Source organism: Pelodiscus sinensis, chromosome 3, assembly GCF_052426305.1.
Source record: "Pelodiscus sinensis isolate ZL-2025 chromosome 3, ASM5242630v1, whole genome shotgun sequence".
NCBI lineage: Eukaryota > Metazoa > Chordata > Testudines > Trionychidae > Pelodiscus > Pelodiscus sinensis.
Genome location: NC_143054.1, coordinates 65,110,292 through 65,182,380, shown reverse-complemented (window position 1 = coordinate 65,182,380; position 72,089 = coordinate 65,110,292). Strand labels below are relative to the sequence as shown.

General features: G+C 42.5%; 1 protein-coding gene across 3 annotated transcripts; it reads left to right on the top strand.

Annotated features, from left to right (window-relative positions):
- The first annotated feature begins 34,763 nt into the window (after window positions 1-34,763).
- On the top strand, window positions 34,764-68,372 carry CNR1 (cannabinoid receptor 1). 3 transcript variants are annotated; one of them, XM_075923865.2, is made up of 3 exons: window positions 34,765-35,724; window positions 37,465-37,503; window positions 63,624-68,372. In XM_075923865.2, exon 3 carries the CDS (start codon window positions 63,686-63,688, stop codon window positions 65,105-65,107), a length of 1,422 nt encoding a protein of 473 aa, XP_075779980.1. In that variant the 5' UTR covers window positions 34,765-35,724; window positions 37,465-37,503; window positions 63,624-63,685; the 3' UTR covers window positions 65,108-68,372. The 3 variants fall into 3 exon arrangements, with proteins under 3 accessions (XP_075779981.1, XP_075779980.1, XP_006133370.1); XM_006133308.5 differs by lacking the exon at window positions 34,765-35,724 and adding an exon at window positions 35,759-36,345; XM_075923866.2 differs by lacking the exon at window positions 37,465-37,503 and having other exon boundaries at window positions 34,764-35,724.
- Window positions 68,373-72,089: the final 3,717 nt, after the last annotated feature.

Sequence of the window (72,089 nt, the reverse complement as noted above, 5' to 3'; positions counted from 1 at the left end):
TATTTGCGGAAGAACACTGACAGTCTTACATTAGATCATCAGTGTTCTTGCGCAAATTCAAAGCGGCCAGTGTAGACAGCCAGCAAGTTTTTCCACAAAAGCGGCCGCTTTTGCGGTAAACCTTGCCGGTCTAGATGCAGCCATGGTGTGCAAGTAGGTGTCCATTCTGTATGGTGGAAGGACACATGCTTTGTGCATGTTCTATTACCCTCTGATTAGGAGAAAAAGGAGAACATAAGTTATTACAATTGACTTTTAGTCACATACATTAAAGATAAGATGGAAGGATTCTTCTGATTGTGTACGTGTTTTGCACAAGCCTTGTAACAGTCTGACAGGGCTATTCTGTTGACCCATCCTGACAACGTGTTAGAAACTTACCTTCAGCTGCTGAAATTCTACTGACACTTTTTTTTACAAGTGTGGCTTGTTAACTCTATTTAGCCCGGTCTACAATGAAGGGTTGGGTTGAATAAAGATACGCAACTCCCGCTACATTAATTATGTAGCTGGAGTTGACGTACCTTGATTAGAGTTTCCCTGCTGTCCCCACAGTAGGAGGTCGATGGGAGCAAATGCTCCTGTTGGCTTTCCTTACTCCTCACAGGAGCAGGAGTACTGGCTACCGACAGGGGCGCTCTCTGAGTTTGATTTAGTGGTTCTTTACTAGACCCACTAAATTGAACCCCAGAAGATCAATTGCGGCAGCATCGATCTTTCCTGGAGTGAAGACATGGCCTTTGGAATATAAGGATGTATGTGGCACTCCAGGAAAGAGGAACTAGGGAGTTAGGTTAGATCAGATCGTGGAGGAAAATTCTAGAGATAGCCAAGTTTATGAAAGATGTTATAATGTCTCAGTTATCCATAAAGCCAAGCCACAGAAAGTTGGGAGTTTTGACACTAGCTTAGAATTTCTTTTGTTGAGGAGAGATGAGAACTTGTTCCATTTACAAACAAACATGTTCAGCTTTTATTAGCCTTGAACTGATATTGAATATGCTAATATAGTGTGAATTTTTGACTGTGTTTAAAGTTCAAATGCCAGCGGGAAGAAGCTACTGCTAAGAAATACCAGCTATCCGAGTTCCCAAAGTACTGGCTCTGTGAGAAGACCAGAGCTGGCAAGAAAAGAAGCTACCAAGGCTGGCTAAGAAAAAATTGCCCGTTGTTTCCAGCTCCCCTCATGTTCTCTAAGGTTCTGTCTATATTGCCTCTTTTTTGCGGAAGAGGCAATGCAAATGAAGCACTCATTAGCAACTTCACGCGCTTCATTTGCACATCCTCTTCCAATGCTTTTTGCGGAAGAGGTTTTTGCACACACAAAAAACAGTGTAGATGGGTACACTTTGTGCAAAAAAACCCTTTTGTGCAAGAACCTGTAAACCTCATTTTTTTAGGATTAAGGGTTCTTGTGCAAAAGGGTTTTTTTTGCGCAAAACGGACCCGTCTACACTGCTTTTTTTGCACAAAAACCTCTTCTGCAAAAAGCATCAGAAGAGAATATGCAAATGAGGCATGAGAAGCTGCTAATGAGCGCTTCATTTGCATTTCCTCTTCCACAAAAAAGAAGCAGTGTAGATGTAGCGTAAATGTGGGGGCAGAGCAAAGACAGCAGGAACAGCAGAGCTGTTCATTATGAGGCTACTATATATTCCAGCCTGAGTGGATGGCTGATGCCCATGCCCTTCTTAAGGAGAATTTGCAGTCCCAAAGATTCTGAATGAAAGTGAGGGAATAAAGTTGGATGACACAGGGGTAGAGAGAGCTCTTCTTTCCCTCTTCAGGAGCTATTCTTGTCAAGGAATAAGACCTCAGGACTTGCTCTCATCCTTCAAGACTGTTCTAGAAGGTAATCCATGTAAAATGAAAATCAACAGAATTAACACATTTTGTACAGCACCTTACACAATGGATCCCCATTCGGACTGGGCCCTTTGAGACACAGATACTACAAATAAAACAAACCTTGATTGTCCCAGTAGGCAACAGCAGGAAATTAAATTGCCTTTGGATAAAAATAGTTCCTTTTGATTGTGTACCTTTTCCTTCCAGCAATCTATGACAATTTCAGGATCAATTTTTTTCTTGGGGCAATGTTTCATTTCTCTTCACTTTACAGATAGTCAATGTTTATAATTATCTGTCCATCCTTCCATGTAACCATCTAGGTTTTTGGGAAAAGGAGTGAAAAAAGGGGCACAGTGTTTGGCAAGATTTTAGGGTTAAAATAAAGATGAGCAGGTTGATGTCTCCTCTGGTCTTGACTATAAGGACTTCAGTAGATTATACATCCTTCCTATATCTTTTATAGAGCAATGTTATGCTTACAAGGCAAAGTGTGGTATTTGTGTAAATATATGTGTGTGCTATTATATTTACTAAGTAGTATGTGTGTTTACAGCATGTGTGGGTGGAAATATGTTAAAGTAACACTTTCAAGGCTGATGAGATTAAATTTGATTCTCCTTTAAAATATTTTAAAATATGCTCTCCAGAAACAGAAGAAAAACTATCCACTTCCTGACTGAGGGAAGCTATGGTCTTAAAAACCCAGGTCATGAAATCAGTGAAAAATAAAAAATGTGAGTTTGTTGGTATGCAAGTAATGAGACCATAATGCCACTGTCCCCCATCTTTCCCCCGCATGATTCCATTTTTGTGAGCCTGCAGAGGTTTGAAAGAGATGAGTATCTTACACTCTGTTTTCCCTCTTCTCAGTTTATATCCTCTGCCAACTCTCAGTAACACAGCAGACACAAAGAGGCAAGAGAGGGCACAGCTGGCAAACAAAACTCTGTCATCAGCATGCCCGCATCTGCAAAATTGGTTGTGAGCAGGTCACCCAGCTGGGATTTAAAGACTATTAAGGACCCTCCCTTGGAAAGTGGTTCCCCCTTCCCTCTTCATAACAAAGATATGTGAAAACAGAGCCAGCACAAATTTGTACTTTTTAGGACAGAACTCGTATGAAATCTTGAGGCCTGTTGACCTCGGCACATAGTCCTTGTAAGACATTAGTACAATTACTAGCATTTGTTGTTCTCAAAGGCCTTTAGCCAGAAAGGCAAAGCCAAAATGTGGGAGAGAAGCAGAGTACAAATGTGAAGTCCTGAGTGCCTTGAGTGAAGTGCTGAGTGCCGTCAACTCCCTCTGATGGCCTGAAGTAGGCGAGCTGTGAAGTATTATGAACTGAATTCAGATGCCAACCCCTTTATTTCACCTCCCTTGCCAGGTACCCTGCACCTGATCCTGTGAGTTGCTGAATGTTTCCTGGGAAGGGATTTCAAAGGCAGCTGAGAGTTCTCACAAGTTCCAGGGAGAACTCAGCACATCACATGATTAGGCCCTCCCTGTATGTTCTCCCCATCTGAGACAGTGCCTTTGAGTCACATGTGAATGCTAACTGGTTATTTGTTCCATATACAGTACGGCTTGCCAGTGCCTGCTCTTTCTTTCTTTCTTTCTTTCTTTCTTTCTTTCTTTCTTTCTTTCTTTCTTTCTTTCTTTCTTTCTTGGAAAACTGAAATAATGACTGTGTGAAAGGGTGGCCAGGCTTTCCTGACACAACATTTTCTTAGCACAAGTTAGAACTGTTAAAGCTGTTGTGAGTGCAGCTCATTAAATCCTCTCTGAATAGGTGCAGTGGAATGTGCTAACAGGGAGAAGGAGACAGGACCAGGGGTTCGTGGAGGGAAAGTTGAAGTATAGCCATGTCAAGGAGGAGTTTACAGTTACCTGTATGTTCTAGTAGTTTGTTGGTTTGTTTGGTTTTGTTTGTTGGTTTGGTTTTGTTTTTTTGAGTAAGCCAAACCCCAGGGCTGAGATGAGTCTGGCTACTAAGTTAGGAGCTGTGAACTCTATTGAAAGCAGGGAGATGACTCAATGACAGTAGGGTAAATAGGGTTCTAGCATTAGTTTCATTCATTCCAGTCAAGATACTGAATTAAACTACACATCTCCAAAGCTTCTAAGATATCATGAATGTTGATATTAGTAAACCACGTTTAGGTCATGCACTTCCTATACTGTATGATCTCTACAAGTAGCAAAACATTAGCTTGTTATAACAATTTACAAATCAAATTACTAACATGGGAATTCTTTGTCAGTACTGAGAGAGAGAGAGACTCTGTCTGGCCACAAAAAAATAACCTCATAGCTCTTTCTAAGAATAAAGAAATGTATGTTGCTCTGCTAACAAAACTGAATATTAAGCACAGGCTCAAAGAAAGACTCTTGGGCATGAATCTCAGAAGGAGCGTAGACAGAATCTTAGTCTTTCATAGATGAGATGAAAAGAAAACAGACCAGAATGGATCCAACCATTAAGAATGATAATGATAATAATAACGGAATCCATAATCGCATCAATATATCAAAAGAGCTGACAGTGGACTCAAACAAATGTAAGACCAAAAACTCTCAGCAGAACCATGCTTTCTAGAGTTAGCTAACTCTGCTCTGCAGTTACTAACCTGTCATAAACTAGAGGCATTAGCAAATGAAGCATCAGGACTAGCTCTAACAACAGGAGAATACAGCCCTGTTCATATCAAACATTGTACACTATTACGCTCTGCTTTGCAATGTAACAAGTCAGGGCCAAGTCCGTCTCTACTGTCATTCCATTGAAGTCAGAGATGTTGCACTATGGATTAATTTGACACTTGATGTTTAAAAATAAAGTGGGAGACTTGTTTATCTATGAAGAATGGATAAAGAGTACTGGTCCTAGGCACCAAATCTGTCCTTTTGATGGCCTTCTCATTTATGAGCAGGGCTCGATAAATCCCTGTTTCTACTCACCCATGGCGAATAGATTTCAGCTGGTCACCCTGTTCACTGGTGGCACATGCATGAGCAATAAGGGTCATGTGCATGCACACTAAAGGGCTGGCGAGTAGATTTTGTCACCGTTTGTCAAGCCCTGTTTATGAGGGCAATTTTTCTCTGGGGTGGCAATGTGACAAAGACACCACCACTTATTTAACAAAGTGGGCCAGGTTATTTTCCCTGTGCCATGCCTTCAAGCCAGTCCCAGTGCTACAGGCATGAGAAAACTACTGGATACTTATTTCTGACTGACGTGGGTGCTCCTACACCACTACCCATCATGTAGTCCTCAGTAGGGCCATATCTACATTACAGATAAGATTGAAGTAGCTGAAGTCAATATTATGAGGTTCAAATTAGCGGGTTTAGTGAAGACATGCTAATTTGAACTGAGAGGACGTTCCCATTGATGCTGATAGTCCAGCTTCTACAAGGAGTAAGGGAAGTCAAAAGGAGACTGTGCTCCCATCGACCTCCCACAGTGTGGATGGCACTAAAATTCGAGTTAAATTTGAGTTAAGATACTTCAACTTAAGCTGAAGTTGTGTATCTAAATTTGAACTTATCCCCTAGTATAGACCAGTGGTAGGGGAATCTTGATGGATCAAGAGAGCATATGTCCAGGGAACACTACAATCTGGCTATGCCCACACAAAGAACTGCCCCTCTAGGGTTATAGATAGTAGTCTTAGGGTACAGCTACACTGCATGGCTATTTCGGGATACCAGAGGTATCCCAAAATAACTACCCTGCATTTAAACAAGCCACCCGTTATTTTGAAATATTTTTCGAAATAATGGGCACGCTATTTCACCATCCCAGTAAACATCATTGCACGACGGATAAGGCACACCAAATTTCAAAATAGACTGTTTTGAAATAAGATACTCAATTTGAGCAGTGCAAATTGAGTATCTTATTTTGTGTTTAGGATGCTGTGTAGATACACCCTTAGATTACAGCACCACTGATGTTACTCTGATCAATATCATGGCTAGCACAGCATCAGCCAGAGAAAAAGGAAACTGCAACTAGTTTTGTTGCTGCTTCAGCTATGTCTGTGTGAAAGCATATTTGGCACAGCAAAAAATGTGGCCCCATTCTACTGTTACAAGAGGTGTTTGGAAAATTATCTTTTTCCAAGTAAAATTGAGTTATTGTTTAATTGCTGATTTTTTAAAATCAGAAATACGTGAAAAGTGGACTTTGAACACAAAACCCATTTCAGTTTAGTTTTGAACCAAAAAATGCCAGTTCTAATCATTACTTTTTGAACAATGCTCCACAGTGAGGAATCAGAGGGTGAGATGACTTTTTCTTTCCATGAATTTAGCTCATAATAGCAAATATGATCATGGCTTTGCCCATACTTTTGCTTTGATATGGCTTTTGGCTCATGATATTTCACTCCCATAATCTGCATTTTTTCTGCATATCAAATGCAAACAGACTTACCTGCTTTTCTAGCATCCCTCCACACACACCCAGTGCCTTCAACAGAAACAGGAAAGCATGACTCTAAGTAGAAGAAGAAAGATGCCTTTTTAGGTAACAGGAACAGGACTCGGAAGGCTTAAGCTTAAGGCTGAATCTGCTACAGACTTACTGTGTGATATTGGCCAAGACATTTCTCTTTGTTCCTTTTTTTCTTTATCTGTAAAAGAAGAATGCCTTCGTAATCTCCTTCCCTGAGACATGACTCAAGACTCCTTCCTGTGGCTTACTGTTGGAGTGGTTCCTCCTCCTCCCCCCCACTTCACATGGGTTGGGTCCTGTTTGTTTTTGTAATGCCTTGTGCCGCCACACAGCTTGACTTTTCACTGAAGGGTGCTGCCCAGTGTTCCCTGTAAGCTGTGTGCTTGTGCAACCATTCAGGAGAGATTCAAATGCCTCCCAGCTGGTTAGCAGAGCGCCCACAGCTAGGTCTTTTGTTCCTACTGGTGGTGCACATTTGCACCTGCTTCAGTGCACATAAAGAATTTATTTTATACATGGATGGAAAAAATCCTTATCTGTAAAAGAAGAATACTCATAGACTCAAAGGTCAGAAGGGACCATTATGATCATCTAGTCTGACCCCCTGTACAGTGCAGGCCACAGAATCTCACCCACCCCTCCTAGAATAATCCTCTCAGATATTGAAGCCTTCAAATACTTTGAAGACCCCAAGATGCAGAGAATCCTCCAGCTGTGATCTGTACTCCATGCTACAGAGGAAGGCGAAAAACCTCCAGGGTCTCTGCCTTCCATGGATGAAAAAGATTAGCGGGAACAGTGGTGCTGTCCCTTAGGAAAATGAATAATGCTACCCAGTAGTTGCAAGGACTATAAAACCCTGACACCTTTCTAGGTGAATGCTACACTGAGGAAGTCTGGAGACAAAAGCTGCAGCATTGTGGACGTTGGCCAGCTTAAACAAACAAACAAACAAACAAACAAACAAACAAACAAACAAACAAACGGATCCTCTTAGTGTCTTCAAACCTGGGAGGCATGGTGTCCTTTCCTGACTCTGGTCCAGAGCTCCCCTAGATCTCAGTGATCTGTGTTGACATGAAATTATGCCCTTCTGGACACTGGTCTCTGCTAGGCTGGAGCTGTCTGGCCCCTATACTAAATCTCACTGCAGTTCAAAGGTTCCCTTAGTGGGGAGGAAGGGGGAGTTAATCAGAGAGTTATAGGGTAAGATCCCCCACATAGATGATCACTTCAGAACTCTAGCAGCCAGCAAATTCCCAAGACGTGGTTGCATCTACTTCAGGGTGATGTGGTGAGGCTAAATTTATCAATGTTTGTGAAGTGGTTTGAGAGTCTTCAGCAGTACAGTACCAGTGACGGGTGATATTCCTGTTCTTATTCCTAGTCAGTTGTTTACCTGCAGTATTGCTTCCCTTCTTCTTGACTATGCAAGTCACTAGCATCAGAATCATCAATGGTCTGCTTCATGTCAGCAACCTCAAGAGTTAATCCTAAACATATGGTATATAGGAGAGATTACATAAAAGCATAAATTTTTGGAAGATCATTTAAATCCTCTCTGGAAAATATTAGAGCTAGTTGTTTGGACTCCGGAGCTGCTGCAGAACATTGATTGTTCTTTCCATTGTGTCTCACATTGACTGCTCATGCAAGAAAATATTTCTCCTATCATATAGTTCTCTGATAAGCTACTGAATACTGACTTGATCCTCATCCTGATCGAGACCTTTTATACCAGGTAGCACAAAGGGACCTTAAAAAACTCATGTGCCATCTAAGGACCCCATCACAAGTCCTGACAAGAGGGGCTGAGGCTGTGGATAGGAGCAGTATATCACAAGATGGCTGCAACGTGCATTGCTATGGTCAATTGGGCAGATTGGAGAGGCAATTATAATTTAGCCCATGCTCCCCTCCAGGCATATCTGAATTACTCTAAAGATCTCTCCAACCTCCCAAACAAACCAAGAATGTATCATTGTAGTTTAAAGACACTTTACTCCCAAATATGGCTGCAAGGATGCTGAAACAATTTTTATATTGGGAGTGCTGGGAGCCACTGAACCAAACTGTAAATCCTGTATTCAAGTCAGGAGGGTATTACAGCATCCCCCATGCTCCTAGTTCCAGCAACTGTGTCTGGCTGGGTTGTGAGTTCTGTGCCGAACCTCTCAGCAAATCATATTCTATGGATACACATTTAGAAAACTAAAATCCAGAATTCAGAGAAGCCAATTTTTCTATAATTTCATAAATTATTCCATGCGTGTTTCTAATAATTCATAGTAACATCTGCTAAGGGACCTCTTGGGATTTGAATCAAGAGTAGGTTCCTTACAAAGCTCAGGTTCTGTCCTGAATATCCTAAAGGAGCAATCTGACACATAAGAAAATGAACATTAGCTGAAACATTTTAGACCTTTGAGATTAGCATATGATACACAAACTAATAGTATCTAATATGATTTGACAAGATCAACACATGTAATTCTAATGTAGCTTCAACAGTAAATCATGTATTATGCATAAGGGTTTCACTATAACAAGTCATCGATCATATATAAAGGCAATATTTTCCATAATTGCTTTCCTTAATATAATCCTGGAAGTAAGTTATGCATGAGTGTTGTGTGCATTATAATCTGTTAATTTAAGAACCTCTAGAGTATGCTCATGTAAATATGGCAACTAGCTCATCCTCATGATGATGATGATGATGCTTCCTACAGTAAGATACTACTTAATGTGAGTTAGCGCACCAGAATTTGACCTTAAATCTGAATGAAAAAATGTCATTTTGGAGTCTGAAATCCCCAAGTAACCAAGCAAAAAACTTAAACACACCCCTACTCAGCACTTAGGCCCAAATAGAAATCACTGGAACCTGGGAGCTTAAATGCCTTTGTTTATCTGGGCCTTACTGCTTACATGTAGTGCTGGGGGTAATTCTAAATTGTTACATTTTTTTCCCCATTCTGTAATGGAACAAAGGGATGGAAAATTTCACAATATCAAGACATTATATTTCTGAGGGTTGAGGAAACAAAGTTTTGTGTCAATTTGTTTCAATATTTTACTTCTATTTTAGCTTTCTTGTATACTGTTAAATGTTATGTTTTTTAATTTTATTTTTAAGTTCAAAATTAGGGTTTAATAATTATTTTTAAATTATAATATAAAATAGTTATTGATTGGTATCCTAACTCAAAATTACTTTGGTCATTGGTATTGTAACTGGTAATTGGTATTCTAAATGGTCATTGGGGTGATTCTAAATGGTAGATGATAATTACCATTCAAATTGATATGCTAATTGGTGCTTGGGTTGTTCATTGGTAATTGGTATTCTAACTGGTTGTTTGTAATTGGTTTAATAATTGGTATTGTAACTGGCATAAAATATTAATATAAAATATGTTTTGAAATGAAAACCCATCTTGAAACAGAACAATCAAAACTTTCCATTCCTATAAAGACCTTACTGAAATGACTTGTTTTCATTCAGTGGTTATTGTTCTAATTTAAACAATATTATATTGAAAACAATTGTTCACACAGAACATTTCAAAACTGATGAACTTTTCCTAAGGGAATTTGAGGCCTGTTCTACTTTGCTGAATCAAGACCAAACCCTGCCCTGGACAGAGTTTTTCTGTCACCCTTTCACAATACTCCTACGATAGGTCTAAATATCTATCTAGATATTTATGCCACACATACTACTCTGACATCTGTACAGCTAGGAATTTTACCTAGTCCTGAAGAAAGCATTAAGAGAAAGCATCTGTTATTGTGGTCACTATTATACCACTGCTTCAAGAAGTCAATGTATAATGTGCAGCAGCAGTTCTTAATGTTCCTGCCTCTGTGCCTGCCATATTGTCCTGCAGTATTAGATTAGCTTTTGGCAAATACGCAAAAACAGCATCATAAATTGTCCTTGCATAGCTCCCACCAAAAGGGGCAGTATTTTCATTATTTGTAATTTAAATGCAGTTTTAATAGCCTCTTTTTAGATTGACTATATTTAAACCTGCCAAAAAGGTATTTCCTAAATACCTATATATGCATGGTAATTGTTCTTCTATTTTGGGGAGTATTAAGCTTGAATACTGCAATATACTAAACACACTTTAATATAATTTGGAGAGGAGGTGAGTGAAAAGAAAAAAAAGGTGCGAGTTTAGAGATATGCTAATGTCTTCTATATAAAGAGTGAAATGAAGATCTGAAAGGATGTGACACTAAAGTTGCTCACTTCTCAGTCTTTGATGATATCCTGGAAAACTAGCAATGCGGAAAATACCTGGTTTCTTGTATAACTGATAACACGAATGTTCATGATACACAGATTGTTAAACAGCATTTCATGTTTGTCATATCCTTTGGGAAAAAATACTGTCTTTTTATTTTTTTCAGATACACAAAGTTGCAACATCCAGTACACAAAATAGCTGGCCAAAATGATTTGCTGGCAAGCTTTTGGCTATCTGATTGTTTTGCATTATTCTATGAAAAACAGAAAAATAGAAAAGATCTGTTAGGTCATCCAGTTTACCCCTCTGGGTATGTCTATACTGCAGAGGTTTTTTCGGAAAAAGGGCCATTTTTTCCGAAAAAACGCCACTTATGTCCACACTGCAATAGTGTTCTTTTGAAAAAGAAATCGAAAGAACGGGTGTTTTTCTGACAAGAGCCACAAAAGGTGGGCGCCTTCCTGGTCAAGTGCGGAGATCATAGGCCTCATTGAGATTTGGGGGGAGGCCTCCAATGCTCACGATCTCCACACTAGGTGCAGGAATGCGGCCATCTACAACCGCATGACTGCCAGCCTGGCCACCAGAGGCCACATGCGTAGCCAAGAGCAGGTGTGGAGCAAGATCAAGGAGCTACGGCAGGCCTATGCCAGGGCCTCCCAACCACGGGCTGACCCTGAGGCCTGCCCCTACTATAAGGTCCTGGACCGCATCCTGGGGGGTCAGACGGTCTGTGTCCCCCTGGTCATCATTGACCCTGGGGCAGAGGGCCCTGCCCTTGATGCAGGGGAAGAGGAAGAGGAGGACGACAGCAGCCAGGAGCCTGCAGGGAGTCTGCCCTCTACCCAGGAACCCCAAACCGAACCAGAGAGCCCGTCAGCAACCTCATCTGAGGCTGGGGAGTCCTCCACATGTGAGTGACATCACGGCCCCCTTATGTGGGGCGGGGGCGAAGGGGGAGCCCAGGGACCTTACCCCGGGGAGAGAGACTGCACACTGCCCTCCCTCCAGACGCCCCCTCTACATAGAGGCAGGGCACATCTTTCCTCCCACCCCCCACCACACTGTAGGCAGAAAAGGGGCTGGGGTGCAGGCCTGGGCCAGCTCACACTCCCAGGGATAGCAGGACGTGATAGTGCAGACACCTGTCGTCCTTGCCTTGCAGAGGGGGGTTGGGTTTCACCCACTGTGTCCTCAAGGAGAACTGACCACTTCTTTTGTTTCACCACAGCAGCAGCACCTGCGAGTGCAGGACACACCACCCCGCCTGGACCCTCCAACCGAACCCGGGCCAGCAGGTGCACCCGCCACCTGGAGGACTTCCAGAGGCAGCAGCTGTGGTTGCAGGGATGGCAGGTCCACAGCCAGGAGCAGTGGGTGCAAGAGGACCTGCAGCTGTGGCGAGAGAGCTTGAGGGAGCTGCGGGAGCAGGGCCATGCCCTCCGCGAGCACCTGCAGGCCCTGGTGGACCGATTGCTGCTTCCTGCTGCTCCAGCCCCTGTGGCTGCCCTCCTCCCACCCCTGCTCCCCCTCCTGCTTCTTCCGCACCCCCATCCCTCCTGCCCCACCCTCTACACCCACTCCCCCCCGACGCCCCCGCACCTGCAGTGCTGTGAGATGGGAGAGCCAGCAAGACCTCCAACCCTGAGCTTCCCCTCCCCCTTCCTCCCCTTGCCTCCCCCGTCCAGCTCCCTCCTCCCAGGTTTCCCCCCTCCCCTCTCCCACCCTCATTCCTACCCTCCTCCCACCCCAGTTATGTGAAATAAAGAAAGTTTTTTGTGGCAACACAGGTGTTTTCATTGTAGATCAGGACGAGGGTTAGGGAGGGGAAAGGGGAAGGAGGTGGGGGAGGAATGTAAGGCCCCAGGCCCCAGTGGGACACGCCAGGGGGTCTTCAGTCCTCGTCTGCCTCGAAGCTCTCCTGCAGGGCTTCTCGGATGCGGACAGCCCCCCGAAAGGTCTCCCAGCTGGCAGCCGTGTGGGGCTGTGCGTACTGGCCATCCAGGCAGTCAGCCTCTGCCATCCAGGCTGGCAGAAAAGCCTCCCGCTTCCTCTCGCACAAATTGTGGAGCACACAGCACGCTGCCACCATGTGCGGAATATTGTGCTGGGAGAGGTTGAGGCGGGTGAGGAGGCATCTAAACCGTGCTTTCAGTCGGCCGAAGGCCCCCTCAACCATGATGCAGGCCCTACTGAGCCTGGCATTGAAGGCCTGCCGGGAGAGGCTGAAGTGTCCCGTGTAGGGCTTCATGAACCAGGGCTGTAGGGGGTAGGTCACATCCCCCAGCAGGCACACTGGCATGTCCACGTCCCTGACCCTGATGTGGCGGTCGGGGAAGAAAGTCCCAGCATGCAACCTCTGGCACACGGAGGAGTTGCAGTGAACCCGCGCGTCGTGTGCCTTGCCAGACCAGCCCACATTGATGTCCGTGAACTGGCCCCAGTGCTCAGACACGGCCTACAGGATCATGGAGAAGTACCCTTGCAGTTAAGGTAGAGAGAGGCCTGGTGGTCCGGGGCACAGATGGGGATGTGCATCCCATCAATTGCCCCCCCACAGTTGGGGAAGCCCAGGGTGCCAAACCCCTGGGTGACCACGTCCAGGTAGGTGAGGCAGACGACTCTGTGGAGCAGCACCCTCTTGATAGCTTTGATCACCTGCAGAGAGACACACAAAACCGAGGGTCACTGGAGCGCACGGGTGGCTGGGAGTGTTCTTTCCCCTCCACTGCCCCGCACCGCACTCCCAGGAGCAACCTCTGCTGCAATCCTGGCCACTGTGGGTGGTCTGTATCGTGGCTGGGACAGACCGACCTCTCCTGGGGAGGGCACTTAGACTACCTCCCCCCCATTTTCCCTGGGGCAGCCCACGTCCTTCTTGCAGCCCCCTGTCCTGGCCCAGTGGCCACCTGCATGAGCACTGCTCTGATGGTGAATCTCCTCATGTCGAACTGGTTCCGACGGATCGGTAGCTATCCGGCGTGGAGAGCTTCCAGAGGGCAATGGCCACCCGCTTGTGGAGGGGAATGGCGGGCCTCATGCGAGTGTCCCGTCGCTGCAGAGCAGGGGCGAGCCACGCGCAGAGCTCGAGAAAGGTGTCCTTCTTCATCCTGAAGTTCTGGGTCCACTGTTGGTCTCCCCAGCACTCCAGGATGATGTGGTCCCACCAGTCGCTGCTGGTGTCCAGATGTGGCGGGGCACTCTGGCGTCCGGACGCTGCTCCTCCAGGGCCCCCAGGAGTGGCAGGTGGAGGGCCAGGGGGCTGGCCTGCAGCAGAAGGAGCCAGGCAGCCTCCAGCAATTGCTTCCAGGCTTGCAGCAAGACGTTCAGCATGAGCACCAGATTGCCCAGGGGCAGCTCTGGCTCCACGGTGCTGAGTGCTGCGGTGTCCCAAATGAGAGTGACTGAATCAGGCGGAGAAGAAAACGCTTTGCTGTCCCTCTGGGTATGTCTACACTGCCACCCTAGTTCGAACAGGGTGGCTAATGTAGGCATTCGAAGTTGCAAATGAATCCCTGGATTTAAATATCCCGGGCTTCATTTGCATCTTGCCGGGCGCTACCATTTTTAAATCCCCGGTAGTGCGGACTCCATGCCCGCGGCTACACGCAGCACGGAGTAGGTAGTTCGAATTAGGCTCCCTAATTTGAACTAACGGTACACCTCATTCCACAAGGAGTAACGGTAGTTCGAATTAGAGAGCCTAATTCGAACTACCTACTCCATGCCGCATGTAGCCGCGGGCACGGAGTCCGCACTAACTGAGATTTAAAAATGGCGGCGCGCAGCAAGATGCAAATGAAGCCCGGGATATTTAAATCCAGGGATTCATTTGCAACTTCGAATGCCTACATTAGCCACCCTAGTTCGAACTAGGGTGGCAGTGTAGACATATCCTCAGCGAGGTAGGCAAGCAAGTGGGAAAGCTGAGAACTGGCTGTCCAGGGGCCTCAGATAGCCTCAGACAGCAGCCACACAAAGCAACTACTGACCTGATGTCCTGCTGGAATCAGTTTCAGCTGCCCTTAAATGTGATCCAGCATCCAATCAGTGTGGACGCGCTATTTCGAAATAGCAAAATGCTATTTCAAATTAGTTTTGGGGTCTAGATGTGTTATTTCGAATTAGCTTATTTTGAATTAACTAATTCAAAATAAGTTAATTCAAAATAGCGCCTTAGTGTAGACATATAAGAAAATATAAAGAATGCATCCATTCCAAATAACCAGAGGGCGAAGCTGAGCTTTTAAATACAAAATAAAAAATCTCTATGCTTTGTTAGATAAATTATTTTCATTTCATAGGGTTCATTTCATCCATAACAAATGCTCATTTACTAAAATATGAAAGCTTTGAGTGCCTGGTCTTCAAATGGAAAAGGTCAGTTTCTATTTCCCTTGGTTGAAGCATGGCTTGAAGTCTGGGTGGTTTCTTTTTGTCTCCTAATATCCAAATAATAAAAATTAAGTTAGTTCAGAAAAGTAGTTTTTAACGGCTCCTCTGATATGGAAATATGAGGGTTTATTTATAATACAACTTTTGAGAGGAACTTTGTCCCTTTTAAATTTATTTCAAACTCTAGAAAAACTTCAAAACCAATTCAAGACTTTTTGTCTCCACTTGCCAGAAAGTTCAAGATACATTGTAAACCTTTATATAAAGTGCATGTATTTTGTAATGTGCAATTACAAATTTCAATTCCTTCTCTCTCCTTTTATTCCTTTTACATGTCTTGTTTAATTTAGCAAATCAAAAATCCATTTATTTCTGATTTAACACAAATAAATTGTGGTTAACATTTGCTAATCATTAATGCTTTTGCAGTATGCAATCTTCTTTATTTCCTGTAGGGATGGGTATTTATAAACGATATTTACCCAGGTCCCTGTGTGATTGATTGTGTGTTATGTGCACATTTTGTGATACATCAAATGAACATAATCTATTGCTGTTCTTCAATAAGGAATGTTCTGTACATGTATTATTCCCAGGCAAAAACCTTATTAACCTGCAATCAGCATTGAAGAAATCCATCACTCACTTTGTGCCAAAAGAAAAAGAGAACAGTATAGTCTCATCAAACCCCATAAACACTCAAGTGACTGGAAAATTGTTAAGCTGCCACTTTGCAAAAACAAAAAAACAAAAAACAAAACCCACACAACTACACAGTTAAATTCACCTAAACAATCAACCTCTCATCTTTCCTGGCTTGTTCTTTTGGTACAAATTTTTGAAATTGGGTTATGTGTGGAGCAAGAGTTTTTCCTAACAGCCTTAAGAAGACACCACCCCATGACTTGGCAACTAATAGTATGGATAGATTGATGCTACAATTGCTCTCATTTTCTATTTCTTGTCTTTTTCCAGAAATCCATGACTGTAGGCTACAACAATCTTACATTTGGAGAAGCAACTGAATGGAAATCAGGGTATGTCTACACTACAACGTTAATTCGAACTAACTTAGTTCGAATTAGTTAATTCGGACTAAGCTAATTCGAACTAACGGATCCAGACTAAAAAACTAGTTCGAATTAGCATTTTGCTAATTCGAACTAGCATGTCCACATTAAGTGGACCCTGAACCGGGGTTAAGGATGGCCAGAAGCAGTGCCGGCAGAGCATCAGAGGAGGACTTAGAGCGTGGAGATGCTGTCTCAGGCTAGTCGAGGGCTGTGCTTAAAGGGTCCCGACCCCCACCCCAGACAGACAGTTCTCAGGGGTGCCCGGATTGCAAAGCAGTCCTGGCTTGGATTGCCCGGACTACCCACACTGGGCACATCATACCACTCGGCCATCAGCCCGGCTGCACTTGCCGCAGGCTGCCATCTGGAGAGAGGGGCCAATTGGGGGGCTGCAGGAGAGCTTCCACCCCCAGAAGCCCGCAGAGCCAGCCCAGATCTCCTCATCAGGGCTCGTACCCCATTCTTTCCTCACCTCCTTCCACTTACCCTTCCCTAGCCCCCCTTCTTATTGATGTACAAAATAAAGGACAATTGTGTTCAAAAATGGAATCTGTCTTTATTGAACAAAACTGGGGGAGACTGGGAAAAGGAGGTGGGAGAGGGGAAGAGAGAGGGTGGGAGAGGGGAGGGCAACTAAAATGATCAGGGGTTGGAACAGGTCCCATCTGAAGAGAGGCTAAAGAGACTGGGACTTTTCAGCTTAGAAAAGAGGAGACGGAGGGGGGACAGGATAGAGGTCTCTAAAAGCATGAGTGGGGTGGAGACGGTGCATACAGAAAAGTTCTTCATTAGTTCCCATAAAGAAGGACTAGAGGACACCAAAGGAAAGGAATGGGTAGCAGGCTTCAAACTAGTAACAGAAAGTTGTTCTTCACAAAGCAAAGAGTCAACCTGTGGAACTCCTTGCTGCAGGAGGCTGTGAAGGCTAGAACTGGAACAGAGTTTAAAGGGAAGTGAGATCAAGTCATGGAGGTTGGGTCCATGGAGTGGTATTAGCCAGGGGGTAGGAGTGGTGTCCCTGCCCGAAGTTTGTGGAAGGCTGGAGTGGGATGGCACGAGACAAATGGCTTGGTCACTGTCTTCGGTCCATCCCCTCCAGGGTCCCTAGGGTTGGCCGCTGTTGGCAGACAGGCTACTGGGCTAGACGGACCTTTGGTCTGACCCAAGACGGCCATTGTAAGCTCAGGGCTCAGGGTCGGGGGTCTCAGTGGACCCCCTTGATTGTCTTGCACATCTGCTCCTGGGTGGCCAGGCTGGCAGCTCTCCTGCCCAAGCCGGCCACTTTCCTGTGCCTAGTGCGGAGATCATGGACGAGGTCCACGATGTCTGCACTAGCCCAGGTGGGTGCCTGCCTCTTGCGGTCCCTGGCAAGCTCCCGGGAGCTGCCAGCCTGGTCCCGGGAAGAGGGGGAGGGCTGGGGGGCATCGGGTGGGTGGCTCGATCTGTGCCAGGTGCAAGGTCTGCTGGTTGGGTGCTGGCAGGCTTGCACCTGGCACGGGCACCGTAGCCAGCCCGTGCCCCTTTAAGGGGTCCGGGGCCGGAAGGGGGGCAGACGAGTTTCCCTGGTGTTGGCCAGAGTGGCCACCAGGGAAACCTGGGGAGGGCTAGCCTCCCACTAGTTCGAATTAAGGGGCTACACACCCCTTAATTCGAACTAGCTAGTTCGAACTAGGCTTAATCCTCGTGGAATGAGGATTATCTAGTTCAAACTAAGCGCTCCGTTAGTTCGAATTAAATTCGAACTAACGGATCGCTAGTGTAGTGCCTATGAAAGTTAGTTCGAACTAACTTTGTAGTGTAGACATACCCTCATAGAGTATTTTTGTTTTATAATGGATTTCATACATGCACATTTCCAATGTTTCAGCATAACAAGTAACCTTTGCACTTCCCACAGAGTACAATAACTTCCTGATCATGGCCTAGTAGGTTTTGACTGCAGTATATCTAATATTAGTTACATAGCTGGCAGTGTGTGGAATTTCTGTTAAAAGATTGCCATCAGTATACGGTTTCTCCAAACAGGAATTATACAGGACCTATGCGCTGTATCTCTCTATATATTTTAGAGCTATCTGACTGTGAGTCTGTCTGTTTGCCTGTCTGCAAGTCCAGTTGTTCAAAAACTCCTCCTAAATGGTAACAGCTAGGACCATCAGATTTGATATGCACCTTCCTCTTATCCTCACTTAAAGCAAGGCCAGGGTTTGAGTGTGACAGGAAAATAGGAAATGCCTGGAATTTGATTGTTTTCCATAATATGGATAGGAAGAGGCTTGTTGAAGGGGTGTGATACTGCACAGTCACTACTAGCGGCAGTAGCACCAGGAAGGGAGTGGCCAGCTGGGGACAGGACTTACCATCTTGCTGGCCACTGGCCACCAGCCTAGGTAGGTCCCTGTCCCAAACCCTTCCCCTGTCCCTCACCCTCAGTGCTGTATGGGGGTGGGAGAAGCCCCACTAGCCCCACTGCCATAGCTGCCTCTAGAGCACCACTGGGGCTGGGCAGCGCAGTCCCATCTCCCCTCTCAGAGCCCACAGGTTCCCCCCAACACTGCTGGTCATGCCGACAGGCCTGCATGACCCCCATTCCCTCTTCCCCAGACTGGCCTGCGTGGTCCCCTTCTCCCCCTGGGGCCAGACCTGGATACTTCTAGTATAATTAGAAGTCTGGAATCTGCTGACCCACTATATATTGTTGAAAGTAAGGTATTCTAGTCTTTGTGGTCACAGTGTGTATTGATCCTGTGGGGTCATATATTGTTTCTAGGATGTCATGCTCCGGAGCCCTTTACATGCGTAAAATTTTATGAGGAACCCCAGTGGTCCACTGATTGTATGTGTTGTACTTATGCAGAGCCCCAGTGATTGTATGTGTTGTACCTATCGATATTTCCAGTTTGTCAACCTCGTGGAGCCCCTGGAGATGTCTCAGGGCTCTGTGGAGCACAGTTTGAGAAACACTGATCTAGACCATTCCCGGCAGGAGTTTGGATAACATGTTCTTAAAAACCTTCACTGGGGGAAATTCCACAGCCTCCCTAAATAATTTGTCCAAGCTAAAACTCTCTTACTACAATTTAAGTCTGTTTCTGCTTGTACTATCCACAGCTTATGAGAACAATTTGTTACCTTTTATGTACTCAAAGACTGGCCCATCTGCCCCCACCCCCAATCTTCTCTTCTGCTGACTAAACAAAACTATTTTTTTAATCTTTCCTAACAGGTCATATTTCCTAGACCTTTAATTTTTGTCTCCTCTGGACTTTCTCCAAACTGTCCATCTCTTTCCAAAAGATAGTGCCCAGCACTCTGGCTAATACATCCCAGAATGGTGTTTGCTCCTTTTGCAACAATATTCCATTGTTCACTCATATTTAGTTTGTGAAGTGCTATAACCCCCACGTCCTTTTCCGCTGTAATGCTCCCAAGGCACTCATTTCTCATTTTGCTTTTGTGCAATTAATTATTTCTTCCTAAGTATAGTACTTAACATTTATCCTTATTGAATTTCATTGTATTTATTTTGGACCATTTATCCATTTTACCAAGAGCAGTTTGAATTCTAATCCTATCCTCAAAAGAGCTTGCAACCCCTTCCAGCTTGGCATCATTGACAAACTTTTTAAGTGTACCCTCTATGCCATTATCTAATGCATTGATGGAGATATTGAATAGAACCAGACCCATGACAGATCCCTGCAGCACCCCACTCAATATGCCCCTCAAGCTGAACTGTAAGCAACTAAAAACCACTCTCTGCATGCAGTTTTCCAACCTTTTGTGCACCCGCTTCGTAGTAATTTAGTCTAGGCTGTATTTAACTAGTTTGCTTATGAGAAGGACATGTGAGACAGTGGGAGTAACTAATGTTGCACTTCCTATCAGTATCTGTCCCAAGCTGGGGAAGCTAACAGTCCAACCTGCAGACCAAAATCGGTGATGAATCTTGGTCATGTGCCACTGAATCAAAAGTCTTAGTGAAGTTCAGATACATCACATCTACTGCTTCCCCCGATCTAAAAAGATTGTTGCCAAGTCAAAGAAGGATGTTAGATTGGTTTCACATGATTTGTTCTTGGCAAATCTATTTTCACTGTTATTATCATCTTACCTTCTAAGTGCTTGCAAATTGATTGTTTGATTATTTGCTCTATTATCTTCCTGGATACCAGTTATGCTGACTGGTCTATAATCCCCTGGATTATCCTTACTACCCATTTTAGAGACAGACGCTATATTTGCCATTTTCCAGTATTTTGGAATTTCTTCCACTCTCCACAAGTTCTCAAAGGCACCTGCTAATCATTCAGAGATCTTTTTAGCCACTTCCTTATGTATTCCAGTATGTATTTCATTAGGTCCTGACAATTTGAAGGTACCTCACTTATCTAAGTAATTCTTAGCTTGTTTTCTCCTATTTCATCCACGGTTCCTACCATATTTACACTGTGGGGCACAATGTTAGTTGTCCAATTACTGCTAAGCTTTCTGGTGAAAATTGAAATAAAAAATAAATTCAACACTGTGACCATTACTGGTTTTCTGTTATTGTTATTGTCTTTCCATCTTCATTCGGTAATGAGCATACCCTGTCTTTGGTCATCTTCCTGCTTCTAATACATTTGTAAACTGTTTTCTTGTTACCTTTTATATCCCTAGCTAGTTTAATTTCATTTTGTGGCTTGGTCTTTCTAATTTTGTCCTTACATGCGTGTGTGGGATTTTTTATATATATATATATATATATATATATATATATATATATATATATATATATATATATATATATATATACTTAGTCATTTGACCTAGTTTCCACTTTTTGTATGACTCCTTTTTTGAGTTTCAGATAATTGAAGATTCCTGGTAAAGCCAATGTGCTTTCTTATTATACTTTCTATCTTTCCTATGTATTGGGATAGTTTACTCTTGTGCCCCTAATAATCTTTCTTTAAAAATTGCTGACTCTCCTGAACTCTTTTTCCTTAGACTTGCTTTCCATGGGATACATCCTCTGAGTTTGCTAAACTCTGTCTCCTTGAAGTCTATTGTATTTGTTCTGCTGCTGTCTCGCCCACCATTCCTTAGAATCATAAGCCCGATCTTTTAATGATCATTTTCATGAAAACTGCTTCCAGTTTCCAATTCTCAACCAGCACCTCCATGTTTGCCAGACTCAAATCTGGAGTAGCCGCTCCCCCACTGTTTTCTCCACCTTCTGTAATAAATTATCTCCGATGCATTCCAAGGACTCGTCGAATAATCTGTGACCTGCTGTATACAGAAATCTGAGTAGTAGAATTCCCCCATCAGCACCAACTCCAGTGCTTTGTAGGATTTAAAAACAGTTCCAGTCGTCTCACCAAGTCCCAAAGGATGTTTTTCACCCTCCACCAATAGTACTAAACATTTCACAGAAAGCGCACAGGTTATGTCTACAACGCAGATAAAAACCTGCAGCTGGCCTGGGCCAGCCAACTCAGACTGGTGGGACTCGGGCTGTGAGACTGTTTCATTGTTGTGTAGACTTCTAGGATCAAGGCAGGAATCCTGGCTCTAGGATCCAGAGGGTTTTGTGGGTCCCAAGCTTGAGCTCCAGCCTGAGCCTGGAAGGCTACACGGCAATGAAACATCCCTTAGCCTGGGTCCCATGAACCCAACTAGGCTGGTATGGGGGAGTTGGGTGTTTTTCTTTGTCATGTAGACATGCCCACAGAGGAAAGTAATCCTTGGGAGGATTACAGTCTAAAGGGCAGATTGTGACAGGCCTTTGGGTAGCTGTGAAGGAAAGCAGCAAAGACTCTTCCTCTTCCCCATTATGTAGTGCAGCCCCTGTAAAGGAAGAGTCACAATGAAAGTTTGGGGAGTGCCTAGGGCACATGCCATTCCACAGGCTACAGGACTGTGGTCTGCCCTAGCTTGACACAGGCCCTGGGGAGCAGTGCCATTGTCATGAAGGGAGCAAGTGGCATCATCCCCAAGAATTATGCAAACTGGGCAGTTCCTGATGTGTGCCATGGAACGTGGGAAGAGCTTGTGTCCCAGGCTTGATCTCTCCCCTCATCTCAATGCAACTTTGTGATATGCCCTGCAAAGAACAGTCCCATAAGTGTATGATCTAGCCCAGGGATGGGCAATAACTTTTGATGGGGGAGGCGACTCCAAGGATTTGGAAAGTGGTCAAGAGCTGCACTCTTCCATGATATTAATGAAGGAGGTGAAGGCTCTGGGATGGAGATTGGGTGCAGAAGGGAGCTCAGAGCAAGGGGGATTAGGGTGCAGGGGTGGGGTGGGATCTGGGAGGGAGTATGAGTGCTGGAAAGGATTCTGACCTGGAGGCATGGTGCAGCATGTAGGAGGGGGGCAAGGTCTGGGAGGGGATTGTGACCTGGGGTAAAGATGTAGGAGGGGGTCAGAAACTTGGGAAGAGAGAGGGGATGGGGTACCAGGTGTAGGCACTGGCCTGGAGGCTCTTACCTTAGGCAGCTCCTGGCCAGCAGCCAAGTGGGCCATGATCTGCACACCACTTAAATGTTTTGTTAGTCTATAAAGTTCTACCAGACCATTTGTTGTTTTTTAGGTTTATCCTGTACAGACTAACTCGGCTACCCTCTGAAGCCACTTAAAGCAGTCAGCTGCAGGGGCCACTTGCTCTCTGTGTTTTATTCCTGGAGGGGGGGACGTGATCTGTATGCTGCCTGCACCACAAACTGGCCAATGGGAGTTGCAAGATTGTGCTGGGTGGGAAAGCACACAAAGCCCCTCTTAGGGTGTGTGGCATGCAATGAACACATGGCCCCCACAGCCAGCCACTTGGAGCATCAGGCAGAGGTAGGGCAAGTAGGGAGTCTGCCCAAGAGTCCCACTGGGACATGGGCCGGTGTTGGTCTGGATCTGGAGGTTTGCTGGGCCAGATCCAGCCAGTGGGCCGTATTTTGCCCACCTGTGCTCCAAAAGTGCCATTTTGGGCACGTACAGGGACAGCAGCCATGTGCTCCGGGACGCGACTAGCTTTTCATCCCATTCCCCAGGCGCTAAGAGAGTGAGGCTTGCCTTCTGTGCATGCCTCTCACACCTGGCTGGTGAGCTCCTTTTACCAGCCAAGTGTGAGAGGAATGCTCAGAATGCAAGTACTTTCCCCTCATTCCCTTAGCTTCTGGGGAATGGGATGAAAAGCTAGTCGTGTCTCGGAGCGCATGGCTGCTGCCCCTCCATGTGCCCAAAATGGCGCCCTTGCTTTGCCCTAAATGAGGGAGATAACAGACAAGCCCTGAGGACACAGCATCCAGCAGGAGGTTTGAAGGGCTGACGAAGGATGCAAGTTACAGAAATATGACTTGGTTACTCCAGCCACATTTACGCTTGCCTACAGGGCTTGGCTTTTTTTTCTCAGTGTAAAATGAAATGTTAGCCAGCTGGTGTGCGGTGACAGCTGCTTATCATGCTTTTCATAATCATCTCATTGTTACTTTGAGCTTCCCTCCCCCCATCTTTTTATTAAATGCACTGGTTGCCTCTCATTTCAGACTATAAACCCTTCAGACCGGGGTCCATTTTTTTTTACAAATATATTCATAATAGAGCCAAGACCTTCAGGTACTCCTTCAGTATAAGTAAAACATAATAATAAAACTAATATTTTTGCAAACAATTCTGCAAGAGCTTGGGGGATTTATTTGAATGAAACAAGGGTGGACACTTGATGGATAGCTTTTGCAAGATCATTGAAGCATAATGGGCATGAGAGAGAATTGTAGGAGTGAGGGTACATCTACACAGCAGGGCAAAAGTCGAATTAAGCTGCATAATTTGAGCTATGTCAATTGCTCAAGTCAGAAGAGCTTAACCCAGCTTTTGGGTCTGTCTACACAACAGGAAGTCAAAGGAAGAACACTCTTCCTCTGACTTCCCTTACTCCTTGTGAAATGAGGGTTATAGGAGTCAGAGTAGGAAGTCCTCCAGCTCACCATTATTTCGACATGGATTGCAGTGTAGGCACACTCTTTGTTATTGCTGAAATAATGCTGCTGTTCAGACGTATTCTAAGAGATGGAAGAGGGATCAAGGCTAACATGATTGGTGGACATATTCTATTATATCCCCGTGAATGGGTATACCATTTTACTACCTCTTATTGCAAGATTCACATGAAAAGGGAAATGTGGTAGTCAAAAAATCTTTATGATGTTTTTGCATGTATTATTTTGTGTTAAGTGCCCATATATTCAAAATAGGGTTTTGGATCATTTACAAGCCTCAGATTTGGAGACTTTCATCTGCTTCAGCCTATACTGTGCCAACTCAATGGGAAAATTGTTTGAAGATGGAGCTGATAGGGAGAAGAATCTTATTTTAAAATGTCACATAGAAAAATAATGCTTCCTTGCCTCCAGTCTGAGCCAGGTTTTCCAGAGTTTACTGCCCACAATAATACAGGAGAGGTGTATTTTTCTGAAAACATCTTTGCAAAAGGCACTGACTCTTCTACCTATTTGTGTGGCACAACTCAGATTACTGCAGCTTATTTTGCCACAACCACTATAGGTGGAGTTTCCTATTTAATCCTAAATCTCATGGTGTCTCTACATTGCAGGTAAAATGAACGGATCAGAAAGTGAATACCATAGACAAATATTGGAGATGAATATAGAAGGTCTTTTTTTTTTTGTACTAGAATGGATGTACTAATTTTTAACTCAAAGCTTTTATTTTCCAGTTACTTTTACCTTCAAAAAAATGTGTATTAAAAGAACGTGCGCTTAATGAATTTGGCCTTGACTATGATTCCTCACAATGCAAGAGACTTACCGAAAAGAAACCACAATAGCAGTAAATAACAATAGGCTTTGTGCTTCTGTAGCACTTTTTACCCACAGACCTCAAAGTACATTATAAACATAAATTCATCTATCTTTGTAACGCTTTTGTGAAGGAGAGAAGGATTATCCACATTTTATAGATGAGGCAACTAAGATACACAGAGCTTATACAAGAGATAAGGATTTATTCTATATTTTAACCCTAGTCCTATGCTTTTGCTGTATGGCCATACATTTCCACAAGGACCCAGTTCTGTCATATATTACACTTTACAGAAAGGATATGATCTTACATGAGAGAGAGAGAGAGAGAGAGAGAGAGAGAGAAGCATGGCACGATTATTTGCAGGGCCTAGTTCAAATGGGGTGCTGTGGCCCAGGCCTGCAGTGGCTGTACACTGAGTCTAGGACTCCAGCTCTGCCCACACTGGGCTGCAGCAGCTTCTCCCCTAGCAGCGTGAAGAGCTCCTGGGCCACCTGCAGCAGCTTCCTCTTTTTCTCCTGTGGGCTATGGGTCCGCCAGACATGTGCAACTTACAGGTTCAGGATGAACCTCAGGTAAGAAACACGGCCCGGGCAGGCAGGGCCAAAAATAAATCACGGGGCCATGTGCAAGGAAACCAGCTGTACACATCTCACACAGCCCTGAGAGAGAGAGAGAATCAATAGTCAGACTCTTTCCAGTTGTGATTTTCTACCTTTATATGGAACTTATGGATGTGACTCAGTTTGCCCATTCCAATATCATAACTGTTTCCACAATAATAAATATTTCAAAAGGGGGCGAGGATGCAGAGGTTCACCAAGGACAAAACTCAAACCTGATGGGGTATTCTCTTGCACTTGTTGCTAGAGCAATACTCCTGCTAAGCTCATTGCCCTTTTGTTGAATTCAGTGACTCACCTGAACCAGGAAAGCAGGCTAGGCTTAAATGCATAAAGAAAATACAATAATGTGGGCCTCTACCAAGTGTTAATTTTGTCACTTGCTTGGGAAGACCTGTCTCATTCATATGTGTCTCCACCACTTGTGACTGGAAAAGTCACCCCAAATGTGTAACAACAGAAGTTTGGTTCTACCCCACATCCCTTATGTAGTCTTTCATTTTATCCATCTGTTGCCATGTACAGGTAAATTAGCTGAGACTGGGTCATGAAATATTGTAATACCATGAAAAACCCTAATGATCAATCCTTTTGGATGCTAACAATGAATGACCATCTTACAATGTCCTGAGACAGGCTCTTACAAAACAGAGCTGTCTAATAAAGCATAATTCTGATGCTGCACACATATGGGGCTTTTCTGCAGCTTTTTAGTCTTTACAGCTACACTGTGGATAACAAGAATTGTGGATGGAAACTGCAGCAAAAACTGAAGTAAATAAAAGTTTTTGCCTCCTTACTTTGTGTAATGCTCATTGCACAGATTCCAGCTGCAAAAAGTTTAGCAAAAATGGCTTTTAAAAGTGACTGAGGGAGAGAAACAGTAAAAACTGAGGCAAATTTAAACCAACATTACATTTGTTCAAAATGGCTTCCGCTGACATTGCTGAAATTGCTAATGAGAAAGGTTTCATGATCCTATAAGCTGGAGCCAAGACATAGGAGGAGAAGGTACTTCACCGTGCAGCAGAATTAGGGGAAAGAACATTTTAAAGTGTTTACTAAAACATTTTGGCCCATCTTCATACATAATGTAACTCCATCCATTGACTTTTAACATAACAGCTAAATCTAAATATTGTGATATAGGCAACATGAGATTACAATATTTGTTTTCATGTCTACTGCAACTTCGATTTCTAAAAACTCTCCTTGTCTGCAGGTGCAATTTATATGACATTTTTTCTTCATTGTTTTTAGCCTCTTTTAGAGAGAAGCCGTAAGAGCATTGTTCTCTCCCATGGAGACTTTAATGTTGTTGTTTCCCATGCTTCTTTCTTAATGTAAAATAGCATCTATTTTCTAATACGTGTTTTGCAATGTTCCTGACATCATAAAGTGAATTAATTGAACAAACAGAGCAACTTAACAAAACTTTTCACAATGGAATCTCTATATATGATTGCGACATCGCATGCCAAAACAGTCATTGTGATCTTATTACAGAAACCCATTCCCTGCTTAGTGTCTGTCATTCTCCCATTACAATAAGTCTGATGTTAGCTCCCAGTCCTGTCATCTGGCCTGCTTGGACAGACTCCAATGCCTGAGCAAAACCCCACTGAATGGAGCTCTGCAAAGGTAGAAGGCTTTGGGTTCCCATGGATCCAATTTCAGGACTGGAGCCTTAAATTGTAAGATCCTTGTGACAGGACCCAGATTTTTAGCATACTTTTGCAAAGCACCAAGCATGCTCTCTGCTGCTAAATGAATTTTCAAGCTTGCAGGTGAAATAATAAATACCCAATCAAAGGAAGTGACTTCATAACTAAAGCATTTTATTAAATTAAAATTTACCTGCAATTTTAAAGGGAGCTGCCATTCACATAAAAGCTAGTGGAACTGTAATTAATTAAATAATGGGGTTGGGAGTGTGGAAGAGGTGATAAGACAGAAATGGCTATGTATGTCTGAAAGCATTAGTCTGCTTTGAGCATATAAATGATTGTAATAAAGGCAGATATGGTAGAGAAACACCAGCAGAAGTAAGACAAATACCTCACCTGGGAAGTTTTAGGGCCAGATTGTGGTCCAGTCTACATTGCCACAAGGGAATAAAGGTGGCAGCAGGTGCTCCTCACTCCTTTGTGCCAGTGCACACCATGCAGGAGAAGGCAGGCTCTGCAAAGCCACTACATCCCCCAGCTCTGCTACCCTTCTGGTGGGAAGGGGAGGAGGGAAGTGGGGCTGGGCAGAGCCTTGATGCCATCCACCCAATGCATACAGCGGTCTAGCTATGCCAGTGCCCTGGAAAAGGCACTTTGCAGTGTCACAGTTTACTCCCTCCCTAGAGCAGCAGGGAAACTGGGAAGCAGATTGTCACATTGTTAAGGCGTGACAGTTTCCCTCCCAGGCTGCTCCAGGGACAGCGCCACAAAACACCACTCTTCACTCTGGGCAATACTTGTTTTTAAATTTCATAATAATCATTGTTCTTCTTTACTATTAATATTAGACAGTTAGTCCCCAGAGGCCACAGTCACACCACATTGTGCTAGGTGCTGCACAAACACATATGAAGGGAAGGTCCTTCTCTAAACAGCGACATTAGGAGGTGTGAGCTGAGACTTATTCAAACCCAAAATGTTTTCTTTGGTTGGCACAGCATATGTATGCAGCAGAGACAGATACATATTGTTCCTAATTAAAATTTGAGATGGACGGTTGGTTTTGTGCATAATAGGGACAAGGAACAGGTGAACAAAAACCAAGAGAGAAAATAAATATATATAAATATAAATATAATAAATAATATATCTGTATATTTCTATAACAAAGTGCAATCTACTTTAGGGCTGCCTTAGTTGTGTACTCCCCATACCAATGAATGAGCTATATGTGTGTTTCACTGAAGTCTGAAATACAAATGTATGCCTATCTATAGCAAATGAAACATTCACAGCACCCACAGATATTTGAAGACATCTTTGACTTTGATGGTTCTGTACACTAAGCATGGTTTACAGAGTCAGAAAAAAGCTTTGTCATCCTGTTTCCCATACCTTTCCTTCACTACACAGTTGTTTTTGTTTATTTATTTATTTCTGGAACGCCATTCTTTTATACTTTGCTGTGCATATTTATGATGAAAAGATCATCTACATCCTCATTACTGTTCTGGTGTTCAATTAGGAAAAACGTGTTAACAAAGGAAGATGCTTTTCACTCAGCTCATAATGTTCCCTGCTGCTCAGCTAGAACTGTAAAGAGTGTGGTTTAATGAAAAAAGGTGAGAAGGTGAAAAAAACTAATGAGGGTGTTCCTCTGAATTGAGAGATCACTTAGGAGCTGCAGTGATTTCCTTTGTGTTAGGAACATGTAAAAATAAGGTTCAAAAGCGGCATCTCCAAGGTCAAACAGGCCCCTCCTCTATAATAAAGCACCATTCACTCTCCCCTATGGTAACTAGCATTTCCCACCTGGAGCAGCTTTTCCGGGGCTTTCATTTTCTGATGGAGTGAAATCTCGTTTGCCTTAACCAATCTTCGGCTCCAGAGGAGTATGCAAAAATGGTGCGTAAAGCACTCTAAATTGCCTTCTTCACTAATGGAGCAGCTTGTGAACGCATAGCTAGAACTGAAGTAGTCTGCTCAAAGATTCAAACTCTGCAGAATGAACTACTCCAAATTGGTGAGCTTTAGCTCATGAGACTACTGTCCTTAGATTTGTGATGAAGAATAAGTCACTATCAAGCCACATTCAGCAAGCAGACAATGCAAAAAGGTTCAAAGCCCAGAACCAGTTAGAGTTGCTGGAAACAGAAGTTAATGCTCAGAATGGGATCACTGTGTCACTGTTTCATACTGAACATAGTATTTTTTCTCCTAGGTTGGAGCTGAGGCTTGAACATCAGAGAAAGAATCAGAAAGGAAGAGGGAGGAGAGTAAAGACTGAGCTACACAAGAACATGTCTAAGAGGTCTTCCCTACGCTTCAGCAAGCCTATGACAGAGAAAGACTTCAGGTAAACTAAGCCTAGTCCCAGAACCTTGGCAAGCTCTTTGTTTTAAAAGTGGGGCTCCCCATCCAAATTACTCACTGCTTTATCAGCTGCAGCCTTTGGTGGGAGATAGGCAAAAGGAAGATAACAAGGCACAATATCATCTTCCTCAGAGCAAAAGAAAAAACCTTATTAGCACCCTGCAGTTCCACCCATAACAGAATAGTCAAAACATATAAAATATCAATAATTCAGAAGATTAATCTCAAATATATTCTATCTGTATGATTATTAACACTCCAGTTGGGAATACATTGAGGTTTTTCTTAAAAGAATATTCTGTGGTAACTATGCTCTATGGCTCTCTCATCTTCTTAATTTCCCAGAAACCATAATCTAAATTGCCTAGAACAGTGGCTAAATTTGTTTATCATCACTCAACTCCAATCTTTTAGGACAAAGCAGGAAGAAACTGGAGAGAATGACATTTGGGGAACTGGATAGCTTCAGGGGTTATTTAATGATGGGATAGAGGCTTTAATGCTGGCATCAGTGGTTTTAATTTGGTTCAGGTCAGTAGATACAGAAAGTCATTAACATATGATAGCTGTTTGTTCTCCTATGTGAAATGAGTTGGCGGTCTCAGTCTTGCCTTAGCAAACATATATTCACATTATAAAAATCACCAGCATAATTAGCATCCGTATTGGCCATCTGAGTTGAGAGACCAAGAATGGACGAGCTATGCAGACTGAATTGCCATCTCCCCCACAGATCAGGACTGAACATATTGATGGGTTAGGATGATGTGGGGGAGCTTTCAATGTCAGTGCCCATGCCAGTACCAATTATATAGCTAGTAACAGCCAGTTGTCACAGCTGTCAATTCTGCATCGTTCACAACTGTTAAGTTAATGTAGTGTTTAAAGGCAAAGAGAAAACAGCATTACTCATGCAATTTAAAGATCCCTTATTTACCAGTTTTTGTGGCCACTATAACATTTTACCATAAGTATTTCAAAAACATTTGGATAAATGTGCAGATAGCTAATTAGAGGCGATTCTGGATAACTAATTCATATGCAGGTATTATGTCTTCAGGAGTTTTTATTCAGTTGATGACAGCAAAGCTACTTCTGGACAATAACAGTTTTGATTGGGTTTTTATTGTTGTTATATTTTGGTGCCTAGAGGCCCTATGCAAGACTAGTCCCTCATGCTTTGTGCTATACACACTATTAATAAAAGATAGTTCCCATGATGAGAACCTTACATTCTGAAAGGTTCAATCTTACAATCTAAGTAGGCAACACAAATGAAGAGTGACAGACAGGAAGCATTATTATCCTTTCTTTACTGATGGGGAACCAAGGAACAGATTGGTTAATGACCTGAGGGTATGTCTACACAGCAGTGTTATTTCGGAATAATGGATTCTTTTTTGAGACTACTGAGTCACCTAAACTAATTCTTGTATTTTTATTAACTAAGGGATCTAGAGTACTAGGTAGATTCATCTAATCATTCTTAATAGGTAAATAAACCACTTGACCATTGGGATACCAAAAGTCATAAAGAAATCTATGGAATTTAGTTTTCAACTGGAGCCACAAATACCATCTTTTAGTGGAAAAATGGTGACTGGGAGAGAAACTATTGGTGGAGCTTTGTGATATAGAAAGAATTTAGTCTCAACTAGTTTGTTGCCACCAGAGGTAAAAAGTGCTGTGCAGGGTGCTCATTTTCATGATTCAAGAAGAAATGTATAAAATTCCAGCTGAAGACCCACTATTAGAATTGGGAGCAGGGGTGCAAGAGAGACTTACTCCCCAGGAGTGCAACATAAGCATCTGGAGGGACAAACTAATTGCTACTCCCTTCCATGTCTGTGTGTACACTAGCCTTTTTTCTCTAAAATATCCCACCATTGTTGTTGGTCTTAACATCAATGGTGGCAGTGAGGAAAGGGCTACTTAAGACGAGGCTGTATTTATGACCATTTTAAGCACTTTAACACCTAACTTCACTCAGAGAAGGTCTACACTATGGATTCTCAAATTGGGACCTACACGTAGTCTACTGGAAACAGATGTCCTGGGTCATGACCACCCTGCCCTTGCCATGTTACTAACAAGAAAAGGATCTGTGTGAAGAAACTCACTCAGATCCCAACAGATATAATCTTCCTTTCCAAGTGCAAATAGATGAACATACCTAAGCGACTGCGGGTGAAAACTCCACTGCAATCTACGTTCCAACAAGAAGAGGGTTAGTAACCCTGGGAAGGAATGATGGAAGGTCCCAGCATGGAACAAGTTGATAATCACTATTTCATGCTAAGGATCTGAATAGTTAACCATTTAACTGGTTAATCAATAAGCATCACCCTCATCAGGTGATGCTTACCGTTTATGGTTAGCCAGTGGGCTAAAGCAGTCCTCCTGCCCATTTTGGGCCTGGCTAGGTGGGAGCAGCTCCCCGCCCACAGTGGGGGGGGGGGGAGACAACTGAGGGCCACTCCAACCCAGCCAAGATAAAGCAGCCCCCTTGCCTGCCCCCATTTAATTTGTTAATTTGTTAAACTTAATGTTTAACTGATTAACTGATTAACCAGGATTTTACATCCCTAGTTCGTGCAACATGGCACTTACCATTAACTACCAATATTTCCTCTTCTATAGCATTGTTGCCATTGTTACCATTAATTAACTAAGCTGGTGGTAGCCACATTGAGAGATTTTAAGAAAATAATTCTTAAATGGCCAGTGAGAGCGTATTTCTAAATTGAAACATTTCCTTCTGGTAGCAGAATTTAGAAGTGACAGAAAGAATTACCCTGCAGTTAGAATAAGTCCCAGTTCAGGTTGAGGACCTTTAAATGTGAACATGAAAAAGGAATAAGCAGTTGAAATAATACATGCCCTCAAACTCTCTCGGTGGGATGATTCTTGTGTATTGACATCCATTGGATGTGATTTACCTTAGGAAATCAGATGTGTCCCTTGATGCTTTTGGAAGGTAAGTATAACCCAACCAGTTTAAATTAAAACCCTAATCCACAAACTTCTCTTTGAAAAGGAATCCAATACAAATGTTAAATTCTCTTAGAAAAACAAGTTAGTACTTTTTGAAATGTAAAGCCATAGGGAAACCTGCTCTCTTTTATTGTCATGTTAAACAAGGTTCCTTTTAACAAACCAGCATGTTAGAATAAGCAAATAAATTGTCTTTCCTCATAAATGCTTGTTGGGAACAAATGAGTTAGCTCTCTCTCCTCCTTTTTCTTCTAAGAGGAATGATGCTATCTTTAAAATACTATGCCTCTTTCTTGTGAATTTAATTATTAGTTATTATCAAGAAATAGATGCAGTAAGTCATGGTTCAACAGACTTTGCATGGGATCCAGGAAATCTTGAATTCTGTTCTAGTTCTGAACTTCTGGTTCCTCCACTGGCCTGTTCTGGGCAGACCCACATTTTAAGAAGTGACTAATGATTTGGAAGCCAGCAGAGTATCCATCCAGAGACACTGCTAAAGAGAACTGGTTTTCAGAAGGCAGATGCTCAGCACTTTCTGAAAATCAGACCTCTTTGAAGTGTCACAAGTTTAGCAGACAAAAACTTATATTTCCCTAAATCTCTAATCACTTTTTATGTTTCATGTATTATCCTCTCTGCCTCTGTTTCTGTCTGTGAAACAGAGAACAATACCTTCTTCACATGAATGTTCTTTGGCTTGACCAGTTGATTTTTAAGGTACTATGTGAATTATATTATTTTTGTGGGGACAACCACATCTTTCTAATACTATAAAGATAGTGGGGTAGGGGATAGATACTGAAAAACAAATCTGAGTTGTAGTTGAAATATACTCCAAATTTCCAAGCTTGCCTCCTGTCTTGGCTGACATTTCAGTCCTCGAGAGATCAAGGGATTTCCCTTAATTGGAACTGACATTATTATTTTTACTATAATTTATTAGCTATTGAATGGCACCATTGTGCTGGTTGCTGTGCAGAGATGTAATCCCTGACCTACAGATATGATCTTGATCAGAGATGATGGGGGAAAGAGTTATCACATGTAACAGGCTAGAGTTTGGGAGCCTAAATACTTTACAGTGACAAATGCCTTCCCAAAGGACAGGGAGAGATTTCAGTTGCGACGGGCAGAAAGGTTTGTGGCCGTCGTTGTTAAAGAAGTGCAACCCAAGAGACACAGTTTTTAAAAAATCATTCCGCTCTGGCTCCTCAGCCTCGTGCGCTTTAAGCCAGAATCCTGATAAATGGAAAGCCCAATCAAAGGTTGAGCGGTGCATATGGGAAGCAAGAAGAGGGCTGCTGTTATTGTAGCCGACTAATTAGCATGTCCCCTAAATTTCCCCCCGCTGGCACGCCAGCCTGGGCGCGGCGGGATGCTTCCTCGGTGGGTCTAGCCGGCAGCGCGGAGCGGGAGGCGGAGGAGGGATGGCTGGGTGACCTGGCTTTGCCCGACGCATCCAGACCCTAGCGAGAACGGCTCGGGCTGGTGAGCATGTGCGCGTGCCGACTGCCCCGGGTGCCGGACAGTGCCCAGGGCAGGAGCAACGTTGCAGGGCGGCACTTCTCCCTTCCTCGGTGGGGAAGGCGGGATCTGCTGCTCCCTGGGGTTTGGGAAAAGGCGTAAACCCCCCACCCCCACCCCGCGGCCGGCAGTGAGTCCGACCGACCCTTTCTGTCCCTCCCCAGCTGCTGTCCCTCCGCGGAAAACAGCCAGGCAAGAGAGACAACAGCACGACGACGATGGTGATGATAATTAATAATTCAAAGCCCTTAACGGGGCGAAGGGGGAAGGCTGTGAGCAAAGGCTACGCGGGGGGAAGGGGCGAGGTAGCTAGGTTGCTGGAAAGGAGCAGAAGGCAGGGAGTGGGTCTTGCTCAGGACACGGTCCCTTCAAGAGAGGCGAAGTAGGGACAAGGTTGTCCTTGGAAACGGGGATCTTAATCACCTCCCCCCGTCTAACGCTTTCCTACCCAGAGCAGCCCAACTTCCCCCCTTCCCCGCCCAGCAGCTCAGCGCGGAAAGCAGCCCCGCCTACACCCTTCTCCCTCCAGTGCCCCGATGCACAGAAGAGCCCCCCATTCCCAGCACCCCAATGCACAGAACTGCCATCCATCTCTAGCATCCCAATGCACAGAGCAGCCTCCATTCCTCCTTGTCCCCAGCACCCCAATGCACAGAGCAGCCCCCCATCCCCAGCACCCCAGTGCACAGAGCAGCCTCCATTCCTCCTTGTCCCCAGCACCCCAATGCACAGAGCAGCCTCCATTCCTCCTTCTCCCCAGCACCCCAATGCACAGAGCAGCCCCCCATCCCCAGCACCCCAATGCACAGAGCAGCCCCCCATCCCCAGCACCGCAATGCACAGAGCAGCCCCCAGCTCCCTAAGGCACAAAACAGACCCCATCTCCAGCATCCCAATGCACAGAACAGCCCCCGTTCCCCCTGCTCCCCAATGCACAGAGCAGCCCTCCAGCACCCAAAACAGAGCAGCTCCGAGCCCCCTAATTTACAGAGCAGCCCTCAGCTCCTCAAGGCATAGAACAGGTTCCCATCCCCAGCACCCAATGCATAGAGCAGCCCCCTTCCCTCAGCCTCGCGCCCCCCAGCGCGCCCAAGCATCCCTCCCTCCCCAGCCGTGTGAATGAAGTTTGCTGCTGCGCTTTGCCCCCTTCCCCGCTAGTTACTGTTGCCGTGTCTCTGCCGCTGCCAGGGCCAGGACAAAGGCACATTAACACGTGATGGGGACGGAGCTTCATAAATGGGACCCGCGAGAAAGAGGGGGGTGCGAGGAGCCGGGCTGGGAGGAGAGGCGCGGACACACACACTCAGCCGGGGCCGGGCACGCAACAGCAGCCGCAGCCGCAGCCGAGGGTGGTGTGGGGGCGACTTCCTCCCTGCCAGGGCCAGGAGCAGCACATGGAGAGCAGCGCCCGGCGCGCTGCCTGAGAGAGGGGGACCTTCCCCCTCCCGCCTGCCGTCCTCCCCCAGCTCCCAGCGCCGCCTCTCGCCTCTCCCCGGCGCCCCTGGCCCGGCCGGGGCGGGGCGGGGCGGCCCGCGTGCTCCCTGCTGGCGGCCGGGCGAGCGGGCGGGGAGCTGTAGTAAGCGTGGGAGCGCCACTCAGTCCCGCGGAGCAGCCGCCGCGCCACTCGCAAGAGCCACGAGGCCGGCGAGAAGGAGCCGCGCGCGCAGCCGGAGCCGAGCCGGGGCCATGTGAAGGGTAAGGAAGGGGGCTCCGCGCGGGACTGGCCGTTCCCTCCCGGGGGGTGTCTAGGAGGCAGCTCTGGACGCGCCTCTCACTGGGGGTGAGACGCCGGCTACTGCACTGGTGTCAGTGCGAGATCAACTTTGCTGTGCTGGTCAAGGCTCTGGGTTCCTCCAGTGTCTCTGCTCAGCTCCTCTAGTGTTTTAGGGCTTGAATAGAAATAGCTTGGTGTGTGTGTGTGTGTGTGTGTGTGTGTGTGTGTGTGTGTGTGTGTGTGTGTGTGTGTGTGCACAGCTATCACAAATAACATACTGACTCGCTGTGTGTGTGTGTGTATCACAAATAGCGTATCTGTTAGAAATAGCTTATTGACCCCCTATATATGTGTGTGCTGTCACCATAGGTAGCTGATCCACTGCATGTGTGTGCCCCCTACTAATACACTTACTGAGTAAGACACGTATTCATTTATATAATAGTAATACTACACTATGGATTATTTGTTAAACACATTCTTGGTGCTGTATAGAACAGAGCGGAAGATGCAGTCCGTGTCCCGAGGAACTTACAGTCATATTACAAAGGGACACACAAATACTCACATGCCTTGTGGATTTTTTTTTCTCCTTGCCAAAGGTAAAAGCACACATTAGAACCCTCTTAAACCAATACATGTTAAAACCAATCAACTTTCTTTGCTGTAGCTTGTAAATTATAGTCGTAATATCCCTTAATAACAAAACAAATTATGTGCCTTAAATAAAACAGGACTATTCAAATTCAGGAAACTGTCCCAAATATTTTGCCATTTCATAATTAAATAATTATTGGAGGGACAGATCTTAATTTTTGGCTGTATTTTCATTAATCTGATGTTTAAATGGCAACACTGTTGAGTCTGTTTTTTCAGTACATATGTAATGCTTGTTTTATTGAGCATACATACATTAATAGCATGTACATAAAATGAGTATGTTACTGAAAGCGACATGCTTATTAAAAGGCTATCAAACATCTTTTGGCTATTATATTTTCTTTACATATGATATGTATATTAATTATGGTCTTTTGTCTGTCTTGAATGATGTTAAGTAATTTCCCCATGGCTGGCTGGCTTTATTTTTTTGATCTTCACACTATCTCAGCAATCTAACCTGAAATTTGTAAGGACTGATTTTATAGAACAACATTTACTGGATTGGAAAATTTTGCCTCAGTTTCATTACTTCCCCCTAATAGATGTATACTGAATAGAAAAGACAAATCTAGTTTCTGACAAGGGGAGCCCTGTAGGTGCTAAAAAGACTTGTGGTTTTATCGTTAATATACATCTATTCTCAAGCTTTCAGACAAATCAGCCTACTAGATCAAGTCCTGTGGGAACCTAACATTTAGGATTTATTATCTAACCCTAACCACTGATAATTTACACTGGATAACAGTCTTATTGATTTTTTTCCCCCCTAAACTTCTTCCCCCTCCAGGAAAGGTGGCCCTCTGCTATTGAGATTTTAACTGAAATAAAAGTTGACTTGTAATTGCATATGCAAAAATGTTCACCAAAGATGTCATTGAACCTTGAGTATTGACTATCATTTGGAATATCCAGTATTGCTGGTTTCTTCATCTAATAACTGAAAAAAAAATCTGTCTGGTGTTTTTAAACTTCCTGCATGTGTCATTATAAACTTTCAGATTTACAATTACAAGTAGTCAACTCAGTTTGTTGTAAATGGACATTTTTTTTGTTTCAAGGATATCAGCTAATCTACATTGAGGACACCCCTGGTTAAGGTATGTATTAAGTCTTTGATATGAGGAAAAGGCTTCACTATGATACTTTGGTTTAAGATGAGTAAAATGGTGTTAGAAAATTAAATCTATAGCTTTTCCAATTTTCCTAAAATTACAATGAGCGTTATTTCCTGTATGAAAGGAGATTACATGAACATGCTTTGATCATATGTTGTATATTTCAGAAGAGTTACGGAAATGTATGACAGTGAACTAGAGCTGAAATTTTCTTCTGTTTAGCTATATTTATGCTTTCAAAAATAATTATTATTTAATTTTTTTAAGTCTTAAATGTTGGGTGGTGAATTTTTATTCTTTTTATTTGTATCCCTTGTTTTCATTGTTGTTGTTCACCATTTCCTAAAGGAACATGTTATTCTCTGTGTAGCAGTAATACTAATATTCCCATCTAGCAAATTTAGGTGCAGGACCAGAGTGTTACTTTTGTATTTAATAATGTTAGAGGACTCAAATGGTTAAAATGATAACAATTAGTTGAGAGTAGTTAATTATTCTTTGCAGATTACACTTAATAACTGCTTGCCATAGGTTTGCCTGTTTTTTCTCAAGAAAGAAAAAGGCTCACTGATTGTAGTGGAGGTATTTATTAAGCAGAAAGAGTTTATTAAATTAACTGTGAACAAAGTATGAGCACCTTTAAATAGCTTTAAAAGATGAATGTTTAATGTTTTATTTGCTTCAGTCTGAAATTAGTTTTGTAGACACCACCAAATACAGGTACATAATTGCTTTATTATATATTAGTCTTTGGAATAAAAGGCAGAACAATTTGTATAAAAACATTTTAAAATGGAATTGATAAAAGCAATAAACATATTACTGGGGTTTGTAGCAGGAATTTCTTGCCTGGGGGGAGTGTGGAAGTTGGCTAGGTAAATAAAATAATTATTTTCTATGCATTTATCTCATCAACTAACCAGTAACAATATATAAAAAAATGAAATGAAAAATGCTTTATATCATGCTATGGAACCAGGATTTTATTAGTAAGAGAGTAAGCTGGTTGAAGCCTTTGATCTTAGCCGTTGTTCTTTAGTTAATTATGTTGGCTCAATTGCATAAAGGACACCATTAAGAGCTTTCATGCTTTACTAAAAGGATGACATGTCTCAACCAATGTAAGTCTGTCTTTCTGTTTCAGAGTTCACAATTTTCTAATTTGGCTATTGACATTTTAAGGATGTAATAATTTTGTGGGTTTTTTTAAATACTTTCCTACCTTTATTCTTTTGACTGTAATGCAACCTTGATTGAAAAACAGTTGTAAGCTGTAATAGAACTAAAAATTTCAGTGCTGAAAGCTTTATATTTTAGAGATTGAGTACTCCCTTGCTTTCTCCTTTTATTGCAGAGCTTTGTGAAAACATTCAAAAGCAAGTGGAAAACCAGACTAATCTATATATTCACTTAATACCATCTGAGAATTTTACAAATTTCTTTTCATTCCTGACTCTACAGGTCTTTTCATCTACTCGCTGCTCCTCATTTAACTAATTTCTCATAGAAAAAGTTAGGTTTAGTTCTCTATATTCAGAAAGATATTAATGCATTTTTTAAAATACAAACTGTTTGACCTTTCTCTGGCAATTCTGTCAGGATTCTGTGTATCTGCAGAATTCATTTTTGTCCAAAGTGATTTCTTTTCATTTCTTTGTGAATTATTTTATTGACTTTATCTGATTCACCTCATGAAACAGTACATATCTATAGAGATGTTTTGCTGCAGTTCCCCAAATAGTTCAGACTATATGAAATAATGAGCATCATACAAAATCATTTATCAACTATCTAAGTGAAAACTTGGATATTTTCCTTTGTCAGAGATTTTGTAGTTTGCTCATTTAAAATGTGTACTTGCAAGTGACCCTAAAACCAGTATCTGGCCAAGTTCAAAGCAGCTGTGCAGATGGACACAGAAGACAGAAGGCTGAGTGAAATAGACCCTTTAGTCATAACAAGGCTGCTCTTGTTTTCCTGTCGATAGTAGAAATTCATGCCAGGCCCCTGTACTCAAAAACAATCTTGCAAATGTGCCAGAATAGGCAGTAGTGGCATTCTGTTATTAATATAAAGTTAAAATGTGTTAGGATTAAGTAGGATTGAACCCTCTATCTTGTCAATATTGTTCTCTACTTCTGCTCCATTCCTAGACTGGCACTATCCCGATGTAAAGGGTGCACATAGAATTATTATTCCTGCGTTAAGGACTTCCACCCAGAAACTGTCTTATTGGAAGTGTGTGGAGTTGTAACTGATGACTGGGGCCAGGTTATGATTACTTTTAAATCAATCTCTTGTTGAAAAAACTTCTGAAGTTGGCTTTGTTGCATGTAAAAATAGTTTGATTAGCAACATAAGGTTGGACAAAATTGTATCATGTTTATATATTCTGCAAGGGCTTTATGAATATCCAGCTATTGGGCCCAATGCTTCTCCCATTGTAGACTTTTCTGTGACAAATTAGTCAAATTCATATTGCAAATAAAAACTATTTTACTATTGAATTACTACTCCATTTACCCCATTTATCTTCAGCTAGTTACCTTCAGTTCGTTATTTAGGTTTATGTTGAGCTGTTAACATAACCAGACATACAGATTTTTGTCCTAATTGTGCAGATCAGGGCTACATTTTATTGGACTTTGCTTGATCCAGAGTAAGCCTTATCTCTGGCAATGGTGTATTTATTCTTTCTGAGAAAATCATGTTTACCCACTTAAAAATGATGAGCAAAAGCAGTTGATTAGGGAATACTACGAATTCTATTTCAGATACAGCTGGTGTAATTTTCACACCTGTATTTTAGGAAATCCTTTCAAAAATTTTTGTTTGTTTGTTTTTGTGTTTTCTTTCTCATTGTGAATATTTGAATGTGCCTACTATAGTCAGGAATCTTTATTTTTAGCCAGCTTTCTCTCTAACAGTGCAGACTACATCTGTGCTTGGAAAAAATATGTAAAATGGGTTTGGAGTTTTAAAATAAATACATTGACAGGATCTAATTTAATACACTGACTTTAGATTTTTTTTTTTGCCTTCCCCCCCCCCAAAAAGCTGCATAGGAGATGTGATAAAACGTTGTACAATGGATATATCACATGTAGTATCTCTTCCATATATTATACATATAATTGCTATTATTTAACTAGTCTGCTAATACTTGGCACCAGGAACTTAATTTTATTCTTTTAAACATTTATTTCTGCAAATGAAGTATTATAATGGTTGGATGTACTGCATTTTGTTGGTTTGATATAACGGATAACAGAATCTACTATAATTCTTCTCTCGTGTGTTAAAAGAAGCATCTGCATATTTCATAGACATGCACCATTGCCAGGCAATCTGGTGTAGTGGTTTAATATTCTGGCAATTAATTTCATAAGTTATTTCTATATATAAGGGCAGTATATCAGAATATTATAATTTGAATGCAACTATGAAGAGTTATCTGAGATTATTTAAATTTTATGAAAATCAATAGAGCTCTAAAGGCCAAAGAATGCTTTTAATTTTTTAACTGGAGTACATCCTACTAAAAGTTCTAGTGTGAAACATCAAATTAGCTAAAAACCTTTCTGTAGAAAATTACGAACATTTAACTAACAATAATTTCCAAGAGAAATGGACTCCTGAGAGCTAAAGTAGAAGACCATGGCATGGTGTGTACCCTTTTGACCCTCTTCGCACTGATCTTCTGTTATCACTGGCAAACTCCCTTTCCTTTCCATATTTTATTATATCCCCTGCACCAATCATCATTCTGTAGTTACATTTGAGGCCTTTCTTCTTCTTCTCTGCCTCAGCTATGTACCCAGCACTTCAATTTTCTCAAACACTTTGATTTCACTAGAGTCTTCAGCCTGAATTGCTCACCAGGTCCATTTTTGCTGATCCTCCCCAACCCCAGTGCCTTGTGTCAGTACTTGCAATCCTGTCCTGTTCATTGCCTTAAGCAACTTGGCACCATTCATTTCTCCCTGCGCTGTTTGAATACAGATCAGAAATGGATCTTCAAATGCAGAAGCCAGTGCCTTAAACAATGTTGTGTGGCCTGGCTTCATATTCACTGTAAAATCTGGAAATCCTATCATACCCTTCAGCTTATAGTCACTGTGTCACTAAGAGTAATGTATACTCTCTTACAGTTCAAAAGGCACTGGTAGTCTTCTCATGCTTCCATGCCATTGTTTTTCTTATTTACCTACCCAGCTTTTCCCTGGCCAAATACAAAGACTATTTTCCTTCTTTAAATTTAAGGACCAGAATTTCTGCTACTATCCCCTCCATCCTGCTCCTCTCTACTAATACTTTCTCCTCCTCTCCTCCCCTTTTCTGTTTCTTTCTCACTTAGTGAAAATATGTTAGGAAACCACCTGTTCTCTTGCCCCCTCCTCATTGCCCAGTCACACATGTCCGTCTCCTACAGTTGTTCCTACACAACCACCACTGTCAATATTTATTCTCCATTTGGCACTTTACTTAAAATCTGCTGCTGTCCACTTCAGTATTAATTATTTATTTACGTGCACATAGATATTTCCAGACAGAAAAAAGAGAGGCACAGGCTCTGCCCCAGTTTCTTAAAATCTCTCTAAGAGCTTTATTTCTTCCTGCCGTTCTGTCACAGAGCACTAGATCTGTAAGGGACCTTGAGAGGTCATCGAGCCCAGTCCCCTGCCCTCATGGCAGGACCCAGAACCATCTAGACCATCCCATATAGATGTCTATCTAACCTGCTCTTAAATATCTCCAGAGATGGAGATTCTACAACCTCCCTAGTCAATTTATTCCAGTGTTTAACCAATGTCTCTAATCTTCACTTTCTCAGCAAAGTACAGTAAGTTTGCCCCCTCCCTCAATCCTTTATACCACAGCAATATTCATGACCTTTTTATTGTGATTTTTGCTATTACATGGAAACAGCCCTCTTCTGAGTAGTGAACTGTTCCTTTCTGTTAATTAAGGTTTTTCCTTTCTGATGTTTTTTCCTTAGTTTCACACTGTGGACCGTTTCATCCTTCCCTGGATTCCCTCCAATATAATCCAATAGTCTTTTCCCTCTTAATGGTTCTGCTCCTTTGAATCAACTTGGTCCCTTCCTCTGCCCACTTGTTTTCTGTGCTGTCCCACATAATTCAGTGCTCATCCTTAAGCACTTTTCTGCCCCAGGCTATGTCTAGACTACACTAATCTAGCGGAAAAATTGCGGAGAGCAATTTGTGTACCTTTTTCTGATAGTTTTTTCAGAAGAGGCTTTTCCGAAATTTGGCCCATCTACACTGGACCAAATTTTGGAAAAGCCTCCTCTTTCAGAAGAGTCCTTTTTCCTCGGGGAAGGAGGAAGACAAGGCTTCTGAAAGAGCACGTCTGCTTTCCTGCAAAATAAAGCAGAAGAGCAGATGTGTTCCCTAGATGTGACAGAGTTTTTCTGGGATACCTCTGGTATCCTGGAAAACCCCTGTAGTGTAGACATAGCCTCAGAGGGGTAGCCCCTTTGTACATCTTATCACAAACTGGTGCTTTTACATTGAATGACACTCAACTGTACATAGCAGCTGCATGTTTCAGAATTATAACAGGCTGAAAAATATTTTTCCTGTATATTTTTTTTTTCATTTTTATTGCTGAAATTTCGATTTTTCTGAATGTTTTTGACCACACAAGATTGTCAAAAAACAGCAACCTTCTAAGAGAATGTTTATCAAAACTTCAAACATTAAAAAAATGTTAACCAGCTCTCTTCAAAGCCTTCAGTGAATTTTCTTTCTACTTTCTTTGCATTTAGTAGGCAAAGGGAGCTTTTGACAACTTAGCTTTATTTAACTAAATATCTTAAAGACAGAAGAAGTGCTTCTTTGGAAAAGGGGAACATTTCTAAATATAACTCCATATATTTATATGTATTATATATGTATTATAACTCCATCAGACATATATTGGGGAACTAACACAGCAGGGCACAGATTATCCAATAAGTTCTTGCACTGCATAGGAGACCATTTTTTGTTCCAGAAGGTTGAACAAAGATACTAGGGGGGAAGCTATTCTAGATTTGATTTTACAAATAGGGAGGAACTGGTTGACAATTTGAAAGTAGAGGCAGTTTGGGTGAAAGTGATCCCAAAATCATAGAAATCATGATTCTAAGGAAAGGTAGAAAGGAGAACAGCAAAATAGAGACAATGGATTTCAGGAAGACAGATTTTAGTAAACTCAGAGCTGGTAGGTAAGGTCCCATGGGAAGCAAGACTAAGAAGAAAAACAACTGAAGAGGGTTGACAGTTTTTCAAAGGGACATTACTAAGGGTCCAAAAGCAAACTATTCTGCTGCGTAGGAAAGATAGAAAGTATGGCAAGAGACCAGCTTGGCTTAACCAGGAGATCTTACATAAAAATAAAAAATGAGTCATATAAAAAGTGGAAACTAGGTCAAATTACAAAAGAGTAATATGAGCAAACAATGCAAGTGTGCAGGGGCAAGATTAGAAAAGTGAAGACACAGAATGAGCTCAATCTAGCTAGAGAGAAAAGGGGTAACAAGAAGGCATGGAAAGACAAGAAGACATAGTGGAAATGGGGTAGGTTTAGAAGTTAAAATAAAAGAGAACAAGTTAAAAATCACTTAGAAAAATTAGATGTCTTCAAGTCACCAGGGCCTCCTAGAATACTTAGGGACCTGACAGAAAAGGTATCTGAGCCTTTAGCTATCATCTTTGAAAATCATGGAAGTCAGGAGAGATTCCAGAAGACTGGAAAAGGGCAAATATAGTGCCCATCCAAAGAAAGAGAAACAAGAACAATCCAGGAAATGACAGACCAGTCAGTTTAACTTCTGTGCCAGGGAAGATAATGGAGCAAGTAATTAAGGAATTCATCTGCAAACACCTGGAAGACAATAAGGTGCTAGATAACAGCCAGCATGTATTTATAAAGAACAAATCATGTCAGACCAATCTGATAGCTTTTTTTGAAGGGAAACAAGTCTTGTGGATAAAGGAAAACAAGACTTGTGGATGTGGTATACCTAGATTTTAGTAAAGCGTTTCATATGGTCTTGCATGACCTTCTTATGAATATACAGGGGAAATACAACCTAGAGGAGGTACTGTAAGATGGGTGCGTAACTGGCTGGATAACCATTCACAGAGAATAGTTATTAATGGTTCACATACATGCTGGAAGGGCATAACAAGTGGAGTTCCGCAGGTGTCTGTTTTGGGACCAGTTCTGTTCAATATCTTCATCAATGATTTCGATATTGGCAATGAGAGTATGCTTATTGAGTATGCAGATGCAACCAAGTTGGGAGGTATTGCAAGTGCTTTAGAGGATAGGGTCATAATTCAAAATGATCTGGACAAACTAGCGAAATGGTCTGATGTAAATAGGATGAAGTTCCATAAGGACAAATGCAAAGTGCTCCACTTAGGAAGGAACAATCCATTTCACACATACAGAATGGGAAATGATTGTCTAGGAAGGAGTGCTGCTGAAATGGATCTAGGAGTCATAGTGGACCACAAGCTAAATATGAGTCAGAAGTGTGACACTGTTGCAAAAAAAGCAAACATGATTTTAGGATGCATTAATAGGAGTGTTGTGAGCAAGACACTAGAAGTCATTCTTCTGCTCTACTTCGCGCTGATTAGGCCTCAGTTGAAGTATTATGTCCAGTTCTGAGTACCACATTTCAAGAAAGATGAGGAGAAATTGGAGAAGATCCAGAGAAGAGCAACAAGAATGTTTAAAGGTCTAGAGAGCATGACCTATGAAGGAAGACTGAAAGAATTGGGCTTGTTTATTTTAGAAAAGAGAAGACTGGGAGGGGACATATAGCAGCGTTCAAGAATCTAAAAGGGTGTTACAAGGAGCAGGATGAAAAATTGTTCTTCTTGGCCTCAGAAGATAGAACAAGAAGCAATGGGCTTAAACTGCAGCAAGGGAGGTTTAGCTTGGACATTAGGAAAAACTTCCTATCTGTCAGAGTAGTTGAACACTGGAATAAATTGCCTAGAAAGGTTGTGCAATCTCCATCACTGGAGATATTTAAGAGCAGGTTGGATAATCGTCTATCAGAGATGATTTTAGAAGGTGCTTGGTCCTGCCATGAGGGCAGGGGACTGGACTTGATGACCTCTCGAGGTCACTTCCAGTTCTAGTGTTCTATGATTCTATCTTCCCTCTGGACGAAGATTTTCCACTTGCCTCCACTGTCTGCAACCTTGACATCATTCTTGTTTCTTAACTCCTCTTCTTCTCCCACATCTCCTATATCTGTAAATCTGCTTGTCATCTCCTCTGCAATATTTCTTATGCATGGTACGTCTCAACTTCCCCTCTGCTGAAATACGTAATCAAAATGTCTAGCATGCTATTAGCACCATATAGCTAAAACATAGAAATATTCCCATAGGTCAGGGCTGGAAAACTCCCTGGTTTGGGGCTGCTCAGATCCCCAGAGTACCAGACCAGGGAGGTCCAACCTGGACCAGCTGAAAGCCTCTGAATGAAAATAAAAGGAGAAAAAGCAGGGACAACATCATGGTGGAAGTCTACTATGGACCACCAAATCAGAAGAAGGTGATAGATGAGGCATTTTTGGAAGAAACACCAGAAATATCTAGAATACAAGACCTGATAGTAATTGGGGGGTAGTAACTCACCAGACATCTGAAGTAATACAGCAAAACACAAAATGTCCATTACATTCTTGGAACATACTGGGGACAGCTTCTTGTTTCAGAAGACAGTGGAAGGAATCAGCGTGTCAGCCATTTTAGACTTCACTTGAATTTGACTAAGAGGGAGGAATTGGTTGTAAATGTAAAGGTAGAAGGCTATCATGAAGATTTCATGATTCTGTGTCAATAAAGGAGTGAAAGCAGCAGATTAAGGACAATACACTTTAAAAGAGCAGACCTTAACAAACTCAGAGAACTGGTAGGTAATATTTAATGAGAAAAAAAATCTAAGGGAAAAAGTTCAGAAAGGTTATCTGTTTCTCAAAAAGACAGCATTAAAGGCACAACTATCCTGATGAAAAGGAAAGATAGAAAAAATAGAAACAAAATGATAAAAACAGACCACTATGGTTCCATCAGGAACATTTTAATTATTTTAAAATCACAAAGGAATCCTATGAAAAGTGGCAACATGGAGAAATGCCTAAGAATGAGTACAAAAGAATAGCTCAAGCATATAAGAACAAAATCAGTAAGGATAAGGCACAAAACTAATTACCTAGCAAGAGACACAAAGCAATAAGAAATTCTGTACATACATTAGGAGCAAAAGATATACACTGGAGTTTTTAATGGAAAAGGAACAATAATAATGGATTACATCAAGAATGCTGAGGTATATAATGATATTTTACATTAGTCTTCTTCCCAAAGTTAATTATGACCAGATACTTAAAACAATATTAACAAGAGGGAAGGAACACATGCCAGAATAGGGAACGAACAGGTTTAAAGAATGAAGTTAGGTGTCTTCAAGTCAGTGGGTCCTGATGAAATTGACCTATAGGGTACTTAAGGAACTAGCCTAAGCAGTCTTGAAACTTCCAGGAGGAGTAACAGCTAATTTGAGTTAGGGGTTTACTTCGAACTCCTGTTTCGCGGGGAAGTTATTCTGGGCTAGTCAGTTTCCAAAATCACAACTGCCCAGAAACATGCCAATGAAGCACGTGATATTTAAATCCCATGCTTCATTTGCAATTTCGGTCACCATCATTAGCCTCCCTAGTTCAAACTAGAGGGCTAGTGTAGACGAACCCTTACTGATTATCTTCAAGAGCTCCTAGAGGACAAATGAGATTCCTGGTGACTGGAGAAAAGCAAACATAGTGCTTGACTTTAAAAGAGGAACAAAAAAGGGCCTGGGGATTTATAGACCAGTCAGCCTAACTTCAATACCTGGAAAGATATTGGAATAAATTATCCAAAAAAGTTAGTTTGTAAGCATCTCAAGAATAATGGGATTTTAAGTAACTGACAACAAGGATCTGCAAAAACAAATCATGCCAACCAACCTAGTTTTCCTTTTTTTACAGATTACCTGGCCTAGTAGATGGCTGGGGAAAGCGGTATATGATATATCTTTCTTTTAATAAGGCTTTTGACACAGTCCGAAATTACATTCTCAATAGCAAACTTGGGAAATGTGGTCTAGTTTAAATTACTGTAAGGTATGTGCAGAACTGATTGAAAAGCTGCACTCAAGAAGTAGTTATCAATGGTTCAGTGTCAAACTGCAATGTTTAGTGCCACAGGAGTCTCTCCTGAATCTGGTACCGTTCAATATTTTTATTTAATGACTTGGATAATGGAGTAGATGGTATACTTGTGCAATTTATGATGACACCAAGATGAAAGGGGTTGCAATCTCTGTGAAAGACAAGATTCAAGTTCAAAATGACCTTGATATATATGAGAACTTATCTGAAATTAACAAGATAAAATTTAGTAAAGATAAGTGCAAAGTACTACCCTTAGGAATGAAAAATCAAATGCACAAATACTAAATGGAAAATAACTGATAGGCATTAGTACTGATTAAAAAGGGGATCTGGAGATTATAGAGGATCACAAATTTTAATATGTGATGTAGTCCTGAACAAGATTAATATCATGTTACAGTGTATGAACAGAGTATTGTATGTAAGACACAAAAGGTAATTAATTGTCCATCTCTGCTCAGCATTGGTAAGACTTCTTTTGTAGCACTGTGCCCATTTCTGAGCACTCTTTACAAAAGATGTGGACAAATTGGGGAAAATCTAAAGGAGAGCAATGAAAATGGCAAAGGTTTAGAAAGCTTGATCTATGGGAAAGTTTAAAAAACGAACCATGTTTCATCTTGAGAAAATATGGCTGAGAGGACACGATAACAAGTATTCAAATATATTAAGGGCTATTATAAAGTCGGGATGTAATAGTGTAACTGTTTAAACAGTTACACACCAGTAACCATAACTGTTACACACCAGTTTGTGGTCCTGCTCCCAGGGAGGCCGCCCCACACTGCTAGCTCTGCATCATAACCTACAGAGCAAAGTGGCATCCATCTCCTTGGGAGCAGGACCGGGAGCCGGAAGCAAAGCCAGGAGGCAGCAGCGCGGGGTGGCAACTGGCTCCTGAGGAGCCAAGCAGAAGGCGGGAGTTGGTGCATGGCAGGAGCCATCTTAAAAGCTGGCTCATGGCAAGCAGGCTGTCACCCCGTGTTGCAGGCTCTGCAGTATAAAGTTTATACAGTTTGGATAACCATTCCCAGAAAGTAGTTATCAGTGGTTCAAAATCATGTTAGGAGGGCATAACTAGTGAGGTTCTGCAGAGATCAGTTCTGGGTCTGGTTCTGTTCAATGACCTTTATCAACAGTTTAGATAATGGCACAGAGAGTCTACTTACAAAGTTTGCAGATAGTATCAAGCTGAGAGGGGTTGCAAGTGCTTTGGAGGACAGGATTATAATTTTAAATGACCTGGACAAACTGGAGAAATGGTATGAGGTAAATAAGAATAAGGACAAATGCAAAGGACTCCATTTAGGAAGGAACAATCAGTTGCATACATACAAAATGGGAAACAACTATCTAGAAAGTGATTTGGGGTTATAGTAGACCACAAGCAAAATATGAGCCAAGAGTGAAACAGTGTTTCAAAAAAAGAAAACATCATTCATGGATGTGTTAACAGGAGTGCTAAAAGCAAGACGCGAGAAGTCGTTCTGCTCTTCTCTGCGCTGAATAATGAGTTCTGTATGAATACAAAATTTGTATCCATATCTGCATTTGTATGCACAAAAATGGTCCACAGATATCCATATTGTTATGCACAGATGCGTATATTAAAAAAATATCTGAAAATTTGCAGGGCTCTAGATACAAAATTTGTATACACATCTGCATTCATAGCCACAAAAATGAGCTGCGGATATCTGAATCCACATCCACGGATGTGGATACCCGTGGATGTAAAGTGGATATGTATGGATTTGCAGGACTCTGCTGATTAGGCCTCAAACAGAGTATTGCATGTCCAGTTCTTGGTGCTGCTTTTCAAGAAAGATGTGAACAAATTAGAAAAAGTCCAGAGAAGAGCAATAAAATTGATAGGAGATGTAGAAAACATGACCCATAAGGGAAGATTGAAAGAACTGAGGTTGTTTAGTCTAGAAAAGAGAAGACTGAGAGGGGACATAGCAAATATCAGGTACCTAAAAGGTTGTTACAAAGAGGAGGGATTACTGTTTCTATTGCTTCGCACTAACTCTACAGATATGCTTGGCTTCAGAGTGACAATCCTAGACTTTTATTATATAAAGGAAGCCTTGAAAGGTGGTTGATTTATGCACGTGGCCAATCTCTGTAACCATACCTTCCCATTACTATTTCCTTCAGTCTTTTTCACCTGTTCTTTCAGCTTGTCTGTGATGCCAACATGTTGTATCTTCTCTTAATTTAGATTTTAAACTCTTTGGGGGCAGGAAGTGTATAGCACCTGGAAAAATGAGACCATGATCCTGGTGTGGCCCCTAACCATTACAATTGTAAAGCAAATATTAATCACTTATCACTGGCTTCTGACCAGTTTATACCCAACATAAAACTTAGTTCAGTGACCTCTATAAGATGGTCTGTTTCAGTGAGTGCCGACTGGAGAGCTGACTCCTGCTTATGTAAGGCCTGATTTTTGACACACAATAGCTAGAAAACTATGATCTTCACTCTAAAGTCCGCACACCAGCAAAATTTCCACTGAAATCAATGTGGGTACATCTACATTTGCCCCCTAGTTTGAACTAGGGAGGAAAATGAAGGAGACTGAAGTTGCTAATGAAGTGTGGGATTTAAATATGACTCTTGGCCGGTTGCCATTTTTGGAAATTGACTAGCCCGATATAACTTGCCGAGTGTAGACGCGATAGTCCAATTTAAATCCCTTCCCTCAGGAGTACCAGTTAATTTGAGGGAAGGGATTTAAATCGGACTACCGCGTCTACACGCGGCAAGTTAAATCGGGCTAGTCAATTTCCAAAAATGGCAACCGGCCAAGAGTCATATTTAAATCCACACTTCGTTAGCAACTTCGGTCACCTTCATTTTCCTCCCTAGTTCAAACTAGGGGTCAAGTGTAGAGGTACTCTGAGAGATTTCCTGAATAGGTAGGGTTTGTATACTTAAAATGTTTAAATCCTAAAAAGTTAAATAGTATTCAAGATATAAAAACATTTTTACATTCTTTTCCGACAAGCTTTTTGCATTGTTTCAGTGAGACTCGGGCTCACTTCTTGCATTTTGTGTTTTCTTTTTCAAGGCACAGAAGCCTAGTTCTGTTCTAGGCAGCTGTATTGTTTACTACCATTTATACTAATTATTAACAAACTAAATTTTAATTGTTTAAGCCAATTCTAATTCATTTAGGCCACCATTTACTATAGTAGAGTTTACTTCGCTAACATTTTTTGATTAACCATTCATGATAGTCTCTCTCTCTAATTTTTTTTTCCTGATGAACAACAGAATGACATCATCACATCAGTGTCAGCAGATGGGGGGGAAAGGGGGAAGATAGGTGAAAGTGAAAGAAATTCCCCCAGTGATGGTGTGATGCCAGGAGAGGAAGCAGCAGTGGGGTGGGCCCCTGGCTTAGTTCAGAACGGTCTGTTTCAGTGAGTGCTGACTGGAATGTGCAGTGCCCTGCTGCTGGGGGGACCACAGGAGCTCAGAGTACTGCAGAGAGGAGGGGAAAGCCTGCCTGGCCACAGCCCGTGCTGTCAGTGGGCGCAGCATGGAAAAGCCCTGGGCACAGGGCAGCAGCCTCACCACAAAGGGCTCTTTGTGTGATACCTGCCCCTCGGAGGTGAAGCTGAAGTGGAGGGATCCCCACGAGCAGCATGGTCCTCAGTGGCAGAACGCAGTGAGCCCCCTGCTCACCCTGTTGGCAGCGTCCTTGCTCCTGCCCCTCCACCCAGACTCCTCTCTCACCAGCTCCAGCTCACTCCTGCCCCCACAGCAGGGAATCTGCACTGGCGCTCCAGCCTCATCCCCCCCCCCCCCTACAAGATAGAAGCTCCAGTGCTAGCTTTCTGCAAGGGAGGGAGAGAAAGTCCTGAGGCTCCTCGCATGCTGCCTCTTCCCTTTCTCCTCCCCTGGCTGGGGGAACAGCAGCACAGGGACATCCTTCAAGGAGGCTTTTCCTGCTGTTCGGCCGGGCGGTGAGTGTGGGGGTTGAGGGTTCTGGATCTTGGCTTGGGTAGGGGCAAGGCTGGAATGCAAACCCTGGGCTCCCAGCACAGCCCCAGCCCACTCACTCACTGCCCTACTGAGACGTCACACTCCCCAGACCCTTCACTCATACCACCCCCAAGCCACGACCTCACCAGCCCCCTCACAAACACCCTCCACCAAGACACCGCACTCCCAGCCCTCTCCTGCACCCTCTCCCCTGGCCAGACACCTACTTCCTGCCTGCTCCTGTCCCCTCCTCGTTCACCAGACACCCTGCATCCAGTCTGCTCCTGCACCTTCCCCTCAGCCAGATACCTACTTCCACAGAGAGGGGTATTAGTGAGCATAGTGAGCAGGGAGTGCAGCAATCTAGTAAATTATTAGTATTATCAGAACATAAGAATGGCCATACTGGGTCAGACCAAAGGACCATCTAGCCCAGTATCCTGTCTGCCAACAGTGACCAATGCCAGGTGTCCCCAGAGGGAATGATCAGAACAGGTAATCATCAAGTGATCCCACCTTTTTCGCCCATTCCCAGCTTCTGACAAACAGAGGTGAGGGATACCATTCCTACCCATCCTGGCTAATAGCCATTAATGGACCTATCCTCCATGAATTTATCTAGCTCTTTTTTGAGCGCTATTAAAGTCCTGGCCTTCATAACATCTTCTGGCAAGGAGTTCCACAGGTTGACTGTGTGTTGCCTAAAGAAAAACTTCCTTTTGTTTGTTTTAAGTCTGCTATCTATTACCTATTCTTGTTCTTACTATTAATTCTACTGGAGTAGGGTCCAGGGAACCCGTGAAGGTTGCAGTTCCATTCTGCGCGGTATTGTATAAACAACCTAAGATGATAAACAACATATAAGGCGCTAAGAGAGGATTAAAAACCAAATATATGATTTTATATATACATTTCAATGCATTTAAAAAAAATACATTTTAACTATATAAACTACCCTCTGACAATTCTTAATTAGTTGTAAATCTCATAGAAGAACTGTTTAAAATGGAAATCCAACTATTTTGCAAAATGGAAATTAGTGAATCATGATTATAATTTGTATTCTTTTAGTATTGTTTCTTTTCTCTTATTGTTCTCAACTAGGGATGCGAATGTGCATCCTAGTACACGGTTGACCTACTTGGTTACACACACACACACACACGCGTGCGCGCGCGCCATTGCCTCTGTATCAGAGGCAGTGGCAGGGAAGACAGGTGAGCCACTGTGAATGGTTGGCTCCCCACGCATACTGGCTTCTACAGAATCACCTGCTCTCCCAGCTCCTCTCCCTTCCCCCACCCTGCTGCCTCTCGTAAAAGCTAGCTCTCCGTGAGCATCAACTCCCGTCTTCCTTCCCTCCTCAGCATGTAAATATGTAACTGCTAAAAAAAATTCAGAGGTTACACATTTACACAAATAACTGCATTTTAACATCACTCTTTTAAACATATCTGTAATTTTCAGTATCACCATTACATTACTTTTTTGGAAGAATTTTACTATTTATTTTGTAAAAATTGCTCTAGCAATCATTTTGCTTTGAAGGAAAAAATCAGCTTTTTTAGATAATGGCAATAATTTTAATAACCTTCCTATTCACAAAATAATAGAGAATTGTTATTCATGTTATTGTAGTACAGGTTGAACATCTCTAGTCCAGCTCCCTTGGGACCTGACCAGTGCTTAACCAGAGAATTTGCCAAGTCAAGTGACATCAATATTGTCCATCTCCAACACTTCCACTACTTCTGGGGCTCTTAGAAGACATGTAGCGGTAAATTAGAGCTATATAACAGCACAGAACACTGAGAGCCAGAACTGGTGCCTCTAAACAAACTTTATGGGATCTTGGGACTCTTGGTTACAGCCATGATAAGTAGCCATCTGGCTAATTCAAATCATGTTGGACCATGGATGTTGCCAGACCAGAGAGTGCTGGACCAGAGAGGTTCAACCTGAATTCTTGTTCCCTGAGTAAATGAGCTTTGTAGAATTGATCCTCCTGCAATCCAACCATGAATTTACACAACCTTTCCATGGTCACTACTACATACAGCTTCTGGATTCTAATACCATCTGCGTAATCCTTAAATGGCCTTACATAACTGCACAGTGGGTGCCCTTCAGCTTTAATTAATTCATCTGTTTAATGGTTCAGTCCTATAAAGTGCCTAATGCCTACAACTTTCAGTGGAAGATGTGGGTGGCCAGCACCACACAGGATGAAGACCTAATAATTCAAACTGAAAAGAGAATTGATAAACCAAAATCAACCCAAGTAATGTCTTAGGGTATGTCTATACTACAGAGTTAGTTCGAACTAACGGACGTTAGTTCGAAATAACTTTGATAGGCGCTACACTAGCGCTCCACTAGTTCGAACTTAATTCGAACTAACGAAGCGCTTAGTTCGAACTAGGTAATCCTCATTCCACGAGGATTAAGCCTAGTTCGAACTTACTAGTTCGAATTAAGGGCTGTGTAGACCCTTAATTCGAACTAGTGGGAGGCTAGCCCTCCCCAGGTTTCCCTGGTGGCCACTCTGGCCAACACCAGGGAAACTCTATGCCCCCCTCCCAGCCCCGGACCCCTTAAAGGGGCACGGGCTGGCTACGGTGCTCGTGCCAGGTGCAAGCCTGCCAGCACCCAGCCAGCAGACCCTGCACCTGGCACGGATCGAGCCACCCACCCGTGCCCCCCAGTCCTCCCCCTCTTCCCGGGACCAGGCTGGCGGCTCCCGGGAGCTTGCCTGGGACCGCAAGAGGCAGGCACCCGCCTGGGCTAGTGCGGACATCGTGGACCTTGTCCACGATCTCCGCACTAGGCACAGGAAAGTGGCCGGCTTGGGCAGGAGAGCTGCCAGCCTGGCCACCCAGGAGCAGGTGTGCATGAAAATCAAGGGGGTCCACTGAGACCCCCGACCCTGAGCCCTGAGCTTACAATGGCTGTCCTGGGTCAGACCAAAGGTCCATCTAGCCCAGTAGCCTGTCTGCCGACAGCGGCCAACCCTAGGGACCCTGGAGGGGATGGACCGAAGACAGTGACCAAGCCATTTGTCTCGTGCCATCCCTCTCCAGCCTTCCACAAACCTTGGGCAGGGACACCACTCCTACCCCCTGGCTAATACCACTCCATGGACCCAACCTCCATGACTTGATCTCACGTCCCTTTAAACTCTGTTCTAGTTCTAGCCTTCACAGCCTCTTGCAGCAAGGAGTTCCACAGGTTGACTCTTTGCTTTGTGAAGCAGAACTTTCTGTTACTAATTTGAAGCCTGCTACCCATTCCTTTCCTTTGGTGTCCTCTAGTCCTTCTTTATGGGAACTAATGAAGAACTTTTCTGTATGCACCCTCTCCACCCAACTCCTGCTTTTAGAGACCTCTATCCTGTCCCCCCTCCGTCTCCTCTTTTCTAAGCTGAGAAGTCCCAGTCTCTTTAGCCTCTCTTCATAGGGGACCTGTTCCCAACCCCTGATCATTGTAGTTGCCCTCCCCTCTCCCAGCCTCTCTCTTCCCCTCTCCCACCTCCTTTTCCCAGTCTCCCCCAGTTTTGTTCAATAAAGACAGATTCCATTTTTGAACACAATTGTCCTTTATTTTGTACATCAAGAAAAGGGGCTAGGGAAGGGTAAGTGGAAGGAGGTGAGGGAGGAATGGGGTACGAGCCCCCGATGGGGAGGACTGGGCTGGCTCTGCGGGCTTCTGGAGGTGGAAGCTCTCCTGCAGCCCCCCAATTGCCCTCTCTCCCCAGATGGCAGCCTGCGGCAAGTGCAGCCGGGCTGATGGCCGAGTGGTGTGATGTGCCCAGTGTGGGCACTCCGGGCACTCCAAGGCACTGGTTTTCAAGCGGGGCACCCCTGAGAACTGTCTGTCCGGGGTGGGGGTCGGGTCCCTTTAAGTGCAGCCCTCGGCTAGCCTGAGGCAGCAGCTCCACACTCTAAATCCTAATCTGATGCCCTGCTGGCACTGCTTCCGGCCATCCTTAAGCCCTGTTCAGGGTCCACTTAATGTGGACATGCTAGTTCGAATTAGCAAAACGCTAATTCGAACTAGTTTTTAGTTCTAGACGCATTAGTTCGAATTAGCTTAGTTCGAATTAACTAATTCGAACTAAGTTAGTTTGAACTAGCGCTGTAGTGTAGACATACCCATAGAGACAAAAGATGGTTATGTGTCTATAAAAGCTACTCTAGCTAATGGATGACACTTTGTACAGTTTCTGTAGTAGTGGGAATCAAAGGACCACAGGCTCATGGAAATCTACTTATAAGGAATCATAGAATACCAGAACTGCAAGTGACCCTGAGAGGTCAAGTCCAGTCCCCTGCATTCATGGCAGGACCAACTACCATCTAGATCATCCCTGATAAATGTCTATCTGACCTGCTTTTAAATATCTCCAGTGATGGAGATTCCACAACCTTCCTAGGCAATTTATTCTGGTGCTTAACCACCCTGACAGTTAGGAAGTTTTTCCTAATGTCCAACCTAAACCTGCCTTGTTACATCTCCTATCATCAAATGTTAAGGGGAATAATGTTTCTTCTTCCTCCTTGTAACAACCTTTTAGATACTTGAAAACTGTTAAAGTATTCTCTTTTCCAGACTAAACAAACCCAGTTCTTTTAGTCTTCCCTCATAGGTCATGGTTTCTAGCACTTTAATCATTTTTGTTGCTCTTCTCTGGACCTTCTCCACATAGTTCCTGAAATACAGTGCCCAGAAATGTACACAATACTCTAGCTGAGGTGTAATCGGTGCAGAGAAGAGTGGAAGAATTACTTGTCATGCCTTGCTCACAACACTTCTGTTAATGTATCCCGGAATGTGTGTGTGTGGTTTTTTTGGGGGTTTTTTTTGGCAACAGTTTCACACTATTGACTCATAGTTAGCTTGTGGTCCACTCTGACCCCTAGATCCCTTTCTGCAGTTCTCCTTTCTAGATAGTCACTTCCCATTTTTTGTGTTTGAAATGGATTGTTCTCCCTAAGTGAACTACTTTGCATTTGTCCTTACTGAACTTCATCTTACTTACCTCAAACTATTTTTCCAGTTTGTCCAGATTATTTTGAATTATAACCCTATTCTCCAAAGTACTTGCAAACTCCTACCAGGTTGGTATCATCTGCAAACTTTGTAACCATACTCTCTATGCCATTATCTAAATCATTGATGAAGATACTGAACAGAACCAGTCCCAAAATGAATCCCCGAGGAATCCCACTTGTTATGCTCTTTCATCAATGTGAACCATTGATAATTACTTTCTGAGAATGGTTGTCCTGCTAGTTTTGCACCCACCTGATAGTTGCTTCATCTAAGTTGTATTTCCCTAGTTTACTGATAAGATCATGTGAAACTGTATCAAATGCTTTACTAAGGTCTAGGTATACCATGTCTGCCACTTCCCCCTTATCCATAGGGCTTTTTATCCTATCAAAGAAAGCTCTCCAGTTGGTTTGACACTTGTTCATGACAAATCCATGCTGACTGTTACTTATCCCTTATTATCTTTCAGATGTTTTCAGATGTAGTCCTTAATTATTTGCTCCATTATCTTTTCTGATGCAGAAGTGAAGCTGACTGGTCTGTAGTTTCCTGGGCTGTCCTTATTTCCCTTTTTATAGATGAGCACTATATTTGCCCTTTTCCAGTTTTCTGGAATTGCTCCCGTCTTCCGTGACTTTTCAGAAATGATAGTGGCTCAGTTACCTCCTTGATCAGTTCCTTGAATATTCTAGGATGCATTTCATCAGGCCCTGGTGTCTTGAGAACATCTAACTTTTCTAAGAAATTTTTAACTGTTCTTTTCCTGTTTTAACTTCTGAACCTACCTCCTTTTCTCCAGCATTCACTATTGGTGGTAATTGGATGCCTACAGTCTTCTTGGTAAAAACTGAAATAAAGAAATTGTCAAGCACTTCTGCCATTTCCACATTTTCTGTTACTGTTTTTCCCTCTTCACTGAGCAATGGGCCTACTCTGTCCTTGGTCTTCCTCTTGTTTCTAATATATTTGTAGAATGTTTTCTTGTTACACTTTATATCTCTAGCTAGGCTGAGCTAGAAGAAGTAATATGGACAACAGTAATATGCGTTTGTGAAGTTGGTTTATTTTGGCGGCAAGGAGTTTCAGGGAAACGGGAAGATTTTTGACCTTGTGCATTAGCTGGAGATTTTAATCTATTGTTTCACTTTAGTCTGTAATTAGAATCCACTGTTTATTGTGAACTATTTCATGTAGTGATGTAATTGTGTACAGAAACTTTGAAAGTTGGCACTAGCAGTGTCTTAAATTCACCTTTTAATAATTTTTCTCCAATATTTTAAAGCCATTTTTAAAAGCAAGCCTAGCGAGGTCATTTCAGGTGCCAGACTAAAAGCTTTGGAGACTAAAGTCCTATAGCCTCAGAACACGTGCAGACAGCACAGGCAATAGTACTGCCCAGTCCCAGGTTGCTGCGTTCATATCTCCACACTGTTCTGGAGGGACGTCTCCTGGAATGAAAAACTTTGGGCACTGTTGAGCCTGCCAAGAAGGGAAGAAGTGTGCTAATAAATTTCATGATGTGGATTCTTGTCCATATGGAAATGGCAGTGAACCCCACCATATATTTCTGTTATCAGATGGTAATGATTTTTGGTCACTATTCATCTGGGTTGGATTTAAACCAGTTGCTCAACAGAGGCTGGCTGCGTAGTTCAATTCCAGTCCCCTAAGAGATCCAGCTGCCATTGGTACTGCCACACATCACCAGTTTCTCTGTTTGTACAGTAATAGTGCTGAACTGTTTCTAGATGGAACATTTGAGAGCTGACATCTCACAATGCAAGCTTGTGCATCTTACCAAGCAAGCAAGGCCATGAATGAAGGCCTGCCTTTGTGAAAGATAGCACCAGATTCTCAAATGATACCAATCAATGGAGCTCCTTTGACATTAGGGGCACATCTAGACTACATTCCTCTCCCAAAAGAGGAATGTAAATTAAGCAAATCAAAAGTCCAAATGAAGCACGGATTTAAATATCCCATGCTTCATTTGCATATTCATGTCCGAGCGCTTTTTCGAAAATGAAAGCGCAGTCTAGACACGGTTCTTTCGGGGAAAAAAACCCTCTTTTTTGAAAGAGCCCATCCTCATTTTTTCAGACTGCACTTTCACTTTCGAAAACCCCTTTTTCCAAAAAGTGCTCGGACACAAATATGCAAATGAAGCACAGGATATTTAAATCCGTGCTTCATTTGCACTTTCGATTTGCCTAATTTACATTCCTTTTTTGAAAGAGGAATGTAGTCTAGGTATAGCCTCAAAGAGCTATGCTGGTTTCTGCCAGCTGAGGACCTGGCCCACGGTCATCTGATAATTCTGCATCCATAAGCTCTGACTTCTGTTTTCACTAGCTGGAAGTGAGAAAGTTTCCTAATTGGTCAAATATATATCCATGCTATAGTTTATACATAGACCACATATTACCTATATTAAAACAAGCTAAACCCCAATAAAATACAACTCAGTGTCACTTGAGTGACTTGTTTCACTGCAACTTTAATAAAAATCAACTGCTACTTTAATAGGTACATCCACAAATACTGCCAGAGATTTCCAGTTATGATATTCCCAGCAGCAAACAAAATTAATGTCAGCTCTATCCCCAAAAGCCTAAACTATATTACTAATGAATTCTGAAGAACTCTCAAAGAAAACTGTGCAAAGACAGTAAGGTGGAAATCACTGTGATAATCTAAGCATAGAAATACAGAAAAAAATTATCAACATGCCAAGTAGGATTTGCCTCTCATGATCCCATTAAACATCTTGTTAGCATAGTGTGTGCACAGATTGAGGTATTGTTACATACTTCTACTAAAGACTCACATCAGTACACACAAATTCATGTTTTTCAGTTGTATTTTAAACAAAGGTTTAAATCCTGAACCAGGATTTTTACTTTATTATGAGAAAATACATACTTAATATGACTCTAACATAAACTCCTTTCTGGTAATTTGTCTTTCTAGTAGACATACTCAGTTGCATAACAATTTGCAGTCTTGATTCAAATACAATATTTGGCTTTAATGATTAAAACAGTTATCTTTCCTATTGCAGAAGTAAGTGCTAAGAATATTGAATTATTATAATCATTTTGAATATTTAAATATTATCATCATCTTAATATGTGTATAGAATTCATTGATTTTTTTTTGTAGTTTGTAATGAAGAAGGTGATGTTTTCACCTAGGGTGTGTCTAGACTACATGCCTCCTTCGACGGAGGCATGTAGATTAGCCAGATCGGAAGAGGGAAATGAAGCCGCGATTAAAATAATCGCGGCTTCATTTAAATTTAAATGGCTGCCCCGATCTGCCGATCAGCTGTTTGTCGGCAGATTGGGGGAGTCTGGACGCGATGCCCCGACAAAGAAGCCTTTCTTCATCGACACAGGTAAGCCTCGTGAAACCAGGCTTACCTGTGTCGATGAAGAAAGGCTTCTTTGTCGGGGCATCGCGTCCAGACTCCCCCGATCTGCCGACAAACAGCTGATCGGCAGATCGGGGCAGCCATTTAAATTTAAATGAAGCCGCGATTATTTTAATCGCGGCTTCATTTCCCTCTTCCGATCTGGCTAATCTACATGCCTCCGTCGAAGGAGGCATGTAGTCTAGACACACCCCTACTGTTTATAATCTGTTCCTATATTGCTGTACTCTGTTAGAAAGTTGTCCAGTTCACCCCAGAGTTGGTTACAAGACAGCAAAATCGTTGTTATAATATAAAGAACTGTAAAATCCACTATAAATATTTAGCATCTTCTGGATGAAAAGTGCATTAAATGTAAGATTATTATAATTCATTTTCAATATGTCCTGCAGGAAAGTTTTCTTCCATCACCATTCAGACCATCAGAATTAAATTACCTAATCCATTTTAAGACTCTATTTTATAATGAAGATTTTGTTGCTTTGCCCAGTTATGAACCCTGTACAAAATGACAAAAGTAATACAGCTATTCTGTTACATATTAGAATCTTTGTTTATTACATATACTTTTTCATCATTTTTACAACATTGCTGTTGCAGTGTTCTCTTGAGAAGTAGTTTTATATCCTACCTTTAATGCTAGCTCTTTGAGCTTTATCCAAAACCAGTGAAGTCAGTGGGAAAGCCTCTGATTGATATCAATAGATTTTTGGACAAGAGCCTCCTTAGTGCTAAGATACCGAAGCATAAGTGCAGTATAAATATCTACCTAGATAGAAGATCTCTGCTTTTTTTTCTGGAAATACCAATGATAGCCTCCATTTTTAAATGTTTATGTTTTCACAAGAGAGGAAACCAACGCTTTTTAATATACTGCAATATTGAGCAGATGTGTTTTCTTATAAATGTGGAATTCTCTTCTTTACTGCCAAGGTTGAGGCAGTCAAGTTCTCTGGATTTTACCAGGTAATCCCTTGTGTGTGCACTAATGTTTCTGGCCAGATATACCAACTGATCAGGTGAAGTCAGTACATGGTTGTAGGCAATACCAGTAATTTACTGATGATGCCATCCATTTCTCTGCAATTTAACTGACCATTTGAAGACACATAAACCAATAACATTTAATTTTCTAGCACTTACAGTTGCTGATATAACCTTCTGAATGTCTGATTAAGGCTTAATATAAACAGAAACAATGGGTCTGCTTCTCACTTGCACTATTAGGGTACGTCTAGACTACAGGGTTTTGTCGACAGAAGTTTTGTCGACAGATACTGTCGACAAAACTTCTGTCGACATAGAGCGTCTAGACACATTCAGTTCTGTCGACAAAGCAAGCTGCTTTGTCGACAAAACCCTGTAGTCTAGACGCAACCCTACAGGCAATAACACCTTCTGTTGACAGAATTCTGTCAACAGAAGGTGTTATGCTTCGTAAAATGAGGTTTACCAGCATCGACAAAATAGCTGAGTTCTGTCGACAGAACTCAGCGGTAGTGTAGACGCTGGTATAGTTTTGTTGACAAAAGTCCACTTTTGTCGACAAAACTCAGTAGTCTAGACACACCCTTACAGAGGTAGGCAATAATTTTTAATAGGAGGCCACTCCATAAATGGTCAAGAACTGCACTTGTATGGTGGGGGCACGGGATCTGGGATGGTGAGTGGGGTGCAGAAGGGAGCTTGGGGTAGAGGACTGGGGAACAGGAGGGGATGCGGGGGTCTGAGAGGGCATTTGGGTGAAGTGGGGAGTTGTGACCTGAGACAGGGGATTGGGGTCCAGGGTCCAAGAGGGGGTAGGAATGTGGGAGAGGATTCCAGCCTGGAGGTGTGCAAGGGGGTGTAGAGTCTGGGAGGCAGCTGTGACCTGAAAGAGGTGGGAAGAGGTGTTGTAGAGGGTTTGGGTGGTAACCTGGGGTAGGTAGTTGTGGGGGGGAGGGCGAAAAGGAGGTGAGGTGCCAGAGGCAGGCTGTGGCTGGGAGACGCTTACCTAGGTTGCTCCCAACCAGCTGCTCTGCAGGTACCTGAGAGAGGCTCCATGCCTGTCTGCTGGACCAGCTGCTCCACATGGCTCTGCTCCAGAACTAGGAGGGAGGGAAAGAGATTTCGCTCTGCCCCTGCTGCCAGCAAAATTTCTCATTTCCTATTGGCTGGAGACTGGCCAGTGAGAGCTGACGGATTTTGCTGGTGATGGGGACAGCACGAGAATTCTCCCCAGCTTGCACAGCAATTAGCCGCCTGCTGTTTAAAACAGTGCGAGTTGCTCGGTACTAAGAGTGTCAGTGAGGTGGCCAGTGGGCTGGATCCAGCAGCTTGTTGGTTCAGATCTGCCCAACTAGCCACCTCTTGCCCACATTTGCACTGTTGCCTCTTTACACCACTCTGGCAGGCAATATAAAGGTGCATTAAAGTGGATATGTAAGGCTGTTTTATACTGCCAGGGTGATGTAAAGAGGCCTTACTGCAAATGAGTATCATGCCTGGTTGGTTTATTGCAGAAATGAGCTACCCTTATTTATCTCTGAGATGTTAACTCTGAAGTTTATTGATCTAAATTAAACTGTGAAACAATTTATTTCACTGCTGTTTATTTTATCAGAAGCATTCTGGGATTGTGGGCTCCGCTTGAGTAAAATGCCACCTTTTTTCCCTTTGTATTCTGCCATACCAGTTTCCTTAGTGCAGTTAGCAGAAGTAATTAGCAGAATAATGAAGCTCACTAGCCTCCAAATACATATAGTATGTCTCTAAATAAAAGGATGTACTAATTAATTTTCAATAATTATTACGTATATCCAGTACCCTGCTATTAGGCCTTCAAGATATGGCTCAGATTACTGCAATATAGAGCTGTGCGCCTGCTAGGAATATGGGCAAGTGGAACAGTGAAATTGACATTGCTCTTCAGGCTCTGTCCATAGGCTCCTTGAGTGATTTGGCCTCACAGTTAGATTCTCAACACCCTCACCACATTTCAAAATAAAAACCATGACTGTTCACTTTAAAGCAATCTCTGCAATGGCAATTGTTTCTAGATGGAAAAAAGTTCAGACCATGTTGTTTCCCACGGGTCTTTGAAACCAGACAATTCTAGAGGTAATGCCCCTTTGGTGGAGCTATTCAGAAAATGTTGATGAAAAAGGAAAACAATAATCTACGGAATATCTTTCCCCACTTGTCAACTTTTTCTTTCTTGAGTGTAGCCATTTAGTGTATTTCAGATGTTTTGCTTCTAAATAATTGATCAACTCTTCTGACTATAGCAGGTGACAAGGAAACACGAAATGTAATTTGACGTGACTGAGCTAAATTGTTTGTAAACTTTGTCTCCCCATTTATCTAAATTATTTGATCTTTTTCCCCCCTTCCCAGGATTTCCTCATATGTATTTTTCCCAAGTCTCTTTGAGCTCTACATAATACAAGACTGGGGTTATGAAGTCGATCCTAGATGGCCTCGCAGACACAACTTTCCGAACAATTACAACAGATCTTCTTTACATGGGTTCCAACGATATCCAGTACGAAGATATTAAAGGTGACATGGCCTCCAAACTAGGATACTACCCACAGAAATTCCCATTATCTTCCTTCAGGGGTGATCCTTTTCAAGAAAAAATGACTGCAGGAGATGATCCCCTGTTAAGTATAATTCCATCGGATCAGATCAATATTACAGAATTTTACAACAAGTCCCTATCCACTTTCAAGGATAATGAGGAGAATATACAATGTGGGGAGAACTTCATGGATATGGAGTGCTTTATGATTCTAAACCCCACCCAGCAGCTGGCTATTGCAGTGCTATCCCTTACCCTGGGCACCTTCACCGTCCTGGAGAACCTTCTAGTGCTGTGTGTTATCCTGCACTCTCGAAGCCTCCGGTGCAGGCCCTCCTACCATTTCATTGGCAGCTTGGCAGTGGCTGACCTCCTGGGCAGTGTAATCTTTGTCTACAGTTTTGTTGATTTCCATGTTTTCCATCGGAAAGACAGTCCTAACGTATTTTTGTTCAAGTTGGGTGGAGTTACAGCCTCTTTCACTGCCTCAGTAGGCAGCCTTTTCCTTACGGCAATAGACAGGTACATATCTATACACAGGCCACTCTCTTACAAAAGGATTGTTACCCGACCAAAGGCTGTTGTAGCATTCTGCGTGATGTGGACCATAGCTATCGTAATAGCTGTTCTTCCTCTGCTCGGCTGGAACTGCAAAAAGCTCAATTCTGTTTGTTCAGACATCTTCCCTCTCATTGATGAGACTTATCTAATGTTCTGGATTGGGGTCACCACTGTACTTTTGCTGTTTATTGTATATGCCTATATGTACATATTGTGGAAGGCTCATAGTCATGCTGTTAGAATGATTCAGCGTGGCACTCAAAAAAGCATAATAATTCATACCACAGAGGAAGGTAAAGTACATATTACTAGACCTGATCAAACTCGTATGGACATCAGATTAGCCAAAACCTTGGTCCTTATTCTGGTGGTTTTAATCATATGCTGGGGCCCTCTACTTGCGATTATGGTATATGATGTCTTTGGGAAAATGAACAAACTCATCAAGACTGTCTTTGCGTTCTGTAGCATGCTCTGTTTAATGAATTCAACAGTGAATCCCATCATCTATGCTCTACGAAGCAAGGACTTGAGACATGCTTTCCGGAGCATGTTTCCAACCTGCGAAGGGACTACGCAGCCTCTTGATAACAGTATGGAGTCCGACTGCCAGCACAAACATGTTAATAATGCAGGTAATGTTCACAGGGCAGCTGAAAGCTGTATTAAGAGCACAGTTAAGATCGCCAAAGTGACCATGTCTGTTTCCACAGACACAACTGCAGAGGCATTGTAAATCTCAGACCTCTCAACATTGTGAGAATAGAAGATAGTTTAAACAAATAAAAATACATGACTTAAAGCTTTTGTTCCCTCACCTGTAACATTTTTAAGTTTGTCATAACAAGTTGTACAGTGATTGTGTTAAGAATTGTTACCATCAGCCAGTCCTCCAAGTTTTGCAATTAGGGATTCAGACTACATTGAAAAAGAAAAGATTTCAATTAAGAAAAGTGCTCATTGAATAATAAAATATGAAACTCTGTCAGAATGTATAGAAAAGGCGAAACTAGCAACAATTCCTTAATAAGTTACTGGGAATAGAGTGGAGGGAAATCTGAAAACTGATGAAAACGAAACATCCTAAAGCCATGTCATTAAATAATAATAAAAAAGCCTTGTACTAATAATGTTCATTCCATTGCGAAATGTATTAAATGTCTAGGAGTCATAGAACTTTTATTTTTTTTCCAAAAAGCGGCAGTACTGAATTTTTGAGGTTCTGTAAAATGTGTTGTCCTGTGAAATGTATACTGTTTTATTACTTGTTATTGATATTTGTCTAAGTGATAATGTAGACTTATGTGGAAATAATGTGAAATATGTGTTTTGTAAATCCCATTGAAAACATCTTCTGTAATTGAAGAATTCCTATGAGCTATTTTAGAAATTTTACACATTTAGTGGGCTTCTGTGGATTTAGAGGAAAGGCACTGTATTTCTTCAACTAATTATTTTACATTGAAATCCCCATTAATTTTAACTTTCACATGAGTACAAGAATAACAGCAACAAGGGAATATAGACTAGCACTGCACAGAAAGGAGTGCACTGGTTCAGACTTAAATACCACTGCGTTTATACATAAGGACATTTATTGTCTTATGGACTATGCCTTTCTAGTGGGCATTATGTAAATATGAACACTAAAAAGAACAGGTACTGGATACTGGCTTCTTTAATTGGTAACTGCTAGCACTGGACCTCTGAAGAAAGCATGTTTCAAATTCAGTGTATAATGTTATTTATCACTGTGCAGTTGATATATACTTGAACTGTGCTGCATTTGTATATCCAAGGATAAAACAGATTTAAAACCTGAGATGCCAAACTCCAGTCTTCACTAAATAAGGAACAAGTGTTATCAAAATTAGATATTTTTTGTTTGAACGTGTATATAAATAAGTGTGTGTGTGTGTGTGTGTGTGTGTGTGGACGTAGACTATGTAAATGTGAGTCACAGTAGTATTACTAAGATAGGAAACTGTGACCAAATGTAAACTATTTCTTGTTGCACTCTTTGCACATGAATTCTGTTCCTATAATTGAGTTCTTCCAGCTGATCAGTGATGAACATACTTATTGTAAGATTCGGAACTTACTCGTAGATGCACACTGAGAAATGTATCCATGTGCTAGAGAAAATAACCTTTTATTTGAGAACAAGGCAAAAAATAATCAGGAGGAAAAATAGGAGGCAAAATATGCCCTGAACAAAAATAAGCAACAGAAAATCAGTCTTTACATTGTTAAAAAATTGAGAACGTTGGAGAGAAGACTTTTTATTTTTCCCCACAAAGTCCTTAAGTATTAAATTTAATGGCTTGAAATGAGGCGTGTCTCACACTATAAAAACAGAGTATAGATTAGGGATGTAAAATTCTAATTAATCTATTAACCGGTTAAACTTGTGGTGTCTAACCAGTTCTGAAATGAACTAGCCACACTCAATCAGCCAACTAGCCACATTGTGTAAGCCAACTAGCCACACTCTACCTGCCAAATAGGCACATGTGGCTAGTGCCTAGCGTATTGGATACCACGGGGTTAAATGTTAGGGTTATTAAAGTGGGATCCAAGCTGGGAACCGCTCCAGCCTGTCTGGAGCAGTCCCTAGCCCATGGGACTCCTGTCCCCATCCTGGGGCTGGGGCTGCCACCAGCTGCTGGGTTCCAGCCCCCACTGGAGCATCTCACTGCACTGGGCCTGGGCTGGGCTCCCTGCAGAGAGAGGTTGCTCTGACGTCCGGAGCAGCTCCTGCCTACATTGTGCCTAGGCCCACTGAGGACAGAGGCTTCTTTGGATGAGAGCAGCCTCTGTCTGTGATGGGGCCCCTGTGGGGCTGGAGAAGCCCCCTACCCGCAGCAGATGGGGAGCAGCTCCAGCCCCCACCCATTATCAGTTAACTGAACCTGGTAAGCATTACCTGTTTAGGGTGATGCTTACTAGTTAACTGCTTAATCTTTCATATTGCTAGTACTGATAATAATAGAAACCTGAAACCATCATAATTAAGGCAAAGTTTAGAGTCAAAGGTGCAATTCCATTTTAGAGAAATTTTTAAAAAATCTTGGGTTTTTAGTAAAGAATGTAATTAAATAGCCTTCCTGACATGGATAGTCTCTAAAGCTCATTCTGAATAAGAACTATTGAGCCTTATTCTTCACTGCCTGATACATTCAGTCATATTTTGTCCCCTGCTCTGACTGCTTTTATGCTAAAGACGCTACAGAGCCAAGCTAGCCAATTAGCTACCCAAAGATTCCCTGCAAGACAGGAATCCCACAGTGGCATAGGACTTGTGTAGCCCACTATATACCTCTCCGTTATGCTTTATGAAGAGTGCTAAGGGGGAAGGAAGTACGGTTGGATCGCTGATGATCCATGGCTGACAAAATGGCCTCCTGGGTGCTGTGGTAGCTGCTTACAAGTCAGAGCAGCCAGGAGCCCCAAATGGCAGCCAGCTCCAGGACTGAGGGAGTGAAAGAGTGTCATATACCCATCTTTGCTCCCAACCCAATCGAGGCTACAGTGCTGAGCAGAACTTGACTGGAGAGGAGGCTCTAACTCCATGTTTAGTCATTTACATCTGTGGTATTTGAGTCCAAATCAGAGCAGTTGCATTTTGCTTCTACTGTGCACTGGTGTAAATGACTCCACAAGATACAAAACAGTGAAGGTTCAGGCTTGTTTCTTAAAGACTGGTAATAGCATGGAGCTTTGTAGGATACCAGTCCTGCGAGGTGCTGAGTAATTCCTGACAGATACTGAATTCCTGCTACTCATGGTTACTTGGGTGGGAGTGCAGGGTGCTTGGTACCCTACAAGGAGATGCACTGTATCTTGAAAGAGTAGGCCCATGCATTGGATGAATAAGGATGAGGTTTGTGAGAGTATTGCTCTACTGCTGGTGAAATCTAATACAGGCAGTCCCCGGCTTACGTACAAGATAGGGACTGTAGGTTTGTTCTTAAGTTGAATCTGTATGTAAGTCCGAACTGGCATCCAGATTCAGCCGCTGCTGAAACTGATCAGTTTCAACAGCGGCTGAATCTGGACACCAGTTCCGACTTACATACAGATTCAACTTAAGAACCCCAGGCGTCCCAAGTCAGCTGCTGCTGAAACTGATCAGCAGCTGATTCCAGGAAGCCCGGGGCAGAGCAACTCTGCCTCGGGCTTCCTGTAGTCAGCCGCTGGTCAGTTTCAGCAGCGGCTGACTTGGGGATGCCTGGGGCAGAGCAGCTCTGGTGCTGCTGGGTTGGTCCAGTAGCGCGGCCGCTCTTTGGCGCTACTGGAACAACCCAGCAGCACCCCAGCTGCTCTGCCCCAGGCGTCCTGATTCAGCCGCTGCTGAAACTGATCAGCAGCAGCTAAATCAGGACTCCTGGGGCAGAGCAGCTGGGGTGCTGCCGGGTTGGTCCAGTAGCGTCAAGGAGCAGTGCTGCGGGACCAACCGGCAGCACCTCACCTGCTCTACCACAGGCCCCGGGCTTTGCTCCACGTCTCCCTGGTCTGCTGGGGGGGGGGAGCACTAGCTGCGTCCCCCCCAGCAGACCAGGGAGACGCTGAGCAAAGCCGCGGAGGACCCGGGGCCGGACCCGCGGTGCTTCCAGCTGATCTGGAAGCGCCGCGGGTCCGGCCCCCGGGTCCTCCGCCTCTTTGCTCCCCGTCTCCCTGGTCTGCTGGCTCCCCCAGCAGACCAGGGAGACGGGGAGCAGCTTTTCTCACCCCGGAGGAGGCGGGCGGCGGGACCAGGCGTCCCGCCGCTCCAGTCCTCCGGGGCGAGAAAATCCCCGTTCGTAACTGCGGATCCGACATAGGTCGGATCCGCGTAAGTTGGAGACTGCCTGTAGTGAAAGATTTCTTTCCTTTCCAAGTATAAAACTGTTTTTCATGCAGCAATCGGGGAGGAAAGGACACAGTGTCCAATTAAAAGGTATTTCAAGAGCCATTTTTTGAAACTGTCTTCTTGTGAATTCAATGCAAATTTTATAGATTGTTGTTGTAGATTCGAGTTCTAAATTTTATGTGATAAATCATGGGACTATGGGGCTGTCTTGGCACTAAACTTTGGTGCTTATTGATATAAGAAATAGCATCCTGTGAAATATTCATATATCAAGATCTTCATTTACATATGAGTTTTTAAAAAGGTCTGTGGATTATATTTCATCTTAACATCATTTCTCGACTGTGATAGGGACAAAAGTTCCTACAAAATGTAAATTAAATATGATTATTGTTTAATTAGAAAATCAGTTCCTGTTCCTAGATTAGCTGTTTTTAAACTTCCTCTCAAGGTAATCCTGTTTTGCAGTTGCCCACCTTTCTTTGGTGATGGTACAACTAACCTACGTAGCATTCCACAACCACCCACACTCTCATGAAATGAATAACTCTGTAGTTACGGTTCTGTGTATTTATCAACGTTAAGTGTTGTATATCTATAAAAGAGACCACCTCTATCATGTGCAAAGTTAGATTTTCAACTATCTAATTGTATATTTGTATAATATTGTATCTCCTCAATGCTGTGCAATCACTGTCAAAGTTTTTTTGCACTGGCCTTCTGATGATGAAAATGTTAAGATGCCTATTGTAAGATAATTAGAACATTTTACCTGCTGTTATTGGGCTGAATGTATGTAAATAAGTAACAATAAAAAAGACATCTGTACAAGCAGTGGCCTAAAAAGTCTGTAATTTTAGGATAGGACAATTACTGAAGTTGCCATGACATCTGAAAAGTTACCGTTGAATAAACTGTTTACAGGGCCTCTTGGAATGCAATGTCATAGAGAAAGGAAAGTCTTTCTTTGTGACAATATGACGTAGAGAAATTCAATTATCAGAGCTTTTATTTCCAATGTTTCAAAGTGGAGAACATAACTCTTTATTGTCTGTAAATCTAACATTATTACTTCCTCTTAGAAGAATATTGTATTGTTAGATGTTTGTTTGAGCTAGTAACATCCTTGCAACTGCTGCAATATCTTTCTGTTAGCAACCTGTATGATACTTTGTACACAAGTACTGGTAAGATTGTCATTAACAGTAGCTTTGATCATTTAACTACCTATAGCAGAATAGTATTTCTGTAATATTTCCAATGTATTACTACCATGCCATATTTTATTTCTATAATGTAATTAAACTGTTATTTATTCAAAGAGAAAGTACTCTGTTATGTTTGTTTTTTCAAAAGTAAGAATTACTGTGTGCCACTTCATCCCACAATCTGGAGCTGCAGATTTTATTTGAGGTATTTTTCCTTGTTAAACATGGATTATACATAAGTGTTCAAGCTTTCTGTGTCTTCACTGTATTGTGTTTCCTTGAGGATCAAGAGCCAATTTTTTACCTTCCCCTAATTGCAAAAACAAAACTAAGGAACTGAAAAAGCCTTTTGAATATTGACAATCTCAAAGTGGAGTTTTTCTGGAAAGTTTAAGGGGAATCAGACAAAGTATTTCCAAAATATATTGAAAATTTAAGGAGATTATTAGGCAAGAAGATTTGTTAAAATGAGATTAAAGATAAAAAACAACTTCTAATAGCAACACGCAAACTAAACAATCTCCTTTGAAATTTCACCAGCATTATCTTATGCTTTAGGCTAACTTTTACTGAAATTGTGCTGCAAATCAGAGAAAGTTTTTTGGAGATATTAGTATTCACATGTTTCTCATGTATTTTCTAATGAATTTTCCTGTTTTCTTTTGAATGTAACTTCAACTTAAAATTTCCAGCTTACTAATAGTTGTTCTTTTCAGAAAATAATTTTATTTTAAGGATTTTTCTCCCCTAAGTAGTTAACTGCTACACAAACTCCAGCACAAGGAAGTTTTGAAATACTATTATTAGTTTTAGTTTTTTGCCTCTGTCAGAAGCACAGTCATATTAAGAAAAAATAGTTCCATTCAAGGAAGATAAATAAAAGGTCAAAAGAGGGAATAAAAAATGTCTCCTTTGCCAAATGCATATAAAAATAAACAAACCCTGAATTAGTTACTTGTAAGTATAAAAATAATAAGATCACTGAGTTAAACATGATGGCTATGTCTACATTGGCATGATCTTGCACAAATACTCTTTAATGCAATAGTTCTTGCGTTAAAGTATTTGCACAAGAGAGCGTCTACACTGGCATGTGCCTTTGCACAAGAGATGTGCTTTTGTGCAAGAGCATCTGTGCCAGTGTAGACGCTCTCTTGCGCAAGAAAGCTCCAATGGCCATTTTAACCATCGGGCTTTCTTGCGCAAGAAATTCATGTTGCCTGTCTACTAAACTGCCCTCGTGCGCAAGAACAGTTGCACAAGAGGGCTTCTTCCTGAGCGGGAGCATCATAGTTCTTGTATTAGATTTCACACATTAGAATGTCAGTGTTCTTGCTTAAGAACTCCCCGCCAGTGTAGACAGGCACCATGTTTTTGTGCAAAAGCGGCCGCTTTGGTGCAAGATCGTGCCAATGTAGACACAGCCGATGAGTTTGGCCACTGTGAACTAGTACAAAGTGCTTCTAGAGAAGCAAAGTCTAATAAAAGGAGGGAGTGTAATGAGTCACGGTTGTGGCAACCTATTTGCTGCTTGAGGCTCACAGAAGCCAGGGCAACCCAAAAAGTGGCTAGTGCACTTCAGGGAAGAAGTATGGACAGGGTGCTTAGACGATCTACTGAGAAAATACATCCTGAAGCAGACACTATTAGTGAGGCTT

Excerpts from the sequence above, each read along its gene's own strand:
- CNR1 (XM_075923866.2), top strand. The coding sequence starts at position 63,686 with ATGAAGTCGATCCTAGATGGCCTCGCAGACACAACTTTCCGAACAATT.